The 70262-nt window shown below is 43.9% G+C and overlaps 1 protein-coding gene and 1 pseudogene across 1 annotated transcript; one reads left to right on the top strand and one right to left on the bottom strand.

Moving 5' to 3' along the window:
* Positions 1 to 4297: 4297 nt before the first annotated feature.
* On the top strand, positions 4298 to 5248 carry LOC136159361 (ATP synthase membrane subunit K, mitochondrial pseudogene; annotated as a pseudogene).
* Positions 5249 to 11437: 6189 nt separating this feature from the next.
* ADRA1D (adrenoceptor alpha 1D) lies at positions 11438 to 38450 on the bottom strand. Its single transcript, XM_065921483.1, has 2 exons — positions 36960 to 38450; positions 11438 to 16958 (listed from the first exon to the last, which is right to left on the bottom strand). Exons 1-2 carry the CDS (start codon positions 38071 to 38073, stop codon positions 16369 to 16371), a joined length of 1704 nt encoding a protein of 567 aa, XP_065777555.1. The 5' UTR covers positions 38074 to 38450; the 3' UTR covers positions 11438 to 16368.
* Between the last annotated feature and the right edge of the window lie 31812 nt (positions 38451 to 70262).

Genomic DNA, 70262 nt, shown 5'->3' with positions numbered 1-70262 from the left:
TCCAGCCCCAACTCCTTCAAGATAGGCCTGGGTTGGACTGGCCTTTTGTTGGACTTCTCAGAGCCTGACTGGGTAACATAGCCACATGGAGTGAAGGTGAGTTTTATGGGAGGGGACACCTGTTGTGGCTCCATGCCAAGCTCAGATGTGTTAATTATTAATCAAAGTCATCTGGCCAGAAGGCCCTGGTTCTGCCCTTGGGATGCTCCAGTTGACTTCTGGGAAGTTTTTTTCCCAGAAAAACTTCTGGGAAGTACAGAAGTACAGCCATTTTGGCGGGTGAGAACATACACACACATATATACCCCTTATATATCCACACACACATACATCACTCCTACACAGATACACTACCCCACACCCTTACACCTATACACAAGTACAACTATACACACATGCATAAAACCTTAAAGAACATTTAGTAATTTTCTTACTCCAGATTTCTAGCGACAGAGTTTGAATTCTACAGAGTTGAGGGGTTGGGTGGTGGAGGATGTGATGAAAAGCTGGGTACATCCCCTGGTTTAACTCTGGATGAATTTAGGTTGGGTTAGCTCTTCAGAAGCTTAGGGCACTGCCTTTCGTATGACTCTATATCCTTTCCTCCTCACCTTAGGCTGTGATGATGTCCAACATATGAATATGCCTCTACACACCCCTACATGCACATGTCTGCACACCCCTACATGCACACCCACCTACATGCACATACCCCCACCCCCCCACCCCCCCACCACACACACCTACATGCACATGTCAAAGAGGCATTGTTGTTTTGTGAAGGTTGACCTACCCGACATCCCTCATGGAGTTTATGTTAAGGATTCATATTCACCTCATGGGTAACTTGAAAAATTGTAAGTATATGTATTAAAATATTTTTTGAATAGAGGATCTATCAATGTAGTTCATGTTCAAAAGTCATAAAAGGATACACTGAACAACCTCCTCCCACAACTGTCCCCAGTACCACTGCCGCTCCCAATGGCAGTATTATTATATTATATACATTAGTATGTTGGGTATCCATTTCTAGGTATGTTATTATAAATATATACCCTTCTCTCTTTTTATGTGAAAGTGACAAAGTATCCATCCTGTTCTGCATTTTGCTTGTTTTAGTTAACATAATGTGTCTTGGAGATCTTACCATAATGGTACTTAAATGGACAATGTAAATTTGGATCTTACTTTGGTCAAAGAGTGTCTGTCTCCTTCTGGCCAGAGTTGTGTTGCAGGAAGCACCTCCTATTAACTTCACCTTTGGAGGCACTGATCTAGTCTTGACCCCTCCCCATGTCCTGGATTTTCCCCACTAACTGCTGGGATGGACAGAAGTGGCCCATTACATAAGTATGAAGGATGAAAGTAATATGTAGAATTTCCAGATCACAAGTGTAGGAATTTAAAGAACTCTATGAGGGTGAAGTTTATTTGATGATTGCAAGTTGGGGAGCTTCAGGTGTGGGCAAGTCAGGAGGGTAGTCTGACTTGCCCACACCTAAGGGCTAGACATAAAGTCTCTTAATTTAACATGGATGCCACCTCAGACTAGTGAGGGTGATTCACCCCAGTGAGGGAACAAAACCTCCAGAGGGTTATGTAATGCAAGTAAAGCACCTAAGTTCACTCAGATAGGTGGTGTGAGACTTAATCCAAGGTCTGTGGTGCTACGTGCATGCTAAGTCGTTTCAGTCGTGTCTGACTCTTTGCAACCCTATGGACTGTAGCCCGCCAGGCTCCTCTGTCCATGAAATTCTCCAGGCAAGAATACTGGGATGGGTTGCCATTTCCTTCTCCAGAAGATCTTCCTGATTTAGGGATTGAGCCCACGTCTCATATCTTCTGCATTGGCAGGCAGGTTCTTTACCACTAGCTCCACCTGGGAAGGCCAGATGCTACACTGTTTGGTGCTACAGTGAAGGGTTATTCTAGTTATTGTATGATAAAAAGAGGCTGGTGCCATGAAAAAAAATCTTTGGCCATTATGGACAGGGTGGAACTGGGTGCAACCACACTAGGAGACTGTGTGGCTGACTCTACTAAAACTGGCCTTGTGCCTGGCAGCATTTCTACTCCTGGCTATACACCCAAGAGAAATGAGTGAATATGCCCAGCTGAAATATGTACCAGAGTTCCTTGCTGTGACTAGGTTTCTTAAATAGTTGTGGCATTGATTGATACTCAAATGACTCTATTAGGGGTGTCTAGTATGGCATGCTCAGGCCAACAGCCTGTGCCAAAACCGCAACACAATTCTTGTCACTTGTGGGAGGTCACTTGACAGGGAAGTTCTTTCCTGGCACTGAATTCTGCATAGAACTGGTTGCATGGTTTCTTGTGCTGTGGGCATCAGTGAATCCACGACCAACGTGTTTGGTTTGTGGCTTTGTGGAAGCCTCTGAAATGTTCCTTCAGGTTCCCTGGGATACTCGGCAAGTACTGTCTCTTTCTACTTTTGCTGCTCAGGAACAGGTGTTCCTCTTCAAGGGAGCCACTTAGAATGTCTATCCTACCTACACACAAAGGTAGGAGTGAAGTGCCTCTGGTTTGAGTCACTCTGAGTTTGCTTGGGCCTGTCAAAATGAGCCCATGGGTGATCCCAAGGTGCAAGAGTGAAGTGGGCTGTTGGTTCCGTTCAGAGAACTGCCTGTCTAACTAGTGGTCTGCCAAACATAATGATAGATTCACATGAGGTGTGTTTTCTCATACTGACCAGCTGGTGTCCCTTCTTCCATGCTTGGCCCTTTTAGCCTGTTCTCCACACAGGAGCCTGTATGATCCTTTTACCAATATGAATCCAGCTATGTGCTTCCCTAGTTCCAGTGACTCCCATCATACTGAGCATAAAACATGATTTCCAGCATCCTGTGAGACCTGTTCTTTGGCCCCACTTCCTTCCATGGCCCCCTTCTGTTGGCCCTGGCTGTCCCGTTTATCTGGAATGCTTGCCCCCAGTAATGCAGGTCTCATTTCCTTGCTGCATTCAGCCCTCTAATCAGCTGTCACTTCTCTAGGAAGACTTCCCTAAGCACCCCATTCACAGCACTCTCAGCACTCCCTATCCTTTCCTTTGCCTGTTTCTTCAGAGTCCTTCTCTTTCTATGATGTCATATTTTTTAATTTATATGTCTATTTATTTGTCTGTCTACTCCCCTTCCTCTTCTCCCAGGTTGCAGCTTTCATTGTCCAAAATAGTGCCTGGTATAGTGGGTTATCAATGAATATTTGCAGAATGAATGAGCAAGTGAAAGAAGAAGCTGAGCTGGATAGTGTTATCCTCCAGACCCATCCTTGGTGCTGGCCAGCAGTCCTCATGGGCTTCCCTTGCAGCACCCCTTCAGCTCTTGACACCTCCCCTCCCCTACCAACTGTCAACAGGCAGAATGGTCTCCTGCTTCACAGACGAAATAGAAGCCATCTGGAGGCAACTTCCTTGACAAATCTACAGACTGCTAGCCTACACACCCATCCTTTTAGACCTTTCCCAGACACAATGGAAGTGTGTGATCCATCACTTGTGTATTCCATGCCCCAAACTCAGGGACTTTGCTTGTCATTTCCTATCCCATTCTGTCTACTCCGTCCTTCCCACTTGAATTTCAGTTTCCTCATGTCTTTCCCACTCCAGCCCTCATCTTACTCCCACTTTTCCTTGCCTTTTTTTCTGGTCAAGCATCACACTAGCATTTTCTACACTTTCCTACATGCATCCTTACTATCCTCGCTCTAGCAGTGGTTGGTGGGGTTCCTCAGACCACAGAGGGAAGGACTAGGCTGGCTCTCCTTGCCATGACCTGGAGAGGTAAGGTGGACTCCTAAGGTTTATGAAAGGACAGCTTCATGGGCTGAACCACATCCTCTGGTGCCATCTGCTGGCCATGTCAGAATGCAGCCCTTTTGCTGCACAGAGAACATCTGTGTCTGGGATTCTGTGAGCTTTTCTGAATTAAAAAAATTTTTTCAATAAATCATAGAAAATACCTTAAGTTAATACTGAATAAAGTTAATAAAGTAATATTGCAACTTATTTCAAGGCATCATTTATTTTTCATTCTTAACCTTTTGTAAAAAGAGGCTTGTTGGCCTCCAGAATGAGACCACTTTACCTGTCTCCTGAGAAACCTGTATGCAGGTCAAGAAGCAACAGTTAGAACTGGACATGGAACAATGGACTGGTTCAAAATTGGGAAAGGAGTCAGTCTGTCAAGGCTCTGTATTGTCACCTTGCTTATTTAACTTCTATGCAGAGAATATCATGTGAAATGCCAGGCTGGAGGAATCACAAGCTAGAATCAAGATTGCCAGGAGAAATATCAATAACCTTAGATGTGCAGATTATACCACTCTAATGGCAGAAAGAGAAGACGAATTAAAGAGCCTTTTGATGAAGGTGAAAGAGGAAAGTTAAGAAGCTGGCTTAAAACTTAACATTGAAAAATTAAGATCATGAAAAACAACCCCCAGAATGGGAGAAAATAATAGCAAATGAAATAAGTGGCAAAAGATTAACTTCCAAAATATATAAGCAGCTCATACAAATCTATATCAGAAAAATAAACAACCCAATAAAAAAGTGGAAAAAGACCTAAACAGACATTTCTTCAAGGAAGACATACAGATGGCTAACAAACACATGAAAAGATGTTCAACATCGCTCATTATTAGAGAAATGAAAATCAAAACTACAATGAGATATCACCTCACACCGGTCAGAATAGGCATCATCAAAAAGTCTACAAACAGGAGCAGGTATGGAGAAAAGGGAACTCTTCTGCACTGTTGGTGGGAATGTAAATTGATACAGCCACTATGAAAGACAGTATGGAGATTCCTTAAAAAACTAAGATTAAAACCACCACATGGGGTGGTGTCTTCCGGCGGGGTCGAGGGGCAGCAGCGTACGGTGAAGGACATAGGCCGTGGAGTTTGAACCCCTTGAAAGACTGAAATCATGGCAGGTCCAGAAGCTGATGCCCAGTTCCATTTCACTGGTATCAAAAAATATTTCAACTCTTACACTCTCACAGAGAGAATGAATTGTGTGCTGGCCACATATGGAAGTATTGCTTTGATAGTCTTATACTTCAAGTTAAGGTCTAAAAAAAACTCCAGCTGTGAAAGCAACATAAACAGATTCTGAACTGTACATTATCTGTTAAGTTCCCATGCCTGAAGAAGCTAATGTCAACTCATCATGTGATACTCAATTTGTACAATAAATTATGAACCTGGAAAAAAAAAAAAACTTCACCATATGAACCAGAAATTCCACTGGTAGACACATTTTGGTTTGAGGAAACCAAAATTGAAAAAGACACATGTAACCCAGTGTTCGTGGCAGCACTATTTATGATAGCTAGAACATGGAAGCAACCTGCATGTACACTGACCGATAAATGGATAAAAAACTGCGGTACATATATACAATGGAATATTACTCAGCCATAAAAAGGAACACCTTTGAGTCAGTTGTAATAAGGTTGATGAACCTAGAGCCTATTATACAGAGTGAAGTAAGTCAGAGAAAAACAAATATCGTATACTAATGCATACACATGGAATCTAGAAAGATGGTACTGATGAATTATTTCCAGGGCAGCAGTGGAGACACAGACATGGAGAACAGACTTATGGACACAGTGGCGGGGGCAGGCGGGGAGGGGGTGGGAAAGGAGAGGAAAGGATGGGATGTGTGGAGAGAGTAACATGGAAACTTACATTACCACATGTAAAGTAAATAGCCAATGGGAATTTTCTGTATGATTCAGGGAACTCAAACCGGGGCTCTGTAAGAACCTAAAGGGGTGGGATGGGGAGGGAGGTTCAAGAGGGAGGGAACATCTGTATACCTATGGCTGATTCATGTTGATGTTTGACAGAAACCAACAAAATTCTGTAAAGCAATTATCCTTCAATTAAGAAGAAAAAAAAAAAAAAAAAGCTAAGATCATGGCATCTGGTCCCATCACTTCATGGCAAATAGATGGGGAAAAAATGGAAACAGTGACAGAATTTTCCTGGGCTCAAAATCACTGCAGAATGTGACTGCAGCCATGAAATTAAAAGATCCTTGCTCCCTGGAAGAAAAGCTATGACAAACCTAGTGTATTAAAAAGGAGAGACATCACTTAGCAGACAAAAGTCCATATAGTCAAGGCTATGGTTTTTCCACTAGTCATGTACAGATGTGAGAGTTTTTTGATAAAGAAGGCTGAGCACCAAAAAATTGATGCTTTTGAACCATGGTACTGTAGAAGACTTTTGAGAGTCTCTTGGACAGCAAGCAGATCAAACCAGTCAATCCTAAGGGAGATCAGTCTTGAATATTCATTGGAAGGACTCATGCTGAAGCTCCAATACTTTGGCCACCTGATGGGAAGAGCCGATTCATTGGAAAAGATCCTAATGCTGGGAAAGATTGAGGGCAGGAGGAGAAGGGGGCGACAGAGGATGAGATGTTGGATCGCATCACCAACTCAATGAACATGAATTTGAGCAAACTCTGGGAGTTAGTCAAAGACAGGGAAGCCTGGTATACTGTAGTCCATGGAGTTGCAAAGAGCTGAACACAACTGAGCAACTGAACAACAAGATATTTTCTTTTTTGTTCCTTCATTCCGTCATTCATTGACTGTTTTGTTCATTCATCAGACTTTTTTATGCCAGCTTCTGTGCTAGGAAGATTTAATTATGTTTCAGTAAGTAAGTTTACTAAATAAATAAATAGGAACTATGAACTTATTTTATTCCCCAAGTGAAGCTGAACTTGATTTCAATTCTTTTAAATTTATTGAGGTTTATAGAGGGATGGGAGGTGGGAGGTGGGAGGAAGGTTCGAGAGGGAGGGGACATGTGTACCTAAGACTGATTGATACTGATGTATTGCAGAAACCAACACATATTGTAAAGCTATTATCCTTCAATTAAAAAGAAATAATTTTAAAAAAATTTGTTGAGGTTTGTTTTATGGCTCAGGATATGGTCTATCTTAGCATATGATCTATGGTGCTTGAAAAGGATGTGTTTCTGATATTGTTGGGTGCAGCATCCTACAGATATTGATTAGATCCTGTTGGCTGATAGTGTTGTTGATTTCCTCTATATCTTTGCTGATTTTCTGTCTAGTTCTTTTGATTGTTGAGAGAATAGTTTAAGTGTCTAAATGTAATTGTGTATCTGTCTATCCGTTCAACTCTATCATTTTTTTGTATTAATAGCTTTTTAAAGAACAGTTTTAGACTTGTTAAAAAAAGTGAGTATTTAGCCTCTACCCCCATTTCCCCATTAACATTTTACATTAATATGGTATATTTGTCATAACCAGCGAACCAGTGTTTTAACCAGTGAACCAAAGTTCATAGGTTAAACTAAGGAAAGATGAATAAACGAATGTCTTTTTCTGTTCCAGAATTCTGTCCAGGATGCCACGTTACATTTAGCCATCATATTTTGTTAGATTCTTCTTGGTTGTGATGTTTTCTCAGACTCTGCTTATCTTCAATGATCTTAACCATTTTGAGTAGTATACTCAGGTATATTGTAGGGTGCCCCCTATTGGAATTTGTCTTATGTTTTTCTCATGACTAGACTGGGATTATAGGTTTTTAGGAGGAAAACCACAGAGTTAAAGTGCCTTTTTCATCTCATCATATGACCTTGATCACTTTGCTGAGATAGGCTTTGTCAGGTTTCTGCACTGTGAAGTTTCCTCCCCCACCCCCCTACCAATCATACTGTCCTCTTTGGAAGGAAGTCACTTTGCAGCCCTCACACTTAGGGAGAGTGGAGAGTTATGTTCCCTTCCTTTAGAGAAGAGTATCTATATAATTTATTTGGAATTCTTCTGCACAGGAAAATTGTCCCTTCTCTTCCTTTCCCCCTTTCATTTATTAACTTGTTCAGTCATTTATTTATATCAGAATGGACTCGTGCATATTTACTTTATATTTTGGATTATAATCTAATACTACTTTATTTTGTTGTTTAATTATTCCAACTTTGGTTGTTGGGAGCTCTTTCAGTTGGCTCCTATGTGTCTGACCTGCTGCCATCAATGTGTGGATTTTTTTTTTCTTTCCATTTTGAACACTTCCTGACTTTCTGGCACTATAAGTTGCTCTAGGCATGTCTTGTGTATTTCCTGTCTCTGCCATTGAAACAGCCATTTCTTCAGAGAACCCTGATTCCTTATGATAGAGCTTGGTCTAACTTGGGGCAAAAGCTAGATTGGTGTTGCCACATGGGATTGGTAATGGCAAAAGTGACCTCAGTTTTTATTTCTGCTTGCTTTGCTATGTGAACTCGCATCTCCTCTCACTAAAGAGGTTGTTATTGGCTGAATTGTGTCCCCTCAAATTCACGTGTTGAAGTCCTAACCTAACTCCCTGTGATGGATTAAAGATTATCAGCAAATACTGATATTGATATTCATTGAAATTGATATTCAGCAAATATCAATCACTTTTCTTCCTCTGGGAATAGAGTATATTTTCCTCCCTTTTGACTTTGGGCTTAGCCATCTGACTTGTTTTGGCTAACAGACAAATGTGAACAGACACATTGTGGTATGAGCTGAAGCTTCCACCATGTTAGCACAGTTGGGTTTCTGCCTCTCATGTATTTGCAATTTGTCATAAGAACAGGTCCCTGATAGCTGATGTTTCAAGGAGAATATGGAGAAAGGGAGAATAGATCTGAGCTTGTAGAAGCCTGGAATCAAACCTACGGCCTGTAGACAGACACATAGACAAGTAAGACAAATGCTTGCTCTTCTAACCTATGAATTTAGGGGGGGCTTGTTTTGCAGCATTATCACAGCAGGAGTTAACATCTCTCTTTGGGAGAGTCATCTAACCCAAGAGGGATATTTGTTGGCACTAGTGATAGAGTGAACAATGGCCCATGCGTTGGGAAGCCACCCAGGGTACAAAGATGGCACAGTTCTAGCAAAGGGGCCTGGCAGGAATGGGCCAAGGGATTCAGATTCCTGATTCCTGGAGGATTCATTTCATAGCTTGACTCTGGCTCAAGGAGCTGGAAGAGACAGAAGCTCTTTTTAGTTCTGTCCTACTTAACTGAGGAAAGATCTAACCACTGCCTAGTTTTTAGCTCATTGTTCTAAAAATTCAGAGTTGCTGTGACTCCTTTTCTAGCAAATGGAGAATTTGAGAAATTACAATGTTTCCCTCCACTCTCAATGTCCTTTCTGACCCAGACCCACAAGCCTGGACAGTATTGAAGTCTTTGCTAAAGGTAGAAAGTTCCTGCAGGGAGTCAGGATTATGGGTGATCATAGACTGTATTCTTGGCTTTTCAGAAAGCAATTCTTGGCAGTACGACAGTGGTTGAGATTAGATGACTGGGAAGGTTCTTCTTGGAGTTAGGAGTAGGCTGTGAGGGGCTCTGGTTGAAGAGGGTGGAGCCTTTTCCTTACTCACCCTCAGCCAGTGGTGCTTTTGATACAAGGGATGGAACTTTGGCTAGCCTTTTAATTCTGTTTCCTTACCTTTAGAGTTCCCACTGTTTGCCAAATGGTTGGCTGATAGCCTTACGTTTCAGACATGTCTTGAATTTCTATCCTATTTTTAAGTATTTATGGGTATTTTAAGGAGAAGTGTTTTATTAAGGACTTGACAGGATGTCACTTTAAGTTGGAAGTGGTTTTGATTTAATCATAGTCTTTCCTGAGATGTTAAGGGCTCCTAATAAGGCAGGCAGGTATCGATGGTAACTTGGGAAAGGAAAGCTGAGCATGGAAGTAGCCCATGGAAATGCCCTCTCCACAATATTCAGAATCTCCCTCTTCTCATTCACCTGCATTCCTCTGGCCAAGCCATCATCAGCTTAGATTGTTGCTGTCACTACTCTTCAACTGGCCTCCTGCTTTCATTCTGGTCTTTCTTTGTTTCTTTTTTTTTTTATTTCCACACAATAGCTAGAATAACCCTGTCCATCCAAAGTCAGACCCTGTCACTTCTCTCCTCAAACTCTTGTAAGGCACCACTTCACTCAGACGGAAAGCCAGAGTCCTGTGTTATTTACACGGCTCTGTGCACTTTGGCACTCATCACCTACTGCCTCTGGCACCCTCATTTTCTATTCCTCTACTTTGCCTGATCTGCCTGATCGACCCTGCCCTGCTCGCTAATCTGAACACACCAAGTCTTCACCTAAGTTAAGACTTTGCACCTGCTGTTCCATTTGCGAGGAATGCTTTTCCCCAACAATCTGCATGGTTTACATCATTACTACCTTCAGGCCTTTTCTCACATATTACCTTTTACCTGAGACTTTCCCTGGGTACTCAATCTGAATGTACAATGTTCCACAGCTTCAACATTTCCCGTTCCCTTTCCCTGTTATATATATTTTGCTTATCACCATTTACTATATATTCTGTTTGTGTTATTACTTCTCACTCCTGAGGAACAGAGTAAGACAAAAGGCTGAAATGGGAAAACATGAGATGGGAGGATGGAGAGGGAGTCAGAGGCACAATGCATTGGGACATGGAACCCTGTCCTGGGAACCAGTCCCCGTACCTGGTGTACTAAGTAAGTGACTTTTCCCTTTAACTTCCTGGCTCGGCCTCTGAACTCACTAAGCATCTTTCAGACCACAGTTTGGCTTCCCATTAAGTTCATTTGTCATCATGAGAACACTGGCTTGTGTGATAGTTAAGTTATAGCTCCCATTAAAAATGAGCACATTGGCTTTGGGCTTATGAACTTCATGTCCTAGTGAGGCAGGCCATCTGTGTAGCTTATATGAGACTGGTAACTATGGGACACTGCCCAGACTCACTTTCTACACCTGTAATACCAAGGACCAGCCCCTTGGCTGAGGGCAAGTTCATTGAGCAAACAATAACTGATTGAGCCTTTTGAGGCAGAGCCAGACAGATATTTCATTGTGTCCCCTTTTACTTTTTCAAAATTCCACGCCTTTGGTCAGTGTGGGAAACTCTCCTTGAGGTAGAGGGCTTCCTAAAAAACTCCCTTGGTTAGGTTCCTGATGAGAGGGGGAGCGGGAGCTCTTAGCTTATGCTATTGCAGATTAGATAGCTGACAAAGGCTTGCATTGCGGTGACTGGCCTATGTGACAGACACTGAGAGTTGCCTGCATGATATGCTTGCTTCCTCCTGCTGCCAGAATTGTGATTTTGTTCAGAATAGCAGTGGTTTCCAATAGGAGGCGATGATCCATGTTGCCCTAAAGCAGGGTCAACAAACTTTTTGACAAAAAAAATTTTTTTTTAATTTAGGCTTTGTGGGCCAAAAGGTGACTTTCATATAATACACCTGACATGAAATAATCTCTTGACTTTTTTTCCCCTCAGCCATTTAAAAATGCAAAACCCATTCTTAGTTCATAGTCTGTATAAAGTCAGGTGGTAGACTAAATTTGGCCCACTTTGCAGACCTATCACCCCATCTTGTTTTTTGTTACCAGTCTCCCTTGCAGGGTGGTCATGGCATCCACTTCTGGAGGTAAGCTGAGGAAGGGTGGTTTGGGGAAAACTTTTATTATCTTGATAAAAGGAGGTATATGCCATAGCCCAGACCCTTCTCCTTTTTTCTCTGCCTTGAATATGAATGTGATTTATGGTACCATTGATCATGGTGAAGCGACAAGGAGGATAAAAACCAACACACCAAAGATTATGAAGCAAAGATAGAAAGAGCTTGGGTATGTGACTGACAATGCCAGAAACTACCTACTTCATAAGTTGTGAAGTGAGAAAAACAATAACCAGTGTTTAAGCAGCTTCCTTATTACTTGCAGCTGCATTTTCAATATATCCAGGGCGCTTATGTCCTTCATTATCTGCTTCACCCCTCCCCCATCTAGGAGAATTACTTTACTCACAGACACTGGTACCCAGGCAGCTGTGTATTGTACTACGTGCTCCATCTCATGCCTATCTGCCTGCCCAGATGTTCAGACCTGACCTCTAATTAGTCAATCCATAGGCTGGCCAGTGAACCATGGCCTTTGTGGCTTGTCTCCGGAATGGAAGCTGAGAGTCCTATGGTTTCTGGCAGGACAAAAGAAGGTGGATGCAAACAGTATGATGGAGTCACATGAATGTCAAATTCCTGGAAGGAATATCCACAAATTTCATGGGTGAAGTCCTCTTCCAATGTGTCCTTCCTTCCAGCTCCTGGCTCTAAAAGCTCAGCCTGTTGTGGTCCCAGTTCCTATATTTCTTCTTGGTTCCAAATTCACCCTGCAATTCCTGCTTCATTTTTCTCTAGACAAGAGCAATTTGAGAATGTAGGGCAGGGTCTTGTTCAACAGTTTCTTTGTTTCCCTGCTCCCTCAAAGTGCTGGGTGGGGAAGGGAAGAAGTGACTGCCTAGACCTTCAGGAGAGCCGAGTGCAGGCCCTCTTCCCAAAGTTACCATCCCCAGCACCACCTGGATCTACTGGGCTCCCTAGAGAGCCATTCTGAGCTGAGAGGCTATGGGACGGGTTTAGCCTTTATAAGCATCTGGTTTTGTGCTTCATTGGAACCACAAGAAGAAGGAAAAAAAAAGGAAATTCTTTTCCAAGTGGACAGTGAACATGTAACCCCCTGGGGGTATGACAGGATGGGAATAGAAACGGGGTCAGGAGGGCACAGAGGAGTTGAGCTCTGACAAGTCACTGAGGTCCAAAAACTTTCCCCAGGACCTGTCAGCGCCTGGAACCAGAGGGACTAAGGGACTGGCTTCTAGTGCTGGTGGTGGTGATGGTGAGTGACCTGCAGAGCTGGGCTCCAGGAGGGGTCTGGGCAGCAGGGCATGTGGAGCAGGAGACTTCATTCTTCAGAAGTCCAGGGTGTAGCTGGCTCTGGCTGGAGAAGGATGCAGGCTGTAGCTCCTTGAGGACTGGCAGAACCGGCTGTGGGGAGGGTCTTACAAAGACAGTGATGTTGGCCAGCCATCAGGTGGGCATGGGAGCAGTGTGGCAGGAAAGGGTAATGGGGCAACTCCATTGATCCAGGATTTAATGAACATTCACACCTAGTCTCGAGTAGCCCGGGGTCAGACAGCCCACTTCCTCGTAATGGATGAAGATGTGGATTCTACTGGTGAACTCTAAGCCTGGATGACCTTGGTGTGAACTACCAGAGAGGCTGAGGGCCACTCAGGGCTTAATTCTGAGCCAGGGGTCTGGGAAGGAGGTCTTGGCAAGTAAATAACGGCAAGTAGAGAGGGCAGGCAGGCTCAGGGCCCCTGAGAGCCTGAAGCTTCAGCATCAGTGCGTTTGTCATGCCTGCAAGTAGAGGACATGACTTTGGAGGAGGCTGGAGGGCTTGTATTTGAGGTGTCTGAGGTCATCTAAGGGAGGAGCTAGAGACACATTTGGAGCTAGAGACAGACACTTTGGGAGCCATTTATGTACAAGTGGTCATTAAGATGATTTGGAGTGGATGAAATTGGGTGGCAAGTTGAGATAAGAAAAGAACCTTGGGGACACTGAAGAGCATAGAGAGGCACCTGTACAGGAGGCAGAGAGAGAGATGGAGAGAATGTGGTCAGGTGATCAGAAGATCCCAGGGGTGTGGATCAGGCAGGGAGAGGAATATTTCAGGAAACAGGGAGTGGCCACCAGTGTGGACTGTGGCAGAGACAGAGGGGGAGGAGATTGGGGAAATGAAAGGTCCCAGGTGAATTGCAAAAGCAGCCCTGGGCGATGCTGGGACAGAGGTCCTGGGGACTGAGGGAAGAAAGCAAGATGGGTCGCAAGAGCCCAGCTGGAAAGGGAGGATGGACCGGAGCTGGGACCTTGGGATGGAAGTGGGAAAGCAGCTTTCTAAGGAATTGGCAGGGGGTGGGGTGGGTGGTGGAACTGGGCAAATACCAGTGCCCTTGGAGGCTTGCTTCTGTCTCTGTCACTTCTCACAGGAGCATTCTTCTCACTCATGACTCCTGGCTTCACTCCATCCCTTAAGGATTGTGTAAAGGAACACTTAGTCCCATTTTCATGAGCACTGAGAGAGTCTTCTCTACTCCCTCAGTTGTGGATGGGGCTGGGGCACCTGAAGACCCAGAAAGTGGTGCAGTGAATGCACTTCTTCCAGATATCCCAAAACCACTTGCAAGAGGCTCCTTCCTTTAGAAAGGCTGTTGCTACTCCCTCCATTCCTCTTGGCTATTCCAGGACTCTTTGCCACGTCCTGAGAATAAGGTCAGCAAGTGCTTTATTTGATGTTTAGAACTGGGTCACTGAATGCCTTTGCTCTGGCACAGCCTCTCTAGGGGCTCTGTAGCCCCACCCCCTCTCCCGAAGGCTTGTTCCCTAGTATGGAGGGCATAAGAGGAGGCCAGCTTTGTGCTGAGGGCCCCATGTGCAGGAAACTGAAGCTGAGGCTTAAAGGTCAGATATGTTTTGCTGATTGGTCATCAAGCCTAGAACAAGTACTGGGCAAGCTGCTGACCCCCCCTGCCTCTACACCCACTGTCATCCAGACAGGGAATCCCCCCAACCCCGCCACCACTTAAATCCTTCTGATGAAAGCTATCTCTCCACACTTATCCCTTGTCCCCACTACAGACCTCCTGTGGGTTCAACTGCCTTGGCATGTGGGAACCCTCTAAGAGACCCTCCCCTGCTGTTGAACTCTCCTGCTCGGAAGCCCAACGTTCAATACATTGACGCAAGGGCCTGCCTCCTTCCTTTGACAGATGGCCCCACCTCTGTGAGAAGATTCTGGGGGCCGTGCCAGTGTTCCCAGCGTTAGGGCAGCCAATGTGCTGCAAGATGGGGCCCTCTTTGATGTATGCAACATGCTCCCAGTATCCGCTTTTAACTGCTCCTCCTGTGCCTCGGGGGATGCCAGGCCTGAAAGTCCAGTACTTGCTATAGATCCACAGGGTGAAATTTCTGCTCCTGAGCCCAGATGATATGGGCTGTCTTTTTACCTTGTAATATTGGGATGAGGAGTCTGAAATTGTGGTGACCTTTTCAACAGACTACCTCCCTACTACAGGAAGCTTCTGGTTGAAAATACTGGTCCATGTTGGCCCCAGCAGTTGGTTCTTCCTGTTTCAGAACACCTCCACCCCAGACACCCCAGGGTATTATCTAGCAGTTCTCCTTCCAAAGGTCCACTGGGCTACCATCATTCCTTTGCTGGTTGGATATGTGTGGTTGGTATTATCCAGGTGAAAACTGAGCTACCTATAGCCTCTTGGGAATATAACAGATTTTGGATGGTTTGTTGAACCATCAACGCTAATAAGCACGGTTCCAGGTAAGTGTTCCCTCACTCACCATGTGCATATGTCTACTTGGGTTTGTATATTTTTTCATGTAAAGTAATGTTTCACCAATTTCACTGATGGCCACCTTCCAGACTGAGGCCCTGAGAGCATCACAGATGCATCTGGTGAGACTGAAAAAGTCAAACTTTGTTTGCTTTCAGAGACTAATCATGTGAGTTTTAAGAGCCAACAAAATTCCCAAATCTTTTGGTCATGCTGAAAGTCCCAAAGGACAGAAGCCATCAGTTAAAGAGACAGGCTTAAACTAGAAAGTGAACACAGATCACAGGATAACTCAATTTATCCTGTTGTGGGCCTTAAAAAAAGGAGTTCTTCATGGGTTGTAAGCTAAAGAGGAACAGTTTGCACAGTTTGGAGAAAATAGAAGTACCCTGACCAATAAATATGCCTAAAAATGACAAAGCTCTCCCTATTTGATGGTTCTAGATCCCAGCAAGAAGTAATGGGCACAGGCATAAGGAGCTATATACAGACTGTAAACAGTAAGGCCCTGTGGAAGACAAAATGAGGGGCAGGGCCGGGCCTCTGTAGGGCAGAATGGCCTGCAGGTTATACAATAGGCTTGTAGGACAGTCATTCATTCTTCCACCAAAGCATGCCGGTGGCAGTGGCAGGCTCACTGGATTTCTCCAGTCTGCAGTAAGGAGAAATTGTGTCCATTGAGAATCCTTGGCCCCAGTGACCTTTCCTGGAGGGGAGGCATTGGGGACAGCCAGGCAGGGCTTCTGTGCCCTTTCCTCCCCAAGAAGAGGGACAGGGATGCCTGGCTATACTTGGGGCCACCTACCCAGGATTCACAGCATGGATGGGGCAGTGTTTCTCATGCAGGGATTGGAAGCAAATGGCCTCAAGGAGCCCGTAGCCCCTCTCTTGAAAGGAGGAGCTAGGGGCATGTGTGTCCAGGAGGGGGAGCCCATAACTTTCAAAACCCTCACCCCATCTCAGTTCCTCACGGATGCTGGAGAGCAGTTGCCAAAACTGATGCTGATTCATTTCTGGGTCTCTGATTCTCACCAGCCTCTTTAACAAAGACAGCCTCCTTCTCCATACCCTTCCCGCCACTCCAGCATACTCCTCGGCCTAACTCAAGGTCCTCAAATATCAGTCTCTTGGAGATGGCTGTAGTCCTCCAGTTTATAAGCCTGGCAGGTGGTGGCCTCAGCTGCATCGTGGGGGACACCTAAGAACACCACTTCTACCTCTGAGTGCGGGGCGCACATGGCCTCTCTGGTGTGGATCTTTTGCAATGGGTTGGAGACTTTGGCATGCAGCTGGGTAGCAGGTCTCTGGAATGGCCGGAGAAGCCTCCACTCACGGAAGGTGCAGGGCATATTTCGACAGGTGACAGATGGAGCCTGTGCTTTGGGTGTGCCCAGGGAGCCATGGGCTGAGGGCACCGTGAAGGCCTGTGGGGCCCTGGTAGGTATGGCACCTGGGCTAGGCATGCAGTCTGGATGTGGGCTGCCATTTGAAGCTTGCCAGTTGCGACTATAGATACTCCAGAGGGGGCGGCGGCGCTGGCGACTATGATGGCACCGGCAGCACAGGAGGCGGAGGAAGGCACGCTTGAACTCCCTGCTGGAGCAGGGGTAGATGAGTGGATTCACACAACTGTTGAAGTAGCCCAGCCAGAAGATAACCTTGAAGACGCCCTCTGAGGGCTTCAGCTGTGGGAACAGGGAGCCTGTGGGGAGCAGAGACCCAGGCTGGTTAGATGCTCAGAAGAGGGAGCCCCAGGGAGCCCCAGGCTGCCCCTGGTGCAGCCCCTCTCCACAGGCAGCCCCTCTCCACACCACTCCCCCTCCCACAGCACCTTTCCTGGGCTCTGACCATTCATCAACTAGGGGCTATCAGGATATTTCTCCTCAATGAGTCCCTGATATAATTCAAGAGTGTCCATGAACTTTGATGAAGAAAAACAACCATCTTCAGTTTTACTCACATTTACCTGAAATCAAGCATTTCCTGCAAGTGTAAGCAACAAACCTGAGTAGAATTAGACAAAATGATATTGAAATCACTGTTTTGTAGCTCCAAACTGCAGCTACAAAGCAGTGCAATATTGTCAGTTTTCTACCTAATATTAGCAGTTGGTGGAGATGTTTTGAAATATTGTCTATGCTCCTCCCTATTTGGAAATGTTGGTCACTAGAACACACCAGTGGATCCTGTTATTTAAAGCCTTGATGTGGAAGTACATTTAATACTAAATCACAAATTTTAATTAAAAATAAATGAAATTGATTTCATCTGTAATCCTTTGTATTTTATTTTATGCATTTGAAAGAATAATTCTGATAAAGGCTCCATACACTTTGTCAGATGCCCAAATAGTCCCTATCTTTATAAAAAGGGTAAGAACTCCTGAATTAAATGTTGACCAAGGCTTGCTCCATGCCAGGCAGTGTCCTGGACTCTCTTCAAATACCTGAGGTCCTGCTCACTCAGTAGCAATGTGGATCAAAGATCATGAGAAAGAAGATGGGATGATGGTGGTGCCCAGTATATTGGGGTGGGGGGGCTTCCAAAGTCTCAGAATAGACAGGAGTCAGGCAGGATGAGGAAGGGTAGAGGGTATCAGGAGTGGAAGGGAGAGGTAGGCAAGAGGATAACAAGTTTGGGGCAGGGGAATGTCCTATAGGATATGCTCAGAAAACTTCATTTGGGACAGATGGTAAAGGACCTTAAATGCTGGAAAGTTAGGCTTTTAATTTTTGGATAGTTAGGAGATATGGATATTTTTGAGCAGGCAAAAGATAGAACCTAGAATTAAGCCTCAATAAACACAATGCCCAAATCACTGTGGACAGTGATTGAAGCCATGAAATTAAAAGACACTCCTTGGAAGGAAAGCTATGACAAACCTAGACAGCATATTAAAAAGCAGAGACATCACTTTTGTTGACAAAGGTCCATCTCATCAAAGCTATAGCTTTTTTCAGTAGTTACGTATGGATGTGAGAGTTGGACCATAAAGAACGCTGAGTGCTAAAGAAGCTTCGAAAGAAGCTTTCCAACTGTGGTGTTGGAGAAGACTCTTAAGAGTCCCTTGGACTGCAAGGAGATCAAAGCAGTCAATCCTGTAGAAAATCAGCCCTGAATATTCATTGGAAGGACTGATGCTGAAGCTGAAGCTCCAATGCTTTGGCCACCTGATGCGAAGAACATCATTGGAGAAGACCTGAAGCTGGGAAAGACTGTAGGCAAAAGGAGAAGGAGGTGGCAGAGGATGAGATGATTAGATAGCATCAGCCACTCATGATGAATTTGAGCAAACGTCTGGTGTGCTGCAGTCCATGGGGTTGCAAAGAGTCATAAATGACTTAGCAACTGAACAAATGCAATGCCCATGGGCTGCTGGAATGCAGGATAATGGGGCTGTCCCGGTGGAAGTGGGAAGCGGTCAGGGAAGGCTTCTGGGATGGCTTTAAAAGGGAGTAGAGTGCCTGGCAGGAGGGAGTGGGGGCACTGGAGGTCTGAGTTGTGCCAGAAAGACCCTCTTCCCCACAAACCTCTCCCCTGCCTTCCCCACCATGGACCATAAGGAGTCATATCTCCAAGGGCAACTAACAAAGTGCAAAGACATCATCCATGAGCACAGGACACTTTGTCACCCTCATCATCCTCCGCAGCAACAGCAGCAGGGATCAAGGATAGGTGGCAAGAGTGTCCCATCCCAGGCAAAAGCCTCACGTGTCTGCCAGGGTAAGCAGAGCAGGGGTAGTGGTCCTTGACAAATCATGATACATGCTTTCTTTACTTGTCCTCAAAGAAATAAGAGCAAGGTCCCGTACTGAGGGAGCAGAGGCACCATGCGTCCCTCTTTGACCTGTGGGCTCTTCTATATCACCTACCTCCCAGTTGGTGAGATTCCTGGTGCTAAGAGACAGTGTGGAGAAAGAGGAATGTCACGTAGTATTGTGTGGCACAGGATTTTCAAACTCTGGTCATGCAGCCTTCAGCAAGTTATTTGGCCATCTAAGTCTCACTTTCCTTTTCTGTGAAATATACATAACAATGTTTCTCTGGAAGGGATTTTTTGACGAATCATAAATTTCAGGGTGTAAGACTTAGCAGGTTTGTACTAAATACTGGAGTCTATTCACTTCCCCTTCCCCTATTTCTGTGGCTTTTTGAGAGAGGAGACCTCGGTCCTGAAGGGACTTCGTTCTCAGCTCTGGATAGTGGCCAGAAACAGAAGCTGAGATTTGGTGGGTATGGGGGAGGCTGGGGCATCAGTCAGAATGTGTTTAGGAGATAATTTCCCTTGGGAGAAGTATTGGGCAGTTGTCCCTGGAATCCAGGGGCCACCAGGGCTGACCTAAGCCTCCAGAAAGACAGCCTTCTGAACAGCATCCTTCAATGGCTGCAAAGTAAGACCGAGTGCTGAAAATAACTTTCTGACTCAGGCTAGAATTCTTTTATATTTAGCCCAGGATGACAAATCAGGGGACTATGCTTTCAGCAGTAAGCCAAAAACCAGCCAAGGGTCTTTGTTATCAATGTGGTTTTGATTTGAATTTTGTGGGGAACATGGCATATCTGTAGTGTGGCCTGGGCCTTGTTTTTAAGAATTAGAATTCTAATTTGTGCTCAACCAACCTATGTGGAAGCTTGCTGCCAGCTCAGAATTCCTTACACACAAAGGACTGGGATTCAAACTCAGCCTTTCAGCCCCACATTTTTCCTACTGCGTCTTGCTGAGGTTTCTGTCTTACTTTGGTCCTCCCAGAAGCAGACCTGAGACAAGGATTCAAATACAACTTGTTTATTTGGAAGGTAAATGAAACATCAGTAGTGAAGTGTGATAAAAAGAGGGAAGAGAAGGAAGGCAATGTAAGGAGAGTTAACAAGTTAGTCACTGCTATGGGCCACTGGGGTGCAATCTCTCTGGGAGCTCTGGGGGACTGTAGCTGTCGCACCAGTGGGGTGAGGGAGGTGAGGTATCTATACTCCCATTCCCATCAGTCAGTGTTTGGGCTGCTCCCTCAGGGTGTTAATTTTCCATAGTCCTGTCTTCTGTGTGGATGGACAATGAGAATTTTGCTGGTCAGAGAAAGTCGAGGGTAAAGAGATGGAGGCAGCTGCTGGGGGGGAAAGTGACCCATTTACAGGGGGGCAGAGTGGGGCACTGATGGCAGTCTCCACAATTTTGTTTCATTGGCTGTCTGCCCTCTGTGCACAGACATCTTGCATGTAAAATACAGACATCTATGGGCTCCAGCTTCCACAGGCAGGAGCCCCCGAGAGATTTCACTCTGTTCCCTTCACATATGGCAGTACTGAGCTTCACACCTACCTCTGCATAGAGTGCTGCCATCCACCCCCTATGCCTTCTTGCACCCTGCCTTACTCTTTGCTGCCTGCCTGCCCCAACCTTCTCTCATTTGCCCACAGCCTCTTCGAAGGTTTCCTGGGTCAGGGGACAGGGGTGTGTGTGGACACTTCCTTCCCTTTTGCCATGGACAAGGTAGGTAACTGAGACTCCCAAGGGTGCTCACTTGCATTATCCTTACAGGGCTGCCCGGGTGTGGGGTCATCAGTTGACCAGCCCCTTCTCAGCCACTCCCAACTTTCTCCTCCTCCAGCCACTCTAAGTTATAGCTTCTTAAGCTGACCATTTATTTTGCCTCTCTTGCCTTCTCATTCATCTCCAGCTGCCCAGCACAAGCCTTTGCCAGTCTTGGAAGCCCAGTGACAGGAAAGCCTCAGTGGGTTCTAGAACCACAGGGGTTCTAAGACAAGGCCTCTGTCTCTCAGTACCTGGCAGCCCCTTTCTCTGCCCTGAGCTGATTCCCTCTCCTACTCCCCACACTATCCATGGCCTTTCTTGCAGGCATATAACCCAGCTTGCTAACTCATCTTGGCATTTGTCACTGGAAACAGGTGCTTATGGGACTCCCTCCCTCAGCATTCTGCCATCCAGGCACCTAGCACAACTCCCTTGTTCTTTCTCTTGTGATTCCTATTTCTCTTCCACCTTCCTGTGCATCAGCTAAGTAGCCACACTGACTGCTTGCTGCCCTCTGGCCACAGTGGGCTCCCTAGTCTTTTTTTTTTTTTTTTTTCCATTTATTTTTATTAGTTGGAGGCTAATTACTTTACAATATTGTAGTGGTTTTTGCCATACATTGACATGAATCAGCCATGGATTTACATGTATTCCCTATCCCAATCCCCTTAACTCTGCACTTTTGCACAATCATACTGGAATGCACTTCCTCTTTCCTCCACCTGGTAGTGCTGGCTCCAGTGGCATCTCCTCCTGGAAGCCTTCCTCCCACCACCCCCTGCCAACCCAGCAGAGTTAGTTGTATTCCCTGTCCCCTAGCGTATCTATTCACTTCTAAGTGCCAAGAACACTACAGGTAACTACTGGTTTCCCATCTATTTGATTCTTAAATGGTGAGCTCCCAACACCAACTTGGCACATCACAGGTGCTCCACACATTCTGACTCCTCTCTTTCTATCACACTGTGAATCCCATCCATCACCAATTCCTGTTGGTCCTGAATCCTCCACTGTACACCATCCCCTGTTATCACCCTGGTACTATCATCATATACTTACAATTCCCTCCAAGTGGGCTCCCTGCTCCTGTCCCTGTGTCCCCCATAGTACCTGTTCTTCACACAGCAGCTGGGGAGATACCTTTTAAGACATAAGGCTGAGGATTTTATTTCTTCACTTCAACTTATATTCCACTGCTGACTGCAGCTTTCTACCCTCTCTCTCCCACTTTGTTATCTGTACTTTGACCTGCCAGCCCCTTGGATTTCTCCTAATATCTGTGCTTAACTGAGATTTCTGTTCTCTTGCACCCCAGCTGTTCTTTCCTCAGGCCTTCCACACCCATGTCCTTCTGGATTGGGTTGTATTTATTCAGTCAGATCCTAACTCTGGAGAGATCCACCCACTCTCTGAACATGCTTAGGGTCTCTGACCTCAGCTCTGTGTCCTGGCTTCCAGCGATCTTGCTGCCCATCCTCAACCCAGTCTCCCATGATTCCTCCACCTTTGAGCTTTTACCCCTCTCCACAGGCCAAGCAGTCTTCTGCTGCTTCACCTTCTCCAGAGTAGCTGATCTTACTTCCTGTTTTGCAGAGAAAACAAGACAAAGAAATACATGTGTATGTATGGCTGAGTCCCTTCACTGTTCATCTGAAACTATGACAACATTGTTAATTGGATATCTCCCAATACAAAATAAAAAGTTTAAACTTTGAAAATAACAAGAGAACAAGACAAAGAAGTTGGACACTCACTCAAACCTTCTTTGCCTCTCTTCCTTATTGTTAAGAAAGGAGTCTCTCTTCCCACTCAAGGTTCACATCTCTACTTGTGTTGTGGAGCTCTTGACCCATCAATCACTTGTGAGCTTGCCTCTATCACAGCTGCACCCTCTTTGCTGATTCTCTGACTGTTACTTAATTCTCTCCACCTTTTCTATCCACACAGGCTGTCTCCTCTCCCCCACCTGCTTTCCACTCCACTGATTTGCCCTACTGCCCTACTCCACCCTGGACCACTACCTGCAGATATTGCTCTCATCCATCCTGGACACTTCTCATCTCACCTGGGGCTTCTAGGGCACTGTTCTCTTGGATTTTCTATTCCATGTCAATTGCCTTTGCCCCCCTTTTTTTTCATGTCCCCACTGCTTTGTGTAGGAGTGCCCTTGCAAGAAGAATCTTGTAATCTTTTCTTTTTGCATTTTCATTTGCAGTTTCAACCAGGCTCACTGACTTTTGACCAACTCCCACAGTTCTATCTTCAGCTCAATCTATTTTCCCAAATTCTAGACTCAGGTCCAATTACCTCCCAGACATCTCTATTGGATGCCTACTGGCATCTCACAATCATCTGGCCCTCATGAAGCTTACATTTCGTAGGGCAAGACCAGCAATACATACGATAAACAAGGAAAATACAAGCATATCAGATAATAAGACATGCTACTAAGAAAAAACAAAGCAGCGTAGATAGCTAGTGTGTGTTTATGTGTGTGTGTGTGCATGTGGCTGGGGGTGGCAGTATAAATTTTGGATAAAGTGGCCAGAGAAGGCCTACTAAGGATGTGACATTTGAGTAAGAGATGAATAAGCCATGTAGACATCTCGGGGAAAGCATTCCAGATAGAGGAGACAGCAAGCGCAAAGGCGCTGCGGTGGCCCTGGCATGCGTGCAGAACAGTGACAAGGCTAGTGTAGATAATGGAGTGAGTGAGGGCAGAACGGAAGGAGATGAGGTTGAAACTCAACCACTACGTTCCACCCCATGCCCTCCTACTCTGTCTGAGACACCATCATCTCACTCCTTGAATAATTCAGCAGCCTCTCCACTCTCTCGTTTGTACACTTGCAGCCTGAAATCTATCCTCAACCTGGCAGCTGGAACAAACCTTTATAAACAGATATGTCACTCCTTAGGCTCAAAACCCTCTAAGGGCTTCCATTCTCCCTCACATAAAAATCTATGACTACCTAGCTCAACATGTGGCCCCCCGAACCCCCTGACATTCTCTCCTACTCCCTCTTTCAGCCTCACTGTCCTCCTTTTGCTTCTTGGAAGACACACTCCCACCTTGGGCCTTTGAATTTGCTGTCCCCCAGAATCTTTGCCCCCAGAAATTCACATGGCTCCTGCCTTCATCTTTGCAGTGAGGTCTGTCTAACCTCCCAATTAAAATTGCAGTGTGCCTGGAAACAACCCAAGGATCCATCAACAGATGACTGGTTTAAGAAAATATGGTATGTATAAAAAAATGAAATATTACACAGCCATAAAAAGAATGAAACACTGCCACTTGCAGCAACATGGATGGACCTAGAGATTATCATATTAAGTGAAGCTTCAGGAAGAGAAAGACAAATATCATATGATATGACTTACATGTGGAATCTAAAAAATGATATGAATGAATCTATGTATAAAACAGAAACAGATTCACAGACATAGAAAAGCAAACTTATAGTTACCAAAGGGGAGAAGGAGAGAGGGACAAATTAGGAGTGTGAGATTAACAGGCACAAACTACTACACATAAAATAGATAAGCAATTTACTGTATAGCACAGTGGACTATATTCAGTATATCGTAATAATCTAGAAAGGAAAATTATCTGACAAAATTCTCTGCTGTACACCTAAAAATAACATGATATTATAAATCAACTTTAATAAAAAATGGCAGTGTCCCCCACCCCATACTGATTTCCCTCAACTATATCTGTGACCCTTATCACCTTCTCTTGCACTGTTTGAGTTATTCTTCATTGTGTCTATCATCTTTCTCCCTGCAGTAGGAGTCTGTGGGGCAGGACTAGTGTCTGTTTTGAATGGCAATGCATTCCCATTGCCCAGAAGACCTCATAAGTACACTGAACACACCATAGGTGCTCAACACTTTCTGAGTTTACTGAATGATTCTCTTTTCTACCTTTTATGTCACCATGTCTGGTACACTCATTTTTCTCTCTAGTGGGGTCCCTCCCTTTACCTCGTTCCTGAAGCCTTTGCTTACTCTGGCATCTCATTGTATTTACTTGGCTGTGACAGTATTTACTTGGCTTGTCTCCTCTACTCTGCACATGGCTACTGGAGACTTATTGTAAAAAAGAAAAGTGTTTCTCTCCTCTCCCTTCTGAAAACCGCTAGCGGCTTCCTATGGCTTTGAGGAATAAACCCAAAATTTCTTATGTCTCATTCAAGTATTTTTAGACTCCCATGCTGAATTCATCTTACCTCCTTCCCAAATTGGCCACACAAAGCCACAAGCATGTCTTCCCACAGGGACTGGACTCCTGCATTTCTGCATGACCCAGACTTCTCCCAAGGTGCTTTCTGCTTCCTCCCACCCATCCCTCCAGCCCAGGTCAGTTGTCCTCCCTGAACAAACCTGAGTTAGGTGCCCCTTTATGCACGCCTGCATTTTAACAAATAAAATTAGTTACTGTTCTGTCTATTCTCCCAGACTCTAGGTTTCTTGACGGCAGCTGTAGGATTCTTTTCATCCCAGCCTCTAACACAAGTGCCTGATCCAGGGCAGGGGTTGTAAAGTGAGTGAGTAAATGCCGTGTGGGTAGATGCAGGTAGTGTCTAAAGTGACAAAGAAGGAAATGGGAGCTCATGCTTGCTTTCTGAGTGTTTAGTACCTACCAGGCTGCATGCTGGGCCCTGTATGCAGCACTTCTCACTTAATTCTCATGGCATTAGCATCCTACTTTGTAGAGATTCTAATTACCTCCAGGGGACAAGTGGAAGGGTCAGGATTTGAACCTGAGTCAATCTAGCCCTAAAGTGCTTGGTCTTCTCATGACATCATGTAAAGATAGGAAAAAAACTCCCCCTGGTCCTCCAGGGGTCCTGGAGGTCAGGATCCACAAAGGATCACTTAATACCTTCCAGCAGCTACTCCACAAACAGCAAGCCCATCCCTACCTCTGGTCTTCGTACAACTGGCCTGGCCTGGAGGATGGCCTTCCTCTTTTCTCCACAGTGGGTCCCTCCAGTTCTTCAGACTCAGGCACAGAACTGCCTCTTCCAGGAGCATTTCTGTGATTAATTCCACTCCTGGGTTCTGCCGAGGTGACCGTGGTTTCTGGAGTGTGTGTGCCTTGAGCACCTTGATTCTGCCTCCACATAAGTGGCATGTGTTGGCCTTCCCTATGACCTTTGGGGTGGCCTGTGGGGCCTACCACATCAAGTTCAGCTCCTGTGCACCCAGAACCATCCAGAACATTCAGAAAGTCTGGGCTGTTGCCTGCTTGCTGCATCTCAGGAGGGAGTGTCAAACAGACCCCAGCCTCCTGGGAGGAGCCCCAGAAAGCCACTTGGCCATCTGTCCTTCAAGTCTCTGCTCAGGTCACCTTAAAGGTTTGAAGTTGATGTTGTTAGTGCCCCGTCCAGGTGCCCCCAGCTGCTGTGACTGTTGGCTGCTAATGGCTTATAATTGCCCCTTCTTTGGAGAATTACTCTTGACCAATGTGAGCTGCTTCAACTGGGAGATGATACTTTCCCACCAAGGTGGTGGTCCACAGCCAGTGACAGACTGAGTGGGAAGGAAAAGGCCAGCCTTTGTGTCTCCAGGTGGTGCAATTCTGTTGTCATTCTCGCTCCAGGGCTCCTGGTGGGGTCAGGCTGAGGCCAGACTCTGAGACCACATCCTGGGGTTAGGTCTTTTCTGACTTATCCTGCTTCCCTCCCTCCCTCCCAGATACCACCGGAGCGCTTCCCTCAGTCCATCACTTGTGTAAGAACCCCTGCCTCAGGCTCTGAGTACAGGGACATGACCTAAGACACGCTTTGTATGGATGTGTCTTCAAAGTTCTCCTGATTGGTCCCAAATCTATAATCCAGGGATTAGCTCTTGGTCACTGTTTCAACTCTTCCGCTCACTGCTGGGAAAGGCAGGGCGTAGATGTGCATGTTCATGTTCATTTCTCTCCACTCAACAGGCAGGCTGGAGCATGGGAGTGGACACATTGGCCTATGAGGAGAGGTGGTCAGGATGTAGTAGGAAATGACTGCAACCACAACCCTTGCTGTTTCTCTCTGCTCCTTGACCTTGTTTTCGCATGTGTCCAGCAAGCTTGCTCCCACCTGCCTTCCTCTATTCTCTGTGTTGAGGTGCTTCTATCAGGAATCTAACCTAATGTCCAGGATGCTGAACATCCACTGATCAGAAGAGGCAGGGCCTTGTCTATGAGGGCAGGTTACCCCACTCTCTGGCACACTTGGTTGGGCCAGCCTGGCCTGCACATTACTGGGGAAACTAGGACAGCCTGTGAGCTTTGTGGGAAAGTCTGCAGCCTTATCACAGGTCAACCCCCTCTCTTAAGTAAGAGAAATGTCCAGGCCCAGGAGATGCTAGAGCTGGCCAATCTGGCCAAGTCTTGCTGAGGAGTGACAGTGCTGAAGGCAAGAGGGGAATGTGTGATTAACAGCATTCTTTTGGCATCACCAGAAGTGAACTTGTTCTTGGAAGAATGTCAGAATTCTCTGCCACCAGACTTGTTCAGAGCTTGCAGTCAGCAACGAACTATCAGGCTACACCCCAGGCTTTCGCCTTTTCCACTCCCTCCCCAACTAGTGACTTTTCTATCCCGGGTAGCCATTTTCTCTAGCCAGAATGAAATATAAGGGTCAAAATATCACATTCTGTCAGATATTCAGGTCTCTCCTGCTTCCCAGGAGGGACTTGCCAGGTGGTGCAGTGGTAAAGAATCCACTTAACAATGCAGGAGATGCAAGTAATGTGGGTTCAATCCCTGGCTCAGAAATATCCCCTGGAATAGGAAATAGCATCCCACTCCAGTGTTCTTGCCTGGAAAACTCTGTGGACAGAGGAACCTGGCAGGTTACAGCCCATGGGGCCACGAAGAACAAGATACGACTGAGCACACACATGCATGCATGCATACACACACACACTGCCTAGAAGAAAAGGAATTCCTAGTCCTAGACTCCCTTTCATTCTTCCAGTTCTTTCAGCTGCTCACTCAATGCTTCTACTCTTCAGAATTCAATTTCACCTTTCCCAAAAGAGGCTGGAAGCAGTGGACCTCTTTGCTATATTTTAAAGGGTCAGCCTCTCTCATAAGGCATACTTGAGCTGAGACCTGAAGACTCTCTGAGGGAGTGAGTCATGCATCTTTCTGAGGAAAGAAAATTCCAGACAGAGGAAAGGGGACGTGCAAAGGTCCCGAGGCAGCAGGGCACCTGACAAGTTGGAGGACAACCAAGAAGTTAGGACTCTGGAACAGAGAAGGGGAGACAGAGATGGTAAGAGATAAGGCCATTTTGAAGCAGAAACAACCATGGAAGGCTGTCAGAAAGATGTAACCTTAATAGGGTCCAGATCTCAGATGGATGATGAAAACAGGGAGTTGAGGGTACTGTGGGGCTAGCTGTGTCAAGCTAAATCTCTTGAATTCCCTGTGTTGACAGTTTTCCATGCTGACAGGTAACTGGTTGGTATCTGGTTTGAGATAGGAAAAGAATAGATCAGAAGTCCTTCTGTGTCCCATGTCTTTCTCAGGATCCTTGAACTCTGTGGGGCTGGCCTAGAACTACTGGTCTAACCTTGGATCTCCTTCTGCAGCTGTAGGGATTGACAGGGAGGGCCAGTTCTTAGATCCACAGAGGATGCCTGGTAGGGCCCAAGGCAGGGAGATGAGCCATAGACCTATTCAGTGTCCTACACTGGGCCCCATCCATTTCCCTTCAGTTCTTCTCCCTTCCCTTCTCCCTTCTCCAACATCTCTCTCTCCCCGCCCATTTCACTCTTGTCACTTTTTAACTCATTTCCTGATCTGTGGCCTTGGAGGAGTCACACTCCAAGCTCCATATGCCCAAGGCCAAAGTCCCTGCCAAATGGCCCTGTGCTAAGCTGAACATGACCCTATTCTGAGCATGAACCTTTCAGTTTTTGGGTCATACTGACAAATGGTTCCTAAGTCGGAGCAGATCAGTGCTTGTGCCAGAGGAGAGAAGGTTTCCAGATAGTGGTCATTTTGTCCAGGAGTCCCAGCACTGAGTAGATGGTGCACTGCCCATTAGGTCCCAATGCTGGCTTTCAGGGGCCCAGGCCAATGTTCTGTTGGGTCATCATCTACAAAGGAGGGCAGGGAAATTCTCTAGTATTCAAGAAGACCTTTTTTTGGGCATATAGCTCAGGATGGGGCAGGGTTCAAGTGGGGTCAGAAGTAGGCTCAGGAACTCAGAGGTTTTCTCACAAGGAGTAGGCTCAAGGGCTCTGGGGGTTTGGGAGGATCAAGACAGACAGGAAGTGGTCATGTCCTATGGCGAGGCTCAGGGCCCTCATGGCCAGGATCTGGGGCAGAAGGGAGCCTGGAACTGAACCTGAGGGGAGTAAGCAGGCACTGAAGCATTTGGTGAGAGTTAAAGCTTAAAACATGGCAGATCCCAACTGATCCTTAACCCTAGCTTCAGCCTGGCCTCTGTTCTCTGACCTACGGAGGAAGTAACAAGGACTCTAAGGGCCAGAGAGCTTGGGTTCTAAACTCAGCTTTGATATTTAGGATTAAGATTAATATCGGAATTTTTTTTTTTTAAAGAAGTAAGTAGCATGGGATATTCAAGAAGGTGAAAATTTCAAGAAGGTGAAAAGGAAAAAACATTACAGTGAGAAAGTGGGAGTGAGTGAGGGTGAAGGGGCCACAAGGTTGAGGGTGAATCATTTTTAAGAAGCTGTGGATACATATACATGCTGTATGAGCAGGCGGAGGAGAGGTGGAAGTTAAGGAGGGATGAGCAATAACTTACAGAGGGAAATCCCTTGGGAAGGAAAGAGGGTTGAGAGAGATTCAGAGCTGACAGGGACCTGCAGGACTTTAAGGACATCCTGAGGACTGCCCTGAGGAGGAGACCTACCAACGGAAAGTGGGATTTTTCCTTTCTTTTTTTTTTTAACGTGTTCTTTTAACATGTTCTTCCAGTATTAGACACTGGTTTGTTGTGGTTCACAAGAGCTGATTGATAAATTTTCAGGAACTTTGCAAGCTGGCTGTCTCTTTGGTAGTTTGAAATTGACCATGGTGGGAATATTTCCATCATGGAAACGGACAGATGTTACAAATTAGCCCGCACTTCAAAGTCAATCTTAAACACTTGCCAGCACACCGCTGTGTATCACATGGAGGAATGACTTGATTCAGGGTCTGGGGCTCACAGAAGTAGGTGGAGGCAAGGGAGTTAAAGATGGCAAGAGAGGGTGAAGTGATGGATTATGGTGCCAGTTGGAAACGGAGGCCTAACTGACAAGAAGACAAGGTGAAAGGCAGGGAGGTGAAGGCTTGGTCAAGGCTGGAGTCAGTAAGCAGAATGAGCAGGTGGACTTAAGTGGCGGAGATTTACTGAGGATTTAGGGGCTCATAGATCAAGGTGGGCACATAGGCCAGGGCATGACCCTGGGAGAAAGAGTGGAGGGAGAGTCACAGGGTGTCAGTATGGGTCAGCTTCAGTACAGTGGAGTCACAAAGATAACCAGGGTAGAGATGAGCATGGGGGAGAAAGTACATGACCCCCATATCCTAGTTTTTTTTTTGTTTTTTTTTTTTCCATATCCTAGTTTTAAAGAATGAGGTGGAGTGATTAACAGCTCATCAGATGTTTGGGACAAACATATCAGCAGGAGTTGGGCAGAGTACAAGACCCTAAGTGGAGGAAGGATATGTATTCACCCAAGAACAGTAGTCTACCCTCCATCAGTGGTATATTTTTCTTTTCCAAAAAAAAAAAAAAAAAAAACAAACCTCCTAGGTCTGTCCACTGAGTCAGTGGCCAACTTAATATCAATGAACATCTGAGAGCTCAGACTGTGGTCTTTAAATGATAATTGTTCACTAAAAGAGACCAGGCCTCTTTAGAGAAATGGGACAGGTCAAAAAAAGTACAAGCTGAGCCTGAAACATCTCATCAGACCAGAAAATTCAAGACTCTCTGGATTATGCCATAGGTCTCATGAGTCAACCTGAAACGGCACCTATTGGCTAGCCCTCAAACAGTGACATATATAATGTGTGACAGATTAAAAAGTCACTTTATCATGGTACTAAAAATCTGTTGGTCCGTTTTGGAAACATGGCTAGGAAATTGACTTTTTTTGATAATGGAGAGCTTTGAGCAGCTCTCCTACTTTTCTTGTATAGACTCTATTTCAAGTGACCAAACATCTAGTGGTGAATTCTTTTTAGAATTTTAGTCTACAAATGCAGAAGGAACGACAGAATTTGGATATCACCAGTTTAAATCCCAGTGATACAATGGCTCCTGGCCATGGTCAATGGCTGCTAAAACTGGCAGGTAAAAGGTTGATGGGACATTTTATAATAAATGAATCAAGATGACTGCATCTGAACCCCTGGTCAATCTTAACATTATGAAAGAAGAATTCTTGTCCCAGACACTGAGTTTGAATCTGCTTAAGCCAATTTATATGATGTACCGGGAACAGTAGGACACATTAAATGGCACTATAGGGATGCAGGGCTCCCCCAGTGGCTCAGACAGTAAAGAATCTGCCTGTAATGCAAGAGACCTGAGTTTGATTCCTGGGTTGGGAAGATCCACTGGAGAAGGGAATGGCTACCCACTCCAGTATTCTTGCCTGGAAAATTTCATGGACAAGGGAGCCATCGTAAAGAGTTGGACATGACTGAGCATCTGAGCACACAGGGATGTAAACTCCAAACTGTGGGCAACTCCTTTGGGATGAACTATCTGACTTCTTCACCAAATAAGCTAAAAGGGGAAAGGTGGGGAAAGGGTAATCTTATCAATTAAAGAAATGGTGGAGGCAAATCAACTGCATGTAATAGATGTACTTTTTTTGAGACCCTAATTCAAACAAACTAAAAATTTATGAGGTAATCAGCTACATATGAACACAAAGACATTTGGTATCCATTAAACAAGTATTTTTATGTATTATAATGGACTGTAGTTTTTTTTAAAGTTCTTCTAAAAATATTGAAGAATTTACAGATAAACTGATATGGTATCTTGGATTTTCTTCAAAATAATAAGCAGTGGTGGAAAGCGGTTGGGGGTTGGAATTAACCAAGATCAGTTGGTTGGGTTGATACTTGTTGAAGCTGGGTCATAGGTACTGGGGCCAGCACACTGTCTACTCATGTATTTGAAACTATCCATGACTTTTAAAAATGGAAAATAAAACCCCTAGCTCATTACTTGTTCATAAAAATCACACAATAAATGTTAGCTGTTATATTTAAAAATTTTGGGGTCACACAAATAGGGGGGTCACCCCCAATGCATTGCTAGTAAGAGGGGGATCTACTTTATATAGAGGCTGTTATACTAAGTGGAATAAGCCAGTCATAGAAGGACTGCATGATTCTACTTCTATGAAGTATCTAAAACAGTTAAAATTCAAAAAATCAAAGAGAGGAATGGTGGGAGCCACGGGCTGGAGGGAGGGGGAGAAGGGGAATTGCCAATCCATAGGCATAAAGTTTTAGTTAAGCAAGACGAATGAATTGTATAGATCTGCTGTACAAATTTGCACCTAGGGTTAACAACATTCATGTTTAGAAATGTTAAAAGGGTAGCTCTCATGTTAAGTGTTCTTGCCACAGTAATAATGATAATAATAATAATAAAGATACAGGGCTATGCTTTGTCACCCAGATCCTTGGCATGGAAGGAAGTGAAGAGACCCTGGGTTCTGCCACTTCTTCCTTCTACACGCACTGACTGAGGACCTGCTATGTGCCAGATGCCAAAAGGGCACAGATAGAGATGTAATGTCAGTTTCTTCCTCAGGCTTTTGGGCCAGGGAACAGTAATGTTATTCCTGAACACTTGCCACAGTACACCCCCGGCCTCTCTCTGTGCGTCTGTGGACCTTGTATCACCTCAGGGAGCCTGTGGAGATGAGTCCCTCTGCACTTGGCCAAACTCTTGAGATGCAAACACTGATTCTACCCTCCATGCCTGGCTGCTAAAGTGTGCTTTCCAGCCTGGATACCAATTCCTCAGATAACTCACAGCCTCCTCCTGCCTCTTCCCACCTCTCTTCCTCTCACTTTCTCTCTCATTAAGGCATAAGATACTGACAGTCAAATTTATAAAGTGGGTACATTTTATGAATACAGACTGATGACTTTACATATATATTCACCAACGTAGTCACTGTTCAGATAAAGTCACAGACAGGGCAATGGAGGTGGGGGGAATGGCCCCGAGTCCCTCTCTGAGCCCCTCAGGACTTCAGCCCTGTGTCTGTGTCCCAGTCTTTCCTGCCCGGCCAGTGGCCCCATAGCTTAGCATATCTTGGCTGTATGTCTCTCTGCTGCAGCTCTAGCTTGACTAAAACATTTTAGGTGATAGATGGCCTCTGTGCCAACTTCCTCATGGAACGCTGGGCCCACTTCCTAAGGCTTTTGATACCCTCTGGGGCTGCTCCCTAGCCATATCACTGTTGTGCCTGGGGCTCCTGCTTCTACTTGGCTTTGTGTGTGGTGATGTGGGTAAAGAACACCCTGGGTCTGCTCGACAACTCCCAGGTTGTCGCCCTACTGGGTGCCTTCATTTCCTGGCCTGTGGCCCTTGCTGGCATACAGTACTCTTTTTCAATCCTCCCATCTTTGCTGCTCCTCACACCTTACAGCCAGTAAGGAGGGAGGTACCACTTCTCTTGGCTGCCCCCTTCTCTGCCTCCTCTGATTCTTTCAAAGTTGGTGCCCCCTAAGGCTCCTTCCCCAGCCCCTCTCGTCTCTTTGTTCCTCCATCCTCTTCCTTGGAGACTGTACCCTCACATCCCCCTTTTGCAAACACATCCATCCTTGGTCTCCTTATCTAAGTTCCCAACACCTTCTTCCCCAAGCACATACTGCCACTTCCTACCAAAATGTGGCAGACCCGTGGATTCCACATTCACCCCAAAAGCTGTTGCTCAGAATGTTCCCTGTTCCTCCAAAAGTGCCTCCCTTCTTCCAGGCCTGCCTCAGAGCTCTTGGAGGGGGAGGCTTGCCCTGTCCTTCCTGCACAGCCCTCAGAAGACTCCTGCTTGTACTCCAGGCTCTGTCCTCCTGTTCTTTCTGTTGTCCTGCCCTCCGAGCCACATCATGGCAGATCAGAATATTCTGTATCCTTGCTTGGCCTCAGTCCTGCTTGCTCATTATTGCCAGATTCCACTCAGTTTGGCTCCATCAGTGGCCCTGGGCTGTGTTCCAAAACTTGGTGAGGTGCCCAGTGCAGACTAGCAGGAAGGGAGAGGCAAGGATAGCCCCTGGGTTTCCATTCCAGGTATGAGGAGCAGCAGAGATGAGGGATTGAGGAAGAGCAGTGCATGCCAACAAGGGAAGAGGACACGGAGACTTAGGGATGACTTCCTAGAAGAGGCAGACGTGATCTCAACCTCAAAAAATAGTAGCCTTTTGCAGTGTTGATTGTAACAGTGGAAAATTAGAAAAACTGAACACTCAGCAGGAGACTCTGTCAACACACCATGGAATACACTCAAACAGAATACTATATTGTTGCTAAAATAACCAGAATGGATAAATCTCAATGACAAAACATTGGGTAAAAAGGGCAAACTGAAGATGAATGTGCATAGCTGGTACAACTTATATAAGTCCGCAGGACACACAGGACAATACTGTTTATTATTATGGATTCAGGTGTTTGTGGTAAGACTATAAACATGTGTGTGGGGGTGATAAACACTAGATTTACCTCTGGGGAGAGAGGAAGGGACAGGAGGAGGGAACTTAGTTGTGGCTGTTCTATTTCTTTGAAAAGAGAGAGGAAGTGATCTGAGGCAAATGTGAAATGTTATCATCTGTTCAATATGGGTGATGACAGATACATGGGCACTTATAATATTTTCTCCATATCTGTGCATTATTCTGTAACTAAAATTTTAAAAGAAGTTAAAGGAACATAAAGGGAGGTGGCATTCTATATGCACCCTGATCATTCCTGACAGGGGGCCAGTATGAACGAAGGGGTAGGGAGGAGGCTGAGGGCACCTGGAACAGGTCACAGCTGTGGTTTGGTTGGTAGGAAAGAAACCTGGGCGGTAGGCTTGGGAGGATTCTAAATCCTGGGTATGTGGGTTTCTAAGAGGGGGGCCACACCAACTTTCTCTTGCCTATTTGCCACCTCCTGCTCCATCCATCCCTCTCTCTTCCCTGACAACAGCCTCTGGCAAGATGATTTTCAAGCTGGTGATTTAGTCATTCCTTATCTTGTATTTACTGAGCCTCTACTACAAAAGCAACAGCTCACTCTGTACTCACCATGTGTCTGTTAAATTCACACATAATATCTCACTCAAATATCACCATAGTAGTAAAAGTGGGTATTATTACCATCATTGCCATCCCTAGTTTATAGATGAGAAAACAGAGGCAGAGAGGTTCAGGGATTTGCTAGCAGTTACACAGCCCATAAGGAGAAGAGCTGGGTTTTGAGACCAGGCTCTGGCACCAGAGCCTGTGGATCATTCTATTCTCCTCCATTGTTCCCCATATGCCAGGCACTGTACTGGGCACTGGTGATTACATAACTGACATAGTCTGACCTCACAGAGCTTCTGGGTCAGTGGTGGCAGGGGGCAATCATACCCCAAGTCAAGTAACACAGAAATGTGACTACAGCTAAGGAGCTAATAAAAGAAGAGAAACTCGTGCCCAAGGGAGAATATACAGAGAAAGACACAGCAAAATTGAGAAAAAAGAAGAAAGGCCTTAATGAAGTGGGAACATTTATTCTGAGACCTAAAAGATGGGGAGATAGCCAGAAGGATTTGGAGAAAGCAAGCCAGACAAAGAAAAGAGCAAGTGTAAAGTATGAGCTTGGCATGATCAAGGACCCAGAAGAGGGTCAGAAGGGCCTGAGTGCCCAGTGAGCAAAGTTCAGGGCAACAAAGCCATGGGGTCAGGGGGGAGGTAACTCATCACTCAGATCCTTCCTTGCAGAAGAGGGACCACATGTCTGGGTTTACCCACCGTAGTCCTGGTATGTGCCTGTGATCTCAGTGTAAATATACATAATAGCTCATTTTGGTCTGGACAGTAATAAAGTTGAAGGTCACTCTATCATAGGCTATGATGGACAGTTTGGATTTTGTTTCCAGGACAGTAGAAAAGCATTGAGGGATTTTAGTAGAGAATGACACTCTAATTTATAATGTATAACGATCACTCTAGCTGATGTGAGGAGACGACCTGCAAGCGAGCAGGAGGGGGCTACTGTCCCTTTCCTCACTCAGCTGCAGAGCACGGAAGGAGCAAGGCCTGAGAAAGGGGAGGTTCTGGCTTGGGCTGGCTGAAGTTATAGCCATGGGAGTAATGAATGTGTCCCCAGAGATGCTGTTCCCCTTCCCCTCCCTTTATTGACTCAGTCCCAGGGCTTCCAGAAGGGGCCTCAAGGTATGGGAGGAAGTTCCTGAGAACAGCTGCCCACCTCCCAGGACAAGAGAGCCTGTGAAAGAAATAGCAAAGTTCTCTGGAAGTGCTGAAGGACTCAGTAAATTTAAGAAACTACAATGAACAATATTAACTTTCCATATGATAATATGTCCTTTACTTTTCCTTCTCACGCCTATTTCAGAAGTGAGAGCCCAGGGCATTCACAAATACCAGCTGGGGAAGGCCTCTCACAGGGGGCCAGCTTCCCAACTGAGAGAAAGCAGGTGGCTTTGGGTGTCTGCTGATGTTCATTGTAGACTGGCCAGGGATTGTTGCCCATGAATGAATGCAGGCCAACCCACCCTGGGCGCCACTACTGGGTGTTGGCATTTAAAGCTGGGGGTGCAGAGAGGGGGATATATAAACAAGCAGATACACTGCTCACCACTTACTATGGGAAGACACCTACACAGATTTCCATTGATCTTTTATATTTAGAACAGTCGGGAACTTAAAACAAGCCCAGGGCTTCTAAGAGCAGTGAAGAAGGTGGGTCAGAAAAGTGAGTTCATAATAAAATCCTGCAAGCACGAAGAGCCTGTTATTCTCCCACAAAGCAGCACAAGCACCTAAGAGACCAGGCAGGTTGCTAAGTAAACCTTCCACGTTCAGGTGGACAGTCACTCTCCACTTGGAAGAGCCATCCAAGCCTGGGTGCCAGGAAGGGACGGCCACAGGCTCAGGGAGGGAGGTTAGAGGTTGGTGGGAGAGGGCTCACTCACCCAGTGGCAGGACGAAGAAAAAGGGGAACCAGCAGAGCACGAAGACGCCCACGACAATGGCCAGCGTCTTGGCCGCCTTCTTCTCACGAGAGAACTTGAGCAGACGCACCGACAGGGAGCTGCGCAACGTGCGACCCTTGGTGCTGCGCATCCCCCAGTGGGTCTCAGCTGAGCCGGCGCTGGCGCCGCGGCAGTGGATGCGCAGCACCACCTCGGAGGCCTTGCCGCGCTCGCGTTTGACGCCCGCCTCCAAGCTGCGCGTGGTGCTTCGCGCCACCACGTAGACGCGGCAGTACATGACCACGATGACTGCCATAGGCAGGTAGAAAGAGCACAATGAGGAGAAGACAGCATAGCCTGCCTCCTCAGTGATGCCGCAGAAGCTCTCGTCAGGGGGCACCGGCTCCTTCCATCCCAGCAGCGGCCCCACGGACACGACGAGAGCTACGGCCCAGAGCAGCGCCAGGATGGCTGCTGCCTTGCGCTCGGTCATGATGGAGGGGTACTTCAGCGAATGGCGTACACCCACGTACCGGTCCACCGAGATGGTGCAGAGGCTGAGGATGGAGGCCGTGCAGCACAGCACGTCCACGGCGGCCCAGACGTCGCAGAAGGCCCGGCCAAAGGCCCAGAAGCCCAGAACCTCCATGGTGGCCGAGAACGGGAGCACTGTGGCGCTCAGCAGCAGGTCGGCCACCGCCAAGTTCACAATGAAATAGTTTGTGACCGTTTGCAGGTGGCGGTTGCAGGCCACCGCGAGGATGACCAGCATGTTGCCCGCCACAGCTGTGAGGATGAAGGCTGCCAGGAAGACGCCCACGCCCACTCCCTGAGCACTCACCACCAGCCCCTCGACGGCCGCTGTGCCATTCACCTCGCCGCCGGCGCCTGGGCTCCCCGGCTCTCCAGAGGAGCTCCGGTTGTCCTCGCTGCTGCCGGCGCCCACCACGCCGCCGCCGCCGCCGCTGCAGCCCGCGGCCGCAGGCACGCCGTCCACCGCCTGGCCCTCCGAGGCGGCTGAACCGCCCGCGCTTCCCCCTCTACCACCGCCACTGGCGCTGCTGTCCGAGCCGGGTCCCTCGAAACTGAAGCTCAGGAGATCGCGGAAAGTCATCTCAACGCGCGGCCGTCGGGGGCCCGGCCTGGTTACACGACGAGCGACTGGCAGAGCGTGGGGCACCGGGCAAAGCCTCGGGGCTCCGTCTCCAGCCCTACGCGCCGGTCTTGTCAGGGTCCTACTCCAGTTCCTGTGACGTGGAGCGCAGCTGCTCGCGAGCGGAGTGGGCTGGCCGCGTAGTGGAACCGAACAGCCGGGGCCGGCGACGCGCGCCGCTTCCCGCAGCGTGCCCAGGCGAGCTGGCAAAGCGGCGGCCGGACTGTGAGGGCGGCGACCGCTGTGGCGCTCGCTCCTGAGCGCCGAGGGCGGGACCGAGCCAGGGCAGCCCGAGGAAGGAGGAGGGGGTGGCCGGCTCCGAGGGACCGGCGCCACACTTGCGGGATGAAGGGGATCTGTGCTCCGAGCCAGCTGGCGTTCCGGGGTCCCCAGGGGCGGCAGCGCTGGCTCATGCTCCGACCCCGCGGCAGCCACCCCTGCCGCGCCTCAGATGCCCTCGCCGGCCCTCTCTCTAAGCGATCGGCTCCCGGCCCTCTCCCGCGTCCCTCCCGAGCCTCCTCACCCTTTTCTCTCAGCTGCATCTTCTTGCCGCCTTTCCCCTAGCGTCGCGGTCACTGTTGGTGCCCTTAGGGGCACTGAAAGTAGAAGGTGCGATTCTGGGGTCCCCGGTGGCCGTCAGAGAGCAGCAAGACCTGAGATCTGCAGACTGCGGCCTGGGCCTCGCCGGGCTGCGGCGGGTCACCTCCAGGGACAGCCTGGAGCAATCTGCTGCACCTCCTTTCTTCTCTCAGGGTACTGGGCAAGGGAGGATCTCAATCACCTCTGTCCAGTGTCTTGGTGTGGAGAGCCAGGGAGGAGGTCTGAAGCTTGGGGGGCCTGTGATGGGGAAGGAACAAGAGACTACTTATATGGTTACATCCTTCAGACCCTGCCCAGGACACATCAGTCTGCATATACCAACTTCTGCACTGTTACTTTACTCCATATCCAATGACGAAATGAAACTTCCCATTTTTACACTAAATAAGTGGCTTCCTTCTAGGGAGGGAGAATTTAAGGGCTGGAGGGTGGGAAAGGTCTCTTGGCTGGATGGTTAAAGGAGGTGGGGCAGACAGTCTGGCTCCAAATCTAAGCTCCCCCGGTGTTAGCTGTTTGACCTCTTTATGTCTCAGTTTCTCATCTGTAAAGGGAAGGTGAGTAGTGTCTACCTACTGGCCTGAAGGCTTAATGAATTAATATGTGTTAGGGCTCCAGAGTTATGGGCTTCCCAGGTGGCACCAGTGGTAAAGAACCTGCCTGCCAATGCAAGAGACATAAGATCCCTGGATTGGGAAGATACCCTGGAGAAGGAAATGGCAACCCACTCCAATGTTCTTGCCTGGAGAATCCCATGGACAGAGAAGCCTGGTAGGCTATAGTCTATGGGGTCGCAAAGAGTTGGACACGACTGACGCAACTTAGCATGCACGCACACACTCTAGAGCAGTGCTTGCTTCCTTAGCTGAGTGGGACTAGGCGGGGCAGGATTTGAACTGGAGGACAGAGGGCAGAGGGTATGTGGAGATGATATGAACCAGGACATAGGTGGAGGGGTGGGCTTGAGGAGACTCTTGCTGACTAGTAAGACTGGGTAGGGAGAAACAAAAAGAGACCATTCCCTTGGCCGACATAAAAATGCTAACCAGGTTGCTGTCATGTGTCAAGCCCAACTGGACATTCTGGGTGGCAGGGGAGTAGGGAATTGTAGGGAGAATAATGCCACTGAGTAAGTGCAGGATGAGGAAGGCTTGAGCCATGCCAGGGAGATGAGGACCTGTTTGGAGAGGTATCTGGGAGGGCCCGAGAACTCATGGTCTCAGTGACCCCTGACTGTGATGTCTGAGAGTCTTAGATGAGAAGGTACTTTGGAGAAGAAGCAGAAAAATGGGAGAAATGAGATGAATAACCCCCCTCCCCAGCCTAGGAAGCCAAAGCTGCCATAGTCTTGGGTTAGAAACAGCTTTTCCAGGTCATTAGCTTCCCATTACATCTTTCATCTTTTACTTGGGTCTTTGGGAACTTACAGTGGAGAGTTGAAATGAAAGCAAGGTGCCTTATAAGGATTACTTGGCAGCTGACCAAAAGCACAAACTGTGGGTTTCCTTTATGAAGGGGAGGGGCAGAGGACTCTGGAAAGAGAGGCCAGGAGCTTCTCACATGGAAATATTGGATGGCAGGCTCTGTGTCTGTAACTGGCTGCTATCTCACAGTGTAGGACAAGGGGTAACACTGGTGGAGTATATCTGATCCTGGTCAGTTTTCAAGGATGATTGGGAATAGGAGACATAGTTAAACCTAAACTGGGCCTGGGGTGATAGGGGGCTACTTGACAGGTGTCACATAGAGATCTGTGCCTAATTCTGGTTTAGAGTAACAGCATAAGACTGGCTGGAGGTATACTTGCCAGTAGGTTGAGGAGGAATTGTGTGATAGGTTGCCTGGAAGGAGACAGGGCAGCTTGCTGCTTTTCAGATCTTGGTCTACAAGAGAGATTTGGAGGTTCTAGAGCTCTGGAGGAAGAAACAGGGAAAGGCAGGAGCTATGAAATTGTTACTTTCCTCTACTAGTTTATTATGCTCAAATCTGGAAAGGGGTCAAATTGCTGGACCAATAAGCCCTGGACACCTGGTTGGCCCTTTGTGATCCAGCAGCATGACTTCTAGTTTAAGAAGGAAAACTAAGCACCTGTGTTGTCTCTTCTCCCTTAAGAGACCCCTTTAGAGTGACAGTAAAGAAAAAGGGGGCTTCACTGTGGCTCTGTGGTAAAAAGCCCACCTGGCAATGCAGGAGACCTGGGTTTGATCCCTGGGTTGGGAAGATCCCCTGGAGGAGGAAATGGCAACCCACTTCAGTATTCTTGCCTGGGAAATCCCATGGAAAGAGGAGCCTGGTGGACTACAGTCCATAGGGTTGCAAAAGAGTCAGACACAACTTAGTGGCTAAACAACAACAACAACAATATATGAAAAACCCATTGTAAACATCATCTGCAATGATGAAAAGCTGAAAGCATTTCCTCTAATATCAGGGACAAAGCAAGGATGTTCACTCTTGCTATAGTCCATGGGGTCGCAAATAGTCAGACATGACTTAGTGTCAAACAACAACAGCAATAACAAAAGTAAAATTCCTGACTTCCTGGCGTTTGCATTCAAATTGTAGAAAGTGCTACCCAAAAGAGTTAAAAGGAGAGTTTTCCCATGGACAAAAAGTTTTCTTTGGGTTTTGTATCTGGCTCCTGAGACTCTCTTCAATTTTGTCCTCAAAACCCAAAGGAACTGTTTTCCAGTTCTTCCCTGCCTCAGAGTAGCAGTGGAGGCTGAAAGCACACACATTCACATATGTTATTGGAAAACTTGGCTAATGTTGCCACTTCCTGGGATCAGTTACTATGAACAACATGGACATCCCTTCTATTCTTCAGCTGCAAGTAGATCTTTAGCTCTGACCTGACCTTTAAACTTACCTACAACCCTGACTGACCCGAAACCTAAGGCTTCCTGATCCACTTAATAGTGCCATTCACCTCAAATACACACTATGTATGATCAATAGGGGTACTGAGTGAAGGGAAGGGATTAGTGCTACACTGTTTCACCATGAGGACAGTAGAGTTCGTTGCTGGCTACCTCTCAGTGCTTGTGGGTTACAGAGTATGTGGGGAAGATATTTATGCAGAAAGGAGATTCCTAATTCATCTTCCCATCTTCATTCATATGTCAGTAGAGGCTACGGGGGACTAGAGGCCTGTTATTTGACTGTTTATGCTAATATCTACCTAAAATCAATGGAGTTGGGAGTTAGTGATTATATCTCTCATCATAGTAGAAATGGTAGATTCTCAGAATGGGCACCAATGGAATGATATTCCTCACTGAAGCCTGGCAAGCAGTCTACTGCTTTGGGGACTCTTGGTGTGGCTGTTTGCTTTGCAGCTGTGTTTGATTCTGCTCCTAATAGATATTCTTTTGGTTTTTTTCTTGTTGTTCTTTTATTTATTTTTGTTGTTGTTTTTTGTGTAAGAGCTATTCTTTTGTTTCTTTTTATTTTCTTTAGGAGAGCAAGTAAGCTGGGAAGCAGGATATTGAAGAAAGTTGGAAGGCCCACTAAGGTGGAAAACTTGGAGTGGGCAGAGATTAGTTATGGTAGGTTAAAAGTTGTAATAGATAACCCCCAAACTTCAGTAGCTTAGCACAGTAAAACTATTTGTCATTTATTCAGCATCCAATATGAATGTACCTGGTTGGCAGCAGCTATCCTGGACAGATCTCCATGTGATCCAGGTTTCTTCCAATGTGTGACTCCACTATTTCCTAGAATCCTGGAATTCTCCAAGGCCTTGGAGACCTCTTATAGATTGTCTATATCCACCTGCCCAAAGGACAAAGGGATTCCTTTTGTGGAGGATTATATAGACATTTTAGGAATCAAGTACAGCAGTCTTGTCTAAGCTCATGCCTCCACTTGGATGCAAGGGGAAAATGTGGGTCAGCCAAGTTCCCAAGAATAGGGAATGGATTTGATGACCATTCAGCTTGCAGGATATTATGCTGAAGGAAAACGGGGGTCCCAGGAAGACTCCATTTGAGCACTAACTAGGCAATGCCCGATAGGTGCATTGTGAAAAGAGTAGGTGGACTGACTGATCTGAACTCTTGGCTAATATTCTACCTAGGTCAACTGGACACTTTTCATGTGGCTATTTCTTCTAGACCAGTCCCAAGGTGCACATTTCCAGTATGGCTTACTAAAAAAGTATTAAAGTTGAGAATGCCATTTAAGAATATGCTGGTGACAACGATAATTCCAATTCACTCAGCTCTGGGAATGCAAAATGAGAATTTAAGTGGGCAGTAGAAACTCAGGTAGTATTGCTTTAACCTGCCTGGAGAAAAAGCAAACCCTCTCTAGAAGAGTCCACTCAGTACCAAGGGGAATCCCTTCGTTTCCTGTATTAGTGCCTGAAATCCCACCCTTACAACCTAGGTCCTCTAACTCCAGGAACAAGTGTTTCTTAGAGGTTATAATGTTACCATCTCCTCCAGTCCCAAGATCTGATTACCCATGGTGGGATACGGAACTGGGAATAGTGGGGAAGAGGTTCCATAGGGATATTCTGTGGTAATGAGAAGAAATGTGAGAAAATTCTACATGTAAACTTGGCTAACCTGATCCCCAAATGGAGCCACAAATGCTAATAAGGGCGAATTCCTAAAACAGAGTCAATATAGGGCACTCAATTTTGAGGAAGTGACCTATAATCAACTCAAGAGACCTGGCAAGATTGCATGACTCCAATCCCAATTAAGGAGGCTAAGACCACTCCTGCTGGGATGTCAACCTTCTAACTCACAAATAAGATGGCACAAAGCCATTTTCCATTTCCTTTCTTCTGGCCAACATTCAGTCTCTGGAGAAAACAGTGAAGAAAGGAGGATTTCCCTTGATAATGATTCATTGGAGGAAAGGAAGAATGGAGGAAACAAAAAAAATTCCAAGTGTCCCAGGAAAAAAATTAGGAAGTGAGGCTGGCTCTCCCCACTTTACTGTTCTCTATGCCTTATCCCATGGACTTCTAGCAGTTCTCCCTTCCTCTATCCTCTGTGAGTTATTCACTTAATCTCTCTGATCCTTCATTTCCCTATAAGTGTAAAATAATGGTAATAACTTTGTCCCGCATGAGGATTAAGTGTTTGCAAAAATCCCATTTACATCCTCCTCTGTGTCCCCAGTATCTTTTGATTTATTTCTCTTTGAGTAGTGTTTTGTAATTTCATTATTTACCAGTGGTAGCTAGAGATAGTGAAAGTATGAATCAACAAATGAAGAAATGAATAAATGCACAAAAGCTTGAACTGTGCGCATCTGAGTATCACTGATGGTTAGAGTATATATGTCTATCCCAGAGTTCCAACCATTTGCAGTATATGACTGGAGAGGGTTTTCACACATTCCAGGGAACCTGGTCTGCTAGGGAAGGCATGAGTATCTTTCTCATAGGAGGAAACCTGCTGAGAAGCATCAACAAGAATGAGGGTAACCATCTATATTTATAGTTAATATATGTTGGATGTTTAGGGGGAAAATATCTTGGATATTTACATTAAAAATGAATGAACTTTTTGGCCAAACCAGTGTATATGTATCACATCTTCTTTAGGCATTCATCTGATGGACTGAAATTGTTTCCATGTCTTGGCAATTGTAGATAATGCTACTTTGAACATTGGGGTCCATGTATCTTTTTGAACTAGCATTTTTGTTTTTTGGCTATGGGTCATATGGTATTTCTATTTTTAGTTTTTTGAGAAACCTCCATACTGTTTTCCACAATGACTGCACCAATCTCTGTTCCCGTCATCAGTGGGTGAGGGTTCCCTTTTCACCAGCATCCTTAACAACATTTGTTGTTTGTTTTCTCTTTGATAACAGCCAGGTTGAGGGATATCTGACAGGTTGAAGGATATCTCATTCTGGTTTTGATTTGCATTTCCCTCATGATCAGCTATGTTGAGCATCTTTTCATGTGCCTTTTGGCCATATGAATTTCCTCTTTGGTAAAATGTCTATTCGGTTCTTCTGCCCATTTTTAATTGAATTGTTTGTTTTGTTTGTTTGATGTTGAGTTGTATGAGCTGTTTATATATGTTGAATATTAATTCTTTACCAGTCATATCATTTGCAAATATTTTCTCCTATTCAGTATGTTGTCTTTTCATTTTTTTGATGGTTGATTTTCTTGATTACTGTAGCTTTGTAGTATAGTCTGAATTCAGGGAACCTGATTCCTCCAGTTCCATTCTTCTTTCTGAAGCTACTGGCTATTCAGAATCTTTTGCATTTGCATACAAATTTAAAATTATTTGTCCTAGGTTTGTGAAAAAAAAATGCTATTCACAATTTGATAGAAATCGCACAGAATCTATAGATTGCTTGGGTAGTATGGTCATTTTAACAATAGTGATTCTTCTGATCCAAGAAGATGGTATATCTTTCTATCTATGTCACCTTCAATTTCTTTTGTCAGCAGCTGACAGTTTTTGGGGTAAAGATATTTTGCCTCCTTAGGTAGATTTATTCCTAGGTACTTTATTCTTTTTGGTGTGATGGTAAATGGGATTGTTTCCTTAATTTCTCTTTATGATACTACATTGTTAGTATATAATAATGCATCATATTTCTGTATACCAATTTTATATCCTGTAACTTTACTGAATTTATTGAGTTCTAGTAGTTTTCTGGTGGGATCTTTAGCATTTTCTATGTATAGTATCATGTCATATGCACACAGTGATAGTTTTACTTTGTCTTTTCCAATATTGATTCCTTTTATTATTATTTTTTTTCTTCTCTGATTGCTGTGGCTAAGATTTCCAAAACTATGTTGAATAAAAGTGGCAAGAGTGAACATCCTTGCTTTGTCCCTGGTATTAGAAGAAATGCTTTCAGCTTTTCATCATTGCATATGATATTTATTATGGGTTTGTCATATATGTTGTTGTAGTTGTTTAGTCACTAAGTTGTGTCTGACTCTTTTGCAACACCATGGACTGTAGCCTGCCAAGTTCCTCTGACCATGGCATTTCCCAGGCAGAAATACTAGAGTGGGTTGCCATTTCCTTCTCCAGGGCATCTTCCCAGCCCAGAGATTGAACCTGCATCTCCTGTACTGGCAGGCAGATTTGATACCACTGAGCCACCAGGGAAGCCCCTTGTCATATATATGGTTTAAAATTTTTTATTTATTTCACTGCCCTAGGTCTTAGCTGGGCCATGTGGGATCTAGTTCCTTGACCAGGGATAGAACCTGAGCCCCCTGCTTTGGGAGTGCAGTCTTAGCCACTGGACCACCCGGGAATTCCTTATATGACTTTTATTATTTTGAAGTATGTTTGCTCTTACCTGTTTCTGGAGAGTTTTGATTATAAATGGATATTGCATTTTATCAAAACATTTTTATGCATCTGATGACGTGATCATATGTTTTTTACTCTTCAGTTTGTTAATGTGGTATATCATGTTGATTGATCTGTAAATATCAAAAACTTCTTGCATCCTTGGTTTAAATCCCACTTGATCATGGTGTACGATCCTTTTAGTATATTGTTGGATTTGGTTTGCTAGTATTTTGTTGAGGATTTTTGCGTCTATGTTCATCAGTGATCAGTTCAGTTCAGTCACTCAGTCGGGTCTGACTCTTTGCGACCCCATGGAAGGACTATGGCATGCCAGTCTCCCTGTCCATCACCAACTCAGAGCCTACTCAAACTCATGTCCATTGCGTCAGTGATGCCATCCAACCATCTCATCTTCTGTTGTCCCCTTCGCCTCCCACCTTCAATCCCAGCATCAGGGTCTTTTCCAATGAGTATCATCAGTGATACTGGCCCCTAATTTTCTTTTTTTGGGGTATGCTTTTGGTATCAGGGTGATGCTAGTCTCAGAGAGTAAGCTCAGAAATATTCCTTCCTCTGCATTTTTTGGAAATAGTTTCAGAAGGATAGGTGTTAACTTTCCTCTAAATGTTTGGTAGACTTCACTTGTGAAGCCATATCTGATCCTGGTCTTTTGTTTGTTGGTAGTTTTTAAAGTTTGATTCAGTTTCATTCCTGGTAATCAGTTTGTTCTTATTTTATGTTTTTTCTGGTTCAGTCTTGAGAGATTGTACCTTTGTAAGAATTTGTCCATTTCTTCTAGGTCGTCCATTGTATTGATGTATAGCTGTTTGTAGTAGTTTCTTATGATCCTTTGTACTTCTGTAGTGTCAGTTGTAACTTCTCCTTTTTCATTTCTATAATAATTTTATTAATTTTATCCCTTTCACTTCTTTTCTTGATAAGTCTGGCTGAAGTTTTATTAATTTTTGTCTATCTTTACAAAAACCAGCTTTTAGTTTCATTGCTCTTTTCTACTGTTTTTTTAAAGTCTTTGTTTCATTTATTTCTGCTCTGATTTTTATTATTTATTTCCTTCTCTTAGCTTTGAGTTTTATTTGTTCTCTTCTTCTAGTTGCTATAGGTATAAATTTAGGTTGCTTATCTGAAATTTTTCTTTTTTTTTCCTCTGATTTATTTTTCTTATTTATAGTTTATATTGCTATAAACTTCACTTTTGGAACTGCTTTTGCTGCATCCCGTAAATTTTGGATGATTGTATTTTTGTTTTCATTTGTTTCTAGGTATATTTTATTTCCTTGTTAATTTCTTCTGTGATCCATTGGATGTTTAGTATCATATTGTTTGGTCTCCACGTGTTTGTGCTTTTTGCGGTTTCTTTCTTGTAGTTGATTTCTAGTCTCATAGTGTTGTGGTTGGAAAAGATGTTTGATGTGATTTTAATTTCCTGAATATTCTAAGGATTGTTTTTGGCCTAGCATGTAATCTAACCTGGAGGAGACTGTTCCATGTGCACTTGAAAAGAATGTATATTCTGTTGCATTCATATGAAATATTCTTTATAGATATCAGTTAAGCCCTTTCAGCCTAATGTATTATTTAAGGCCTGCGTTTTCTTTTTATTTAATTATTTAATGGTATAAAAATAGTTTATTATTTCTCTTAGTTCTATGCATTGATTGAGCTAAACTTGGCATGTTTTCCTACATTGTACAGGCCAAATGAGGTCATCTTCAACTGGGAAGTCAGTTGGGGCTGAAAAGACCAAAATTTTCATCTTATCCACCAGAGTGTTTCTACATATCTTTAGTTTAATGACTGTACCCAAGAGGCAGAAAACAGATGTCAGTCCTCTTAACACTGGGGCCAAGAATGTAGTTTCATCTTGATTCAAGCAAATCATGAGACCAGACTAGTCTCGCTCTCTCTCTCTCTTTTTTAAAATTTCCCCATTTTATTCTTCTTTTTGAAAATTGTTTGAACTATTCTAATTGCCTTGAATTTCTTTTTATTTTATTTTTAATTGGAAGATAATTGCTTTACAATATTGTGTTGGTTTCTGCCATACATTGGTGTGAATCAGCCATAGGTATACATATGTCTCCTCCCTCTGAAACCTCCCTCCCACCCCTCTAGGTTGTCACAGAGCACCGAGTTTGAGCTCCCTGTGTCATACAGCAAATTCCCACTGGCTATCCATTTTACATATGTTAAAGTATATGTTTCAGTACTACTTTCCCAGTTCATCCCAGCCTCTTCTTCCCCCAAAGTATCTACAAGTCTTTTCTCTATGTCTGCATCTCCACTGCTGCTCTGCAAATAGATACATCAGTACCATCCTTGAAAATTCCATATACATGTGTTAATGTACAATATTTGTATTTCTCTTTCTGGTTTACTTTGCTTTGTATAATAGGCTCTAGGTCCATATACCTCATGAGAGCTGATTCAAATGCATTCCTTTTTATGGCTGAGTAATATTCCACATATACCACAACTTTATTTATCCATTCATCTGTCAGTGGACATCTAGGTTCCTTCCATGTCCTAGTTATTGTAAACAGTGCTGCAGTGAACACTGGGGTACATGTGACTTTTTCAAATATGATTTCTTCAGGATATATGCCCAATAGTGAGATTGCTGGTTCATATGGTAGTTTCATTCCTAATTTTTAAAGGAATCTCCATACTGTCCTCCGTAGTGGCAGTACCAATTTACATTCCCACTGACAGTGCAAGAGGGTTCCCATTTCTCCATACCCTCTCCAGCATTTATTGGTTGTAGATTTTTTTTTTTTTATGGTGGCCATTCTGGCCTATGTGAGGTGACACATCATTGTAGTTTTGATGTGCATTTTTTAAACAATGAGTGATGTTGAGCATCTTTTCATGAGTTTATTAGCCATCTGTATGAGAGATGTCTTTGGAGAGATGTTTGTTTAGATCTTCTGCACACTTTTTGATTGGATTGTTTGCTTTTCTGGTATTGAGCTGCATAAGTTGCTTATATAGATGGAAATTAATCCTTTGTAAGTTGTTTCCTTTGCTATTATTTTCTCCCATTCTTTCTGATTTCTTTTTCTTATTTATAGTTTATATTGCTATAAACTTCCTCCCATTGCTATTATTTTCCCACTTCAAAGAGTGTTGTCTTTTCATCTTGTTTATAGTTTCTTTTGCTGTGCAAAAGCTTTTAAGATTAATTAGTGCCATTTGTTTATTTTTATTTTCATTTCCATTACTATAGAAGGTGGATTATAGAGGATCTTACTGTGATTTATATCAAAGGGTGTTCTGCCTATATTTTCCTCTAAGAGTTTTATAGTTTCTGTTCTTACATTTAGGTCTTTAATCTGTTTTGAGTTTATCTTTATGTATGGTGTTAGGAAGTTTTCTAATTTCATTCTTCTACATGTAGCTATCCAATTTTCCCTGCACCAGTCATTGAAGAGACTAGTTGCTCCATTGTGTAGTCTTGCCTTCTTTGTTAATGATAAGGTGCCCATAGGTGCATGGGCTTATCTCAGGGCTTACTATCTTGTTCCCTTGGGCTGTGTTTCAGTTTTTGTGCCAGTACCGTATTGTCTTGATGACAGTAGCTATGTAGTATAGTCTGTAACCAGGAAGATTGATTCCTCCAGTCCTATTCATCTTTCTCAAGATTGCTTTGGCTTTGGAGTCTTTTGTGTTTATACACAAATTATGACATTTTTTGTTCTAGTTCTGTGAAAACTACCATTGGTAGTTTGATAGAGATTGCATTGAATCTGTAGATTGCTTTGGGAAGAATAGTCCTTTCCACAATATTGATTCTTCCAATCCAAGAGCATAGTATATCTCTCTATTTGTGTCATCTTTGATTTCTTTCATCAGTGTGTTATAGTTTTCTGTATACAGGTCCTTTGTCTTTTTAGGCTGGTTTATTCCTAGGTATTTTATTATTTTTGTTGCAATGGTGAATGGAATTTATTCCTTAATTTATCATTCTGATTTTTCATTGTTAGTGTATAGGAATGCAAGGGATTTCTGTGTATTAATTTTACATTCTGTGACTACTATATTCATTTATTAGTTCTAGTAATTTTTTAATGGCATCTTTAGGGTTTTCTATGTATAATATCATGTCACCTGCAAACAGTGAGAGTTTTACTTCTTGTCCAATCTGGATTCCTTTTATTTCTTTTTCTTCTCTAATTTCTATGATTAGGACTTCCAAAACTATGTTGAATAATAGTGAAAAGAGTGGGGAGCTTTGTCTTGTTCCTGTTCTTAGGGGAAATGCTTTCAGTTTTCCTTCCTTGAGAATAATGTTTGCTGTTTGTCATATATGAGCTTTATTATGTTGAGGTACATTCCTTCTATGCCTTCTTTCTGGAGAGTTTTTTCTTTTCATCATAAATGGATGTTGAATTTTGTCAAAAGCTTTCTCTGCATCTGTCTATTCTTGTTCAGTTGCTCAGTCATGTATGACTCTTTGCGATCCCATGGACTATTGCATGCCAGGCTTCTCTGTTCTTCATTATCTCTCAGAGCTTGATCAAACTCATGTCCATTGAGTCAGTGATGCCATCCAACCATCTCATCCTCTGTCATCCCCTTCTCCTCCTGCTTTCAATCTTTCTAGCATTAGGGTTTTTTTTTCCAGTAAGTTGACTCTTTGCATCAGGTGGCCAAATGATTGGAATTTCAGCTTCAGCATTAGTCCCTCCAATGAATATTCAGGATTGATTTCCTTTAGGATTGACTGGTTTGATCTCCTTGCAGTCCAGGGGACTCTCAAGAGTCTTCTCCTGCAAACTAGCACAGCCACTATGGAAAACAGTGTGGAGATTTCTTAAAAAACTGGAAATAGAACTGCCATATGACCCAGCAATACCACTTCTGGGCATACACACTGAGGAATCCAGATCTGAAAGAGACACGTGCACCCCAATGTTCATCGCAGCACTGTTTATAATAGCCAGGACATGGAAGCAACCTAGATGCCCATCAGCAGATGAATGGATAAGGAAGCTGTGGTACATATACACCATGGAATATTACTCAGCCGTTAAAAAGAATTCATTTGACTCAGTTCTAATGAGATGGATGAAACTGGAGCCCATTATGCAGAGTGAAGTAAGCCAGAAATATAAAGAACATTACAGTATACTAACACATATATACGGAATTTAGATAGATGGTGGCGATAACCCTATATGCAAAACAGAAAAAGAGACACAGAAGTACAGAACAGACTTTTGAACTCTGGGGGAGAACGTGAGGGTGGGATGTTTTGAAAGAACAGCATGTATATTATCTATGGTGAAACAGACCACCAGCCCAGGTGGGATGCATGAGTCAAGTGCTCAGGCCTGGTGCACTGGGAGGACCCTGAGGAGTCGGGTGGAGAGGGAGGTGGGAGGGGGGATCGGGATGGGGAATACGTGTAACTATATGGCTGATTCATGTCAATGTATGACAAAACCCACTGAAATGTTGTGAAGTGATTGTCCTCCAACTAATCAAATAATATTTAAAAAAAAAAAAAAAAAAAAAAAGAGTCTTCTCCAACACCACAGTTCAAAAGCATCAATTCTTTGGTGCTCAGCCTTCTTTATGATCGAACTCTCACATCCATACATGACTACTGGAAAAACCATAGCTTTGACTATATGGACCTTGGTTGGCAAAGTGATGTCTTTGTTTTTTTAATATGCTGTCTAGGTTTGTCATAGCTGAAGGTGATCACATGACTTTTATCTTTCAATTTGTTCATGTGGTGTATCACATTGATTTATTTGTGTATATGAAGAATCCTTGCATCCCTGGCGTAAAGCCCACTTGATCTTTTAAATTGTGTTGTTGGATTCTGTCTTTTAGCATTTTGTTAAGGATTTTTGCATCTATATTCATCCATGATATTAACCTGTAATTTTCCTTTTTCTGTGGCATCTTTGTCTGGTTTTGGTATCAGGGTGATGGTGACCTTGTAGAATGAGTTTTGGAGTTTTCCTATCTTGTAGTTTTCTGGAATAGTTTGGAAGAACTTGACTGCGAAGTCATCTGGCCCTGGGCTTTTCTTTTTTGGAAGATTTTTGATTATAGTTGCCATTTTTGTGCTTGTGATTCATCTGTTCATATTTTTAAGTTCCTTCCTGGTTCAGTTTTGGAAGATTATACTTTTCCAAGAATTTGTCCGTTTCTTCCAGGTTGTCTATTTTATTTGCATATATTGCTTGTAATAATCTCTTATGATCCTTTGTATTTTTGTGTTATCTGTTGTAGCTTCTTTTTCATTTCTAATATTATTGATTTGAATCTTTTCCCTCTTTTTCTTGATGTGTCTGGCCAATGGTTTGTCAATTTTGTTTGTCTTCTCAAAGAACTAGCTTTTAGTTTTACTGATTTTTGCTCTTATTCCCTTTTCTTTTTCATTTATTTCTTCTTTGATCTTTATGATTTCTTTCCAACTACTAACTTTGGGGTTTTTTTGCTCTTCTGTTTCTAGTTGCTTTAGATGTAAAGTTAGGTTGTTTATTTGATGTCTCTCTTGTTTCTTGAGGTAGACTTGTATTGCTATAAACCTCCTTAGCACTGCTTTTACTGCATCCCATAGGTTTTGAATTGTCATGTTTTCATTGTTATTTTTTTCTAGGTATTTTTAAATTTCCTTTTTGATTTCTTCAATGACCTCTTGGTTATTTAGAAGCATATTGTGTGTGGAAGCCTCCATGTGTTTGTGCTTTTTATATATTTTTTCCTTTAATTGATATCTACTCTTACAGCACTGTGGTCAGAAAAGATGCTTGTAATAATTTCAATGTTTTAAAAGTTACCAAGGCTTGGTTTGTGACCCAAGGTGTGATCTATCCTGGATAATATTCCATGTTCACTTGAGAAAAAAGTGAAGTCTACTGTTTTTGGATGAAATGCCTGATAGATATCAATTAGGTCCAACTGGTCCAATGTATCATTCGAAGCTCATTTCTCCCTATTAATTTTCTGTCTGGATGATCTGTCTTTTGGTGTGAGGGAGTGGTACAGTGGTACCCCACTATTATTGTGTTACTGTCAGTTTCCCCTTTAATAGTCATTAGCATTAGCCTTATGTATTGAGGTGCTCCTCTGTTGGGTGTGTATATATTTAGAATTATTATATCTTCTTGGATTGATCCCTTGATCATTACGTAGTGTCCTTCCTTGTCTCTTGTAATTGTCTTTATTTTAAAGTCTATTTTATCTGAAATGAATATTGCTACTCCCTCTTTCTTTTGATTTCCAATTGCATGCAATACCTTTTCCCAGCCCCTCATTTTCAGTCTATATGTGTCCCTAGGTCTGAGGTGGATCTCTTGTAGACAGCATTAATAGAGATCTTGCTTTTGTATCCATTCAGCCAATCTCATTCTTTTGACTGGAGCATTTAGTACATTTACACATAAGGTAATTATTGATATGTATGGTCTTGTTACCATTTATTTTGTTGTTTTGGATTTGTTTTTGTAGGCCTTTTCTTTCTCTAATGTTTGCTGTCTAGAGATATTCTTTTAGCATTTGTTGTAAAGCTCCTTTGGTGGTGCTGAATTCTCTTAATTTTTGCTTGTCTGGAAAGCTTTTGATTTCTCCTTCAAATCTGAATGAGATCTTTGCTAGAATGAGTAATCTTGATTTTAGTTTTTTTCCTTTCATCATTTTAAGTGTATCCTGCCACTCCCTTCTTGGCTGCAGAGTTTCTGTTGAAAGGTCAGCTATTAGCCTTATGGGTATCACCTTGTATGTTATATGTTGCTGTTCCCTTGCTGTTTTTAATGTTGGTTTTTGTGGTTAATCTTTGTTAGTTTGATCAATATGTGTCTTGGCATGTTTCTCCTTGGATCTATCCTATATGGGACTTTATGGGCTTCCTAGACTTGGGTGGCTATTTCCTTTCCCATGTTAGGGAAGTTTTTGAGTATAATCTCCTCATATATTTTCTTATACCATTTGTTTATCTCTTCTTCTTCCGAGATCCCTATTATTTGAACATTGGTGCGCTTAATGTTGTCTCAGAGGTCTCTGAGATTGTCCTCATTTCATTTTATTCTTTTTTTTTGTTTTGTTATACTTCTCTGTTTCAGTTTTTTCCACCATTCCATCTTCCAGCTCACTTATTCATTCTTCTGCCTTAGTTATTCTGCTATTGGTTCCCTTTAGTGTATTTTTAATCTCTTTTGTTGTGTTGTTCATTGGTGATTGTCTATTCTTTAATTCTTCTGAGTCCTTGTTATGCATTTCTTGTGTCTTCTCAATCCGTGCCTCCAGTCTATTTATCTGTGCCTCCATTTTATTTCCAAAATTTTGGATCCTCTTTTCTATAATTACTGTGAATTCTTGTTCAGGTAGACTGCTTATTTCCTCTTCATTTGTTTGGTCTTGTTGGTTTTTTATCATCTTCTTCATCTACTGCATATCTCTCTCTTTTCATTTTGTTTAATTTACTGTGTTTGGGATCTCCTTTATGCAGGCTGGAAGGTTGAAGTTCCTCTTAAATATGGAATCTGTCCCCCATGGTTGGGTTTTGACCAGTGCCTTGTGAAGGTTTCCTGACTGGGAGGACTTGTGCCTGTATTCTGGTGGATGAGGCTGGATCTTGTCTCTCTTAAGGGCAGTGCCATATCCAGAAGTGTTTTGGGGTGACTATGGGCATGGTATGGCTTTGGGCAGCCTTTCTGCTAGTGGGAAGTGTTGTGTTCTCCTGTTTTGCTAAAGGTTTGGTGAGAGGCATCCAGCATTGGAGTTTGCTGATCTTTGAGTGGTGCTTGATCTTGGTGTTGAGATGCAGGCCTTTGGGAGAGTTCTTGTGGAGTAATATTCCATGGGGCTGGGAGTTCTCTGGTGGTTCAAAGTCTTGGACTCATTTCTCTGACCTCAGGGGTTCAGCCAACCCCTTCCTGTAGCAGCAAGACTTCACAGGCACCCAGCATAGAAGACAAAACTTCAAGATTAATGGTGAAACAATGCTCAACAGCCAAGAACATGCCAAAAGCCTCATACATTTACAAAGAGAAAGGAAAAGAGAGAAAAGAGGAAAAAAGGATAAAAACAGTAGTCTAAAAAGAGGAGAGCAATCAAACCAATAAACAAACCCCTAAGTGAAATAGAGTACTAAAAACTAGACTAGCATAAATACAAAGTAAAAAACTGACTAAAAATGCTTTGTAACTAAGCAGTACAGTAAAAACAGGAAGAAATAAAATGAATTTATTTAAAGATGAGGAGTATAAAAAAAGGGAAATGTGATTATAAAATATAAAAATTAAAGAAATAGTAAAGAACAACATTAGAACAATATGATAAAAAAGGAAGAAAAATGGAAAACCATATAAAGTGGTAGTCGGAAGAATGTTCTTGTGGTTCCTCCATTTTCCTCTCCACACAGTGTACTCCAGTCAGTCTGCCTACTCAGAAAGTCCTCCAATATCTCTAGGAATATCTCTGGACCTGTTATGAGCAGTGTGGGGTCAGCTCAGATTCAGAACTTGCCTTACCTTAGCTTGCACTTGCTCCCAAAGTCCACAATTGTCCCTACTCTCCAGAGTCTCATGTTAATTGTGGGGATTTCAACTGTAGCACCTGTGGTTGCAGGAGCTAATTACCCTCCTCTTCTTTGGTTACAGAGAAGTGTTCTACTTTGGTTTTGTCCAACCTCTGCCCATAGGTCACCCTTTGGTGTTCATTCCCCACCCAGACAAGAGGGGGCATAGGTCAAGGTTTATTAGGGCTCACTTGCTCAGTTAGGCTGGGGAGAAGAAGGGGGATAGCAGCCATAGTTGAGATGTACTGGGGAGTGCCTGAGGCAGTAGAGATCCATCAGATGTTGTTAGAGTCTGAGGTGGGTCATGCTCTCTCCCAGAGGAATTGGCCCTAGGTCATGTGTCCCTCGTTTGTGTTCAGTCACTGTTGTATCTGACTCTTTGCCACCCCATGGGCTTCAGCACTCCAGGTTTCCCTGTCCTTCACATCTCCCACAGTTTGCCCAAACATGGTCCACTAGAGAAGTGAATGGCAAACCACTTCAGTATTCCTACCTTGAAAACCCTATGAACAGTGTGAAAAGGCAAAAAGATATGACACTGAAAGATGAACTCCCCAGGTTGGTAGGTACCCAATATGCTACTGGAGAAGAGTGGAAAAATAACTTCAGAAAAAATGAAGAGATGGAGACAAAGTGAAAACAACACCCAGTTATGGATGTGAATGGTGATGGAAGTAAAGTCAGATGCTGTAAAGAGCAATATTGCATAGGAACCTGAAATGTTAGGTCCATGAATCAAGGTAAATTAGAAGTGGTCAAATAGGAGATGACAACAGTGAACATAGACATTTTAGGAATCAGTGAACTGAAATGAACTGGAGCGGGTGAATTTAATTCAGATGACCACTATACTACTGTGGGCAATAATCCCTTAGAAGACATGGAGTAGCCCTCATAGTCAACAAAAGAGTCTGAAATGCGGTACTTGGGTGCAATCTCAAAACTGACAGAATGATCTATATTCATTTGCAAGGAAGCCCATTCAATATCACAGTAATCCAAGTCTATGCCTCAATCAGTAATGCTGAAGAAACTGAAATTGAATGGTTCTATGAAGACCTACAAGACCTTCTAGAACTAAGACCCAAAAAAGATGTCCTTTTCATCATAGGGGCCTGGAATGCAAAAGCACGAAGTCAAGAGATACCTGGAGTAACAGGCAAATTTGGCTTTGGACTACAAAATGAAGCAGGGAATAGGCTAACAGAGATTTGCAAAGAGAACACACTGGTCATAGCATACACCCTCTTCCAACAACACAAGAGATGGCTGTACACATAGACATCACCAGATGGTCAATACCAAAATCAGATTGATTATATTCTTTGCAGCCAAAAGTGGAGAAGCTCTATACAGTCAGCAAAAACAAGACTAGGAGCTGACTGTGCCTCAGATCATGAACTCCTTTTGCCAAATTCAGACTTAAGTTGAAGAAAGTAGGGAAAACCACTAGACCATCTAGTTATGTCCTGAATCGAATCCATTATGATAATACAGTGGAAGTGACAAATAGATTCAAGGGATTATATCTTATAGAGTGTCTGAAGAGCTATGGACAGAGGTTCATGACATTGTACAGGAGGCACTGGTCAAAACCATCCTCAAGAAAAAGAAATGCAAAAAGGCAAGATGGTTGTCTGAGGAGGCCTTACTAATAGCTGTGAAGAGAAGAGAAGTGAAAAGCAAAGGAGAAAAGGAAAGATATAAGCATCTGAATGCAGAGTTCCAAAGAATAGCAAGGAGAGATAAGAAAGCCTTCCTCAGGAATCAGTGCAAAGAAATAGAGGAAAACAATAGAATGGGAAAGACTAGAGATCTCTTCAAGAAAATTGGAGATATCAAGGGAACATTTCATCAAAAGATGGACACAATAAAGGGCAGAAATGGTATGGACTTAACAGAAGCAGAAGATATTAAGAAGAGGTGGCAACAATACACAGAAGAACTGTACAAAAAAGATCTTCATGACCCAGATAAGCACAATCGTGTGATCACTCACCTAGAGCCAGACATCCTGGAGTGCGAAGTCAGGTGGACCTTAGGAAGCATCACTACAAACAAAGCTAGTGAAGGTGATGGAATTCCAATTGAGCTTTTTTAAATTCTAAAAGATGATGCTGTGAAAGTGCTGAACTCAGTATGCTAGCAAATTTGGAAAACTCAGCAGTGGCCACAGGACTGGAAAAGGTCAGTTTTCATTCCAAGTCCAAAGAAAGGCAATGCCAAAGAATATTCAAACTACCACACAATTGCACTCATCTCACATGCTAGCAAAGTAATGCTCAAAATTCTCTAAGCCAGGCTTCAACTGTATGCAATTTAGAAAAGGCAGAGGAACCAGAGATCAAATTGCCAACATTGGCTGGATCATTGAAAAGGCAAGAGAGATCCAGAAAATATCTACTTCTGCTTTATTGACTGCTAAAACCTTTCACTGTGTGGATCACAATAAACTATGGAAAATTCTTAAAGAGATGGGAATACTAGACCACCTGACCTGCCTCCTGAGAAATCTGTATGCAGGTCAAGAAGCAACAGTTACCACCTGACATGGAACAACAGAATGGTTCCAAATTGGGAAAGGAGTAAGTCAAGGCTATATATTGTCACTCTGATTATTTAAATTATATGCAGAGTACATCATGTGAAATGCCAGGCTGGATGAAGCACAAGCTGGAATCATGATTGCCAGGAGAAATATCAGTTACCTCAGATATGCAGATGATACCACCCTTATGGCAGAAAGTGAAGAAGAACTAAAGAGCCTCTTGATGAAAGTAAAAGAGGAGAGTGAAAAAGTTGGCTTAAAACTCAACATTCAAAAAACTTAGATCATGGCATCTGGTCCTGTTACTCCATGGCAAATAGGGAAGCAATGGAAACAGTGACAGACTTTTTCTTGGGCTCCAAAATCACTGCAGATGGTGACTGAAGCCATGAAATTAAAAGACATTTGCTTCTTGGAAGAGAAGCTATGACCAACATAGACAGCATATTGAAAAGCAGAGACATTACTTTGCCCACCAAGGTCCATATAGTCAAAGCTATGGTTTTTCCAGTAGTCATGTATGGATGTGAGAGTTGGACTATAAAGAAAGCTGAGGGCTGAAGAATTGATGCTTTTGAACTGTGGTGTTGGAGAAGACTCTTGAGAGTCCCTTGGAATGCAACGAGACCCAACCAGTTAATCCTAAAGGAAATCAGTCCTGAATATTCATCAGAAGGACTGATGTTGAAGCTGAAACTCCAATACTTTGGCCACCTGATGCGAAGAACTGACTCATTTGAAAATACCCTGATGCTGGGAAAGATTGAAGGCAGGAGGAGAAGGGGATGACAGAGGATGAGATGGTTGGATGGCATCACTGACTCAGTGGACATGAGTTTGAATAAGCTCCGGGAGTTAGTGATGGACAGGAACACCTGGAGTGCTGCAGTCCATGCGGTCACAAAGAGTTGGACACGACTGAGCAGCTGAACTGAACTGAGTCCAAAGGATGTGCTCAGTCACTTAGTTGTGTCCAATTCTTTCCGGCTCCATGGATTATAGCCTGCCAGGCTCTTCTTTCCACGGAATTTTCCAGGCAAGAATACTGGAACAAGTTACCATGTCCTATTCCAGATGATCTTCCTGACCCAGGGATCAAACCAGCATCTCTTGCATCTCTTGAAATGGGAGGCAGAGTGTTTACCACTAGCACCATCTGAGAAACCTCGGAGCAGGCAATGTGGGTTTGGGCATCCTTCAGCTCAGGTCTGGCTCCCTGCTGTGCACGGAGTGGTGGTTGTGCCAGAAGGTCCTCCAGCCTTTGGGAGCTGCTCTCAGGGCCTGCAGGCTCAGGGGATGCCTGACACGGATCTTGAACTTCTGTTCTGGGTTGGGTGGTCCCAGCCCAGGTCAGGCTCATGGGCTTCTCCTTGGCAGACAGTGCCTGCCTGGGGTCAGAGGTGTCAGCAAAGAGGACAAAAGGCTGGTCAGGGGATGCTGGCTGCTGCTACTCCAGGACTGGTCCTGGATGGTCAGGGTGCCCTCCCTGGTGGGTAGAGGGAGCAGGGATTCCTGTCCAGCCAAGGACTTCCATTCTTCCTACGTCTCCTCTGCCTGTAGCAAGGCTGGTCTGAGTGGGTCCCCTGCTGTTGGCAAATGCTCAAGGGGGACAGTTAGGGCCTGAGGATAGCCCTCCCCATCCCCTTTGGGGTTGGGGAGACTCATGGATCATTCATCTGCACCCGGGAAGCAGGCCTTCTGGAGCTGACAGGGCCCCTTGTACAGGCTGGAATGTGCCTACCTCCCTGCTGTACACAGCCCAATCTCCAGCCTCGGCAGCCTCGGCAGCCTCAGTGGCTTAAGTGATAGAGGAGGGGGTGGGGAGTCCAGTCACCACACCACCGGACCTGAAGGGGTGTGGTCCATGGGGAAGGTCCATTCAAGAGACCATGACAAACTCTGGTTGGATTCTGTCCTACTCCCAAAGAAATGATCCAACCGGCTCCCCTGGGTGTGGGGCAGGGCAACCAGCGGGCGCCCAGCTTCTCCTTGTCTTGGCCGGGTGGCCACAGAACACCTTCAGAAAATCGGCATTGAAGCAGGGCAATGGGATGGAGGTCCCCATCACCTATGGCCACCCCCTCTCCTGATGAAAACATCCAAGGGAGGTTCAGCAACTTATCTCCCTCCATTGGGGGCTGGGATGAGGTGGCTGGGGGTTGCTCCAGGCTGTGGTGCCCGAGAGCTCCTGGATAGGAGAGCTGCAGGGTCTGGGGGCCTCCAGGGCTGCCATAGTGGGGACCCCTGGACTAGGGGGGTGGCAGGAGTCCTCTCATCAAGTGGGGCCTTGGCTGAGGATGCTGGAGTCTTGGGGAGGCAGGAAGAAAACCCAGGAGCTGCAGGGCTCTGGTCTTCTGGAAGCTTGGACTGCAGAGTTCAAACCTAGCACTGATTTATCATGTTGGCATGGATCTGACAAGCCATGAGCAGCAAGTCACAAGGGGCTCATATATTACTATCTATAGATAATGCATCTGGCCAAAGGCTGGGATCACCAGTGATGGGTAGTATAGACTGTATCTCATTGGGACCTCCAGGAAAACTGGAAATAATATACCACCTGTATTGCTGATCCTGTTTGTGAGGCCAGTTGTCTCGTTGATCACACTGTCTTCACTGTTTCTGAACCCAGGGTAGGAAAGGTGTGAGCTAAGAGGCTGAAAGAAGACTTGAGAAGCTGTAGGAAATGCAGACATGTTTATTCTTTCCTGGCTGGCATGGCAGCCATAACACAGCCTCTCTCCTCGATGACACAGCAGCCACGAAATAACCGTAATGTAGCCATGACATAGACATAACAGAACCTCGTATAACATAACCATGAGACTGCTCCAGTGTAGCCCCAATGGAGCAACAACCAAGGCTTTCATGGTGAAATTGATATAGGTGTACTGCACAAAGTTGCCTGTGACTAAGTGAGTACCTTTTGACGTGCATGCACAGTGCTATGAGTGATCTCAGCTGTTACAAAACCCTGCAAAGTCATTGTTTATAGAACATGGGGCAAGAGGGCATGAGAGTGTGGGGCAAGAGAGCCTGACTGATGCCACCTTGTTAATTTCCCCAAACCACCCAAATGAGAAAAAACAGAAGCCTTTTATTCAGAGCCTGCTCTAGCAAGGGAGTCAGTCACCATCACTTGCATTTGTCAGGGACTCAAAGGCAGGCAGAAAGTAGGGAAGAATTACACCCCCCCCCCAAAAAAAAAAAAAAAAAAAAGAAGAAAGGGAAAGTTTCAGGTATGCTATAATTGGAGGTTGTTTGCATGCAGACCCTGGAGGGGTCCAGACAAGAAGCTAAGCATCTTGTATGATTGGTTTGGGGAACATACTTGCCCTTTTCTAATTGGTCCTGAGTTGGAAGCATATGCAACAAATAAGGAAGCTGGAAGTAACTGACCAATTCCTGACCCTTCTGGGATGATTGCTGTAGGGGTTTGGCTTACTAGGCTGGTTGTTAGAGATTGTGGATTAGAGTTCTATTGTCATATATGGTCTGGCCATTGTCCATTTGTATATTCAATATCTGAGGTGACATTGCTGTCTTGCCCAAGAAAGCTCACAGTTTGGGTAAAGAAATAAGATGTACGTTCAAGGACAAGACTGTTTGTACCTGGGATAAGGTGATCCATCTGAAGGTAGGCTGAAGGTCAGGTGTAGGTGGAATGAGGGTTGGGTTGTACTCAGGAGAGGTGTTGGGCTGTGGTCAGGGCAGAGTAAGGGAGTTGGCCAAAGAAGATAGGCTAGTGATGAAAGGATGACTCAGTAATTCTGGCCCAATCTCTGACCAGCTCTAACTTAAGCTCTTCTTCCTTTCTCAATATCTCATTTGGCATTAAGAGACCTTCCCCCAAATGCTACATTCATTTTGCAAGCAAATTTGGAAAGCTCAGCAGTGGCCACAGGACTGGAAAAGTTCAGTTTTTATTCCAATTCTAAAGAAGGGCAATGCCAAAGAATGTTCAAACTACTGCACAATTGCACTCAATTCACATGCTAGCAAAATAATGCTCAAAATTCTCCAAGCCAGGCTTCAATAGTATGTGAACTGAGAACTTCCAGATGTACAAGCTGGATTTAGAAAAGGCAGAGGACCCAGAGATCAAATTGCCAACATCTGTTGGATCATAGAAAAAGCAAGAGTATTCCAGAAGACATCTACTTCTGTTCATTGACTAAGCTAAAGTCTTTGACTGAGTGAATCACAACAACTATAGAATATTCTTAAAGGGATGGGAACACCAGACCACCTGACCTGCCTCCTGCAAAACCTGTATTCACGTCAAGAAACAACAGTTAGAACTGGACATGGAACAATGGACTGGTTCCAAATTGGGAAAGGAGTCCATCAAGGCTGTATATCATCACCCTGCTTTTTTAACTTATATATAGAGTACATCATGAAGAATGTGCACTGGATGAAGCACAAACTGGAATCAAGATTGCTGGGAGAAATGTCAATAACCTCAGATACCCAGATACCACCACCCTTATAGCAGAAAGTGAAGAGGAACTGTAGTGCCTCTGGCTAAAGGTGAAAGAGGAGAGTGGAAAAGCTGACTTAAAATGCAACATTCAAAAAACGAAGATCATGGCATCCAGTCCCATCACTTCATGGCATATAGATGGGGAAACGATGAAACCAGTGACAGACTTTATTTTCTTGGGTTCCAGAACCACTGCAGATGGTGACTGCAGCCACGAGATTAAAAGATGCTTGCTCCTCAGAAGAAAAGCTATGACAAACCTAGGCAGCCTATTAAAAAGCAGAGACATCACTTTGCCAACCAAGGTCAGTATGTATAGTTAAAGCTATGGTTTTTCCAGTAGTCATGTATGGATGTGAGAGTTGGACCATAAAGAAAGCTGAGCGCTGAAGAATTGATGCTTTTGAACTGTGGTGTTGAAGAAGACTCTTGAGAGTTCCTTGGACTGGAAGGAGATCAAACCAGCCAGTTTTAAAGGAAATCAATCCTGAATATTCATTGGAAGGATTGATGCTGAAGCTGAAGCTCCAGTACTTTGGCTACCTGATGCAAAGAGCTGACCCATTAGAAAATACCCTGATGCTGGGAAAGATTGAAGGCAGGAGGAGAAGGGGATGACAGAGGATGAGATGGTTGGATGGCACCACTGACTCAGTAGACATGAGTTTGAGCAAGTTCTGGGAGATGGTGAAGGACAGGGAAGTCTGAAATGCTGCAGTCGATGGGGTCACAACAAGTCGGACACGATTGAAGACTGAACAGCATGAACAAATATCCAGACTGAGTGACTGAACAACAACAATTCCAATTGCACCTGGTATATTTGGGGGAGAATTTTAGGTATAGTCTAGTGTTGGGCAGGAAGTGGCATGATTTTGATAATGGTGTGGCTGGGCAAAATTATACCGTGTAGTCTTTCTCTACCGTGTGAGTAAAGCATCATCACATCTGCACACAAAGATGTTTTGATAATCATATCTTCTGGTAAACTAGAGCTGCCCTTGTGCCATTGTGTTAAGAATCCAGATGCTATGATGCTGCAGACCTCCCAGCTTGGTAGGAATGAGGAGATGGTAGGAATGACAGGGACCTTGTTCCTGTCATTGTGTTGTTTAATGCATTTCCTTCTCTTTAAAAGATTGCTCCTCAGAAGAAAAGTTATGACAAAACTAGATAGCATATTAAAAAGCAGAGACATCACTTTGCTGTCCGAGGTCTGTATAATCAATGAACACTCACATGGCGCTGTGCAGGATCGTGGAGGGCACTGGGAAACATAGGTGAGAGAGTGGTGCTTCAACTGGGATTGGATTTTCAGAAATATCAAATTTGTGAAGAGCAGGCATACAAAAAAGCATGTAGAAAAGTCTCAGTTCAGGAAAATCTTGGAATTCTGAACTTAGAGCAGAGTATGAGGATTGAGGGCATGAGTTGAAGCTAGAGAGGAAGCTGGGGGAAACACAGGGATGTAGATATCTGTGTATCTGTATTTAACTTCAAAGCTCCACATAATGAAATTTTGTCAAGTAAACTTTTAATTAAAGTATAACATACATAGAGAAAAAGGAACAGCTCATAGGTAAATAACTTGCTGAATTTTCATAAAGTAAACACAGCTGTGTAGCGATTGCCCAGCTCAAGAAATCAATGTTAACTCATTCTCATCCCATAGTGGCCAACTGGCCCTTCTTAGTTGTCAGTCCTGGTGAGGCCCTTGGTTACGGTCTCCTGCAGGATGGCCATCTTTCCTTTGAGTCTTCACCTGGGTTGGTAACATAGTTCATGGTTGTCTCTCCCACTAGATTTGAGGCTCCCTAAGGGCAAGAACATGGTGGTTCAGTTCATCTTTGGGTTACACTCTGGGCTTGGGTCACTCATAATGACTGAACCACTGACCATCCAAGGTAGAAGTCACTCTTTTGACTATGAACTTGACCAATACACTTGCTTCCTGGTTACATGAGATTTCTAGGTGTCCAGCAAATACTGAAGTAATGAATAAATGAATATTAGCTGGTCTCAATTTTAATTCCATGTAACAGTTTAAGCCAGCTGAACTGAATGGAAGCAAGCAGTTATTGTGGTCACCTTTAATCAATTTATTCAAAAGAAAAGTTAAAGCAGATATGATACATAAGTTTTTTTTTTTTCCTCAAGAGTCTTTGAGTATGAAAAAGCTGGGTAAGCAGCATTTGGCAAAGAGATGATTTTCCCTTGTGTGGTCACAGTTTAGCTGCACTTCTTGCTTAGGCCTAGTTTTTTTAATTTTTTTTTTAAGTTACAGCTTTATTGATATAGTTCATATGCCATACAATTCAACCATTTGAAGAATATAATTCAGGGCTTTTTATTAGATTCATAGATGTGAACAATTATTACCAAAGTTATTTTTAGAACATTTTCATTACCTACTCTCCCATGTCTACCAAAACAAAATTCCTACCCCTAAGCAGTCACTGCTTATACTTACCCTCACAGTGTGAGCCGTTCCCTCACACTTCCCCTCTGCAGTCCTCAGTTCAGTTCAGCTCAGTCGTTGGCAATCTCTAATCTACTTTTTATCTCCATAGGTTTGCCTATTCTGAGCATTTCATACAAATGGAATAGTATATGTCTTTTGTGGCCAGCTTCTTTTACCTTGCTTAATATTTTCAAGATTCATCTATGTTTCAGTACATTTCAGTGCTTCATTCCTGTTTGTAGATGAATATTACTCCATTCTATTTAAAGTGGCTGATTTAAAGTCTTTGTCTAGTTAGTTCGTCATCTGGGTTTCTCAGGGACAGTTTCTATTGATTGCCCTTTTTTCTGTGTATGGGACATACACTCTAGTTTGGTTTTTTTTTTTTTTCTTTTTTTTTGTATGTTTCCTAAATTTTTGCTGAAATCTGTACATTTAAAAATACAATATGGCAAGTTTGGAAATTAGATTCTTCCCTCTCTTTCCCATCAGAGTTAGTTTTTATTGCTGTTTGTTGTAGATGTTGTTTGTGTAATGACTTTTCTGAACTAATTCTGTAAAGTCTGTGCTGCTTGTCATGTGTGGCTACTGAAATCTCTGCTTGGTAGCTTAGTTGTCAGTTAATGAACGGAGAATTTCTTAGATAAGCCTCCTAGTCTTTGCCAAAGGGATATGTGTTCATGTTAGGGCACAAACTTAACACTAAGCCAGGCAATATCCCTCCCTCCTTTTGCCTTCACTAGCCTGTGTAGTTCCTTCAAGTCAGCCAGAGATGAGAGTTGAGGGTCTTCTCAAGCCTTTTCTGAGCATGTGCACAGCCCTCTGCATGCAAATTTTCTTCTAGATTCCCAGGAATATGTCAGAAATTTTCCAGGTCCTCATGGATATCTCACTCTTAAGGTTTTCCTTTTAAAATTTTTGGCTAGTCTAATGTTTGCTCCAATTGATATCCACCACCATAGATAGCATGAATAAGCATTTTGCCTTTAATTGTTTTTCCTATTTGGAAAGCACTGAGTCAGGCCAAATACAGACAGCCTTGCAAGTCTGCAGATCTTCCAAGAAATCATCAGACCAATCAAATTATGACAATTTTTTAGGACTGTAGTTTTGAAAGAGCTCTAACTTTGTTGTGCTCCTTGTGGCAGTCAGGAAGCTACTTTACACTGCGAATGTTGGTTGTTATTTTTTAAGACTATTGTGGAGCTGGAGAGTGGGGAATGGATTAAGGGTAGGTTAAATTGCATCAGGGCTCACTGTTCTTAATGGGATTCACTTGTTCTCTTTGAATAAATACTCTTAATAATAAACTATAATTAATTTCCAGTGAGGTCCATTTTGGACATTTGTTGTTATTCAGTCTTCAGTAGTGTCCAACTCTTTGTGACCCCATGGATTGCAGAACTTCAGGCTTCCTTGTCCTTCACCATCTCCCAGAACTTGCTCAAACTCATGTCTATTGAATCGGTGGTGCCATCCAACCATCTCATCCTCTGTCATCCCCTTCAACCTTTCCCGGCACCAGGGTCTTTTCCAATGAGTCAGCTCTTTGCATCAGGTGGCCAAAGTATTTGCATCAGGTGGAGCTTCAGCTCCAGCATCAGTCCTTCCAATGAATATTCAGGATTGATTTTCTTTAAGACTGACTGGTTTGATCTCCTTCCAGTCCAAGGGACTCTCAAGAGTCTTCTTCAACACCACAGTTCAAAAGCATCAATTCTTTGGTGCCCAGCCTTCTTTATGATCCAACTCTCACATCCATACATGACTACTGGAAAAACCATAGCTTTGACTATACATACCGACCTTGGTTGGCAAAGTGATGTCTCTGCTTTTTAATAGGCTGCCTAGGTTTGTCATAGCTTTTGTTCTGAGGAGCAAGCATCTTTTAATCTCATGGCTGCAGTCACCATCTGCAGTGGTTCTGGAACCCAAGAAAATAAAGTCTGTCACTGCTTTCATTGTTTCCCCATTTATATGCCATGAAGTGATGGAACTGGATTCCATGATCTTTGCTTTTTGAATGTTTTAAGTTTGAATGAGTTTTAAGTCAGCTTTTCTACTCTCCTCTTTCACCTTTAGCCGGAGGCTCTATAGTTCCTCTTCGTTTTCTGCTATAAGGGTGGTGGTATCTGGGTAACTGAGGTTATTGACATTTCTCCCAGCAATCTTGATTCCAGTTTGTGCTTCATCCAGTGCACAGTTCTCATGATGTACTCTACATATAAGTTAAGAAAGCAGGGTGATGATAACAGCTTTGATGAACTCCTTTCCCAATTTGGAACCAATCCATTGTTCCATGTCCAGTCCTAGCTGTTGCTTCTTAGCATGAATACAGGTTTTTCAGGAGGCAGTAAGGTGGTCTGGTATTCCCATCTCTTTTTTTAAAAATTATTTATTTATTTTAATTGGAAGGCAATTGCTTTATAATGTTGTGGTAGTTTTTGCCATATATTCCCACCTCTTTAAGAATTTTCCAGTTTGTTGTGATCCACACAGTCAAAGGCTTTTGCATAGTAAATGAAGCAGAAGTAGGTGTTTTTCTGTAATTCTTTTGCTTTTTCTGTGATCCAGTCGCTGTTGGAAATTTGTTCTCTGGTTCCTCTGTCTTTTCTAAATCTAGCTTGAATATCTGGAAATTCTTGGTTCACATACTGTTGGAGCCTAGCTTAATTCTGTACATATGGCCTCCAAAATTGTAAGATTATAAATTTACATTGTTTTAAGCCACTAAATCTGTGATAATTTGTTATAGTAGCAATAGGAAGCATATATATATATATATATATATAGTAGTATATGCCACTTCCTTCTCCAGGGAATCTTTCTGACCCAGGGATTGAACCTCTGTCAACTGCATTGGCTGATGGATTCTTTACTACTGAGCCACCAGGGAAGCCTTAGAGATATATAAATCATCATGAGCAGAAGTTTTTTTGTTTTTCTGTTTTTGTTTGAGAAGGAAGGATTTATTACTTGCAGCCAGTAAGAAGAACTCTGAGGATCTTTCCCAGTACAGTGTCTCCATGAACAGAATGTTAGAAACATGGATATTAAAAGTACTGCTGGTGAGGGCTCAGATGGAAATGAGAAACATAGTATTGGAAACCAGTGGAAAGACAATTAGCTAAAAGCTTACTGAATTGTGCTCTGCAGTTACATGGAAAGCAAAACTTGCAAATGATGAATTTAGATATTTAGCTGAAGTTTCCAAGCCAGGTGCTAAATGTGTGGTCTGATTTCTTTTTGCTCCTTATAGCAAAATACTAAAGAAAGATATAGGTTGAGGAAATAATTGTTAAGTGAAAAGGAACCAGAACTTGATCATTTGGGAAGTTGTCAGCTTACCCAGATGGCAAAAGAGACTAAAATTAGCAGATTCAATGTCAGGAAATCAGAGTCTAAAGAGAAATTGAAGCTATAGATCAGCAACTTTTGTTAGTGCCTTGAAAAGCTCAAAGTTCAGAGTTTCTGATCTTACAGAGGGCTCTTGAAGGTGCATGACTCGTGAATCCCTCAACTGTCTCAACAGAAGCCAGGATTAGAGGTGGGATTATTCAGGAAATTTCTGTAGGGGAGCCTCTTGCCTAATGGAGTGACTCCTTGAGCTATGTACAGGAAATTCACAAGGCTCTTGAGAGCTTATGCCAGCAGAAACACTATCAGTTCAGTTCAGTTCAATCGCTCAGTCGTGTCTGACTCTTTGCGACCCCATGAATCGCAGCATGCCAGGCCTCCCTGTCCATCACCTGGCTCAAATGGAACAAAGAAAAAAGAAAATGAAAAAAAGCTGCTGGACTCCTAAAATTGTATCAGAAAGAAACAAGCTGATACATCTGTTCAGTTGCAAATCTGAGACATTTCATAAAAGAAAGTGAGCATGACTCTAAGGGTTGAGCCTTGAGCTAGAGGGTGTTCTTCCCTGACCATAGTTCTAAATGGAATTTGCTTGGCTGGATATTGAAATTGCTTGGGACCTGTGACTCCTTTTTTCCTTCCATCTTTTTCTTCTTTGAATCAAATAGCCTGCCCCACTACTATTGTTTGGAAGCAGATAACTTGTTTCCTGAGTTTCATAGGCTCACAGATGGAGAGGAATAGTGTTTAAGATGAATGATAGCCAGAGTCTTACCTACACCTGATTCAGATGGTGAGATTTGAGAGTTTTGAACTAATGATACTCAGTTGAGATTTTAGACTCGATGCTGTAGTGAATTGGGACTTTGGGGACCTTGCGATGGAATGAATACATTTTTCATGTGGAATAGTTGTGAATGTTTGGGGGCTAGTGGGCAGATTTTGATCCTGCAAAAATGTCCACTTGTAATCCCTAGAACCTGTAAATATGTTTTATCACATGGCAAGAGAAAATCAAGTCTGCAGAGAATTAATTTCGATAATCAACAAAACTGAAAGCAAAGAGAATATCCTGGATTATTTAAGTGAGCCCAAAGGAGTCAAAAAGTATTTAAATGGAGATGAAGAAGGAAGAAGAGTTAGAATCAGAGAGAGGGCAGGAAAAATTAGACTGGATATTGCTGGCTTTGAAGATGGGAGGGGCCCACAATGCCAAGGAATAAGGGCAGCCCCTGGGAACTGGATTTTCTCCTACAGCCTTCAGAAGTGAACACAAACTTGCTGACACCTTGTTTTTAATGCAGTGAGACTCATTTCATATTTCCAACCTCCAAAAGTAGAAGATTATACTCTTGTGTTGTTTTAAGAATTAAATCTGGTTATTTGTTAGAGCAGCAATAAGAAATGAAGACACCAACAAAAATTCATTAATTTAATTTAATTTAATTTAATTCATTGTTTTATTGCCAACAAAAAGACCACTGTGTATAGTTTAAGATTTCTTTGTGGTTCATTTTGTCTTTAGAATGTAACTTACTAGGGTTGTATCATCAAAATACTATGTTTCTTAACCAACAAGGACCCACTGTAGCACAAGAAACTGCTCAGTGTTATGTGCAGTCTGGATGGAAGGTGAGTTTGAGTGGAATGGATACATGTACATGTATGATTGAATCCCTTTACTGTTCACCTGAAATTATCATGACATTGTTAATTGGCTATACCTCAACACAAAATAAAAGTTAAAATAAAAAAATAAAATTACAATCCCATGACCTAAAAAAATAAATAAAGCCACTGTGAACATTCATATTTGCTTGTTTACGTTTGACTTACAGAAATGCATA

This window comes from Muntiacus reevesi, chromosome 2 (genome assembly GCF_963930625.1).
Source record: "Muntiacus reevesi chromosome 2, mMunRee1.1, whole genome shotgun sequence".
Lineage (NCBI taxonomy): Eukaryota > Metazoa > Chordata > Mammalia > Artiodactyla > Cervidae > Muntiacus > Muntiacus reevesi.
This window is presented reverse-complemented; position numbering and strand designations above follow the sequence as displayed.

What these genes read in the sequence shown, in the direction of transcription:
- ADRA1D (XM_065921483.1), bottom strand. Translation starts at nt 38,073, where the DNA reads ATGACTTTCCGCGATCTCCTGAGCTTCAGTTTCGAGGGACCCGGCTCG. An exon ending in TTTCTTCGTCCTGCCACTGG is followed by an intron (nt 16,959 to 36,959) that starts GTGAGTGAGCCC and finishes TGCTCCCCACAG; the next exon opens with GCTCCCTGTTCCCACAGCTG.